Source organism: Asparagus officinalis, chromosome 4, assembly GCF_001876935.1.
Source record: "Asparagus officinalis chromosome 4, Aspof.V1, whole genome shotgun sequence".
Taxonomy (NCBI): Eukaryota; Viridiplantae; Streptophyta; class Magnoliopsida; order Asparagales; family Asparagaceae; genus Asparagus; species Asparagus officinalis.
The window spans coordinates 1,205,432-1,277,520 of NC_033797.1; the positions used below are offsets into that span (position 1 = coordinate 1,205,432).

General features: G+C 38.0%; 2 protein-coding genes and 1 long non-coding RNA gene across 13 annotated transcripts in view; 1 reads left to right on the forward strand and 2 right to left on the reverse strand.

Moving 5' to 3' along the window:
• Positions 26,214–32,913, forward strand: LOC109836306 (double-stranded RNA-binding protein 6). Of its 2 annotated transcripts, none has more exons than XM_020404166.1 (3): positions 26,214–26,863; positions 28,969–29,191; positions 31,340–32,913. In XM_020404166.1, the coding sequence occupies exons 1-3, from the start codon at positions 26,618–26,620 to the stop codon at positions 32,269–32,271; spliced, it is 1,401 nt and encodes a 466-aa protein (XP_020259755.1). In that variant the 5' UTR covers positions 26,214–26,617; the 3' UTR covers positions 32,272–32,913. The 2 variants fall into 2 exon arrangements, with proteins under 2 accessions (XP_020259755.1, XP_020259756.1); XM_020404167.1 differs by having other exon boundaries at positions 26,215–26,863; positions 28,972–29,191.
• Positions 33,186–44,451, reverse strand: LOC109836305 (homeobox-leucine zipper protein HOX9-like). The gene is made up of 18 exons (XM_020404165.1): positions 43,448–44,451; positions 42,357–42,516; positions 42,182–42,264; positions 42,007–42,097; positions 41,753–41,848; positions 41,046–41,159; positions 40,850–40,933; positions 40,547–40,702; positions 40,371–40,445; positions 40,016–40,122; positions 39,735–39,918; positions 39,127–39,315; positions 38,562–38,642; positions 37,550–37,684; positions 36,504–36,829; positions 36,179–36,284; positions 34,335–34,484; positions 33,186–33,538 (listed from the first exon to the last, which is right to left on the reverse strand). Exons 1-18 carry the CDS (start codon positions 43,681–43,683, stop codon positions 33,392–33,394), a joined length of 2,520 nt encoding a protein of 839 aa, XP_020259754.1. The 5' UTR covers positions 43,684–44,451; the 3' UTR covers positions 33,186–33,391.
• The window catches only part of LOC109836307, a 19,422-nt gene continuing 18,733 nt past the window's right edge, over positions 71,401–72,089 (reverse strand). For all 10 annotated transcript variants that reach the window (XR_002245901.1, XR_002245905.1, XR_002245906.1 and 7 more), the window contains 2 exons: positions 72,023–72,089; positions 71,401–71,940 (listed from right to left, as the gene is read on the reverse strand). The exon at positions 72,023–72,089 is cut by the window's right edge and continues 19 nt beyond it. This is a non-coding gene — a long non-coding RNA (uncharacterized LOC109836307). The remainder of the gene's footprint in view (positions 71,941–72,022) is intronic.

The following is a 72,089-nucleotide window of genomic DNA, read 5'->3' on the forward strand; positions in this document are numbered from 1 at the left end:
GCAACCTTAGGACTTGCGTTCAAAAGTATTGAGCGTAGTCAAAATTAGGGTCTTTTCTCAAAACAGATTATGCCGATAGCTATCTGAAAGACTTTGGAAAATTCTTTTATTAAAATAAATTTTAAATCGTCAGAGGTGTAGTGTTAACTTGACGACATACAACGTAGGAGAACTTATTTGTTCAGACAAACATTTGATGAGTAACCCCCAGCTAAGCTCAAGAAACTTGTAGCTTACGGGTAATATTGCTTGAGAAATTTTCCATTAATTGGCATCATAAGTCTGTCGCCTTTCTTGTTGATGAGACGATAAGCTCCGTTGGAATAGACTGTCTCCACGGCAAAGGGTCCTTCCCATTTGGGATTAAACTTCCCTTTGGTTTTATGAGTCATTACCATGGGTCGTCGATTAGCCAGAACTAAATCGCCTTTCTTAAAAATCCGCTCTCTGACCTTTTTGTTGTAGGCTTTAGAGATGCGGGCTTGATATAATTCAATCTGCTGTTGAGCCTGAAGTCGTTTGTCGTCTAAAGCTTCAAGTTCTTGCAAACGTCGCTCGTGCTTCTCTTCCTCTGTTAGTCCGGTTGCGATAGCGACTCTTAAAGAAGGAATTTGAATTTCTAATGGCAGTACGGCCTCGCAGCCATATACCAAAGAAAATGGCGTAGCTCTTGTAGGGGTCCTTACTGTTGTGCAGTAGGCCCACAAACATTCACCGAGTCTTTCGTCTCAATCTCGTCGACTCTTAGAAACGAACTTTTTGAGGAGCTTCACGATAGTTTTGTTAAAAGCCTCTGCAAGACCATTTGCCGGCGGATAATATACCGTGGATGCGACACTTTGGATGCGAAATTTATCACAGAATCTCTGAAATCCAAAGCTAACGAATTGTGTCCCGTTGTCGTGAACTATTCGCCTCGGGACTCCAAAGCGATAGACGACATGATGTTTAATGAACTTGATCACATTCTTTGTCTTGACTTCTTTTAGCGGGATTACCTCTGCCCACTTAGAGAAATAATCGGTTACGGCCAAAATGAACCGGTGCACTTTAGAAGTTGGAGGAGAGATTGGTCCCACAATATCCATGCCCCACATTTCAAATGGCCAAGTTGCAGATGTAGGATGTAGATTACCCGGCGCTTGGTGGATAAAATCGCCGTGAATTTGGCATTCGTGGCAATGTCTGGCGTAGTCCACCGCGTCTGCGAACATCTTCGGCCAATAATAACCAATTCGTCGAAGACGATCGCCTAACTTAGCTCCAGGCTGATGAGCTCCGCACATTCCGTCATGAGCTTCCTTAAGAGCTTCTTTTGCCTCCTTCCGGGAGAGACATCGAAGCAAAATTCCATCATGTGATCTACGATACAGGGTTTGAGAAACTGCATCGTAATAGAATTGGAGGGCCTTCCGTTTGATAGTGGCCGCTTCCTTGGGGTCATCGGGCAAAATTCCGTATATAGCATAATCGATGTACGGGAATCGCCAATCTCTAGCTTCTAATTCCATCGAGGTTGTGCAGACTTCTCCTATCGATGTCTCATCTGAGCTTTCCTCTGTAGGAATATTGAAACAATATAACTCGCGTCCTGCAACTGAGATAGTAGTCTCAACCTCTGGGGGTAATGCTAATGAGGTTGCCAAGAATGCTAATGCATCTGCATAAGCATTCTGAGCTCGCGGGATGTACTCAATAAAGAATCCCTCGAACTTCTTAGCTTGCTTTAGCACTGCGAAGTAGTACGGGATCAGATCTTCATGGCGTACTTCCTGAACATTAAGTCCCTCAGCAAATTGCATTCCTAATAATAGGGCATTATATTCGGCTACATTGTTGGTGCAGGGTTTGATTAGGGAAAATCCTCTTGGTATTATGTGACCATTCGGGGAGACGAGCACTACCCCCACTCCTGCAGTAATTGCTCCATGAGGATTCGCTCTGGATGCCCCGTCGAAGAACAACTTCCACACCTGCGCGGTTTCTTGAGTAACGCAAGTTTCAGCAACTTCATCAGGCAATTCCTCATACAACTTAGATGTTCCCGCAACTTCATCTGGCAATTCTTCATACAACTTTGATGTTCCCGTCACTGGATGATCGGCTAAGAAGTCTGCCAATGCTTGACCCTTGACTGCCTTTTGCGGCATGAATTGCATATCATATTGTGACAAGAGGATAGCCCATTTTGCAAGCCGGCAATTTAGGGACGATGGTTTGGTCATCAGAACTCTTAAGGGATTCACCTTAGAAATGACATGAATTGTTTGCCCAACTAGGTAATGTCGCATCTTTTGAACTGCGAATACCAAGGCGAGACATTCTTTTTCGACTGGATTGTACCGGTGCTCGGCTCCCATCATAGTCCTGCTTAAATAGTAGATGGCTTCAGGAATTTTCCACTTGAAACTCCGAGGAACGATTTTGTCGGGTTCATCTTCAGCTGATGTGCTCGCATGATTTCGAACATTGTCTTCAGATCTGCAAGATGATCGTCTTTACATTGACTCTTTACTGCTATGTCATCAACGTAGCACTCGATCTTCTTTCGTAGATGTTCGTGAAAGATCGTGTTCATTGCACGTTGATAAGTTGCACCTGCATTTTTCAGGCCGAAGGGCATCACTGTGTAGCAATACACCCCCAGTGGTGTTCTAAAGGCAGTATGCTTTTCGTCATCTGGGTGCATCTTGATTTGATTATACCCAGAGAATCCGTCCATAAAAGACATCCTTTCGTATCCGCAAGTGTTGTCGATCATGACATCAGTAATAGGAAGAGGAAACTCGTCTTTTGGACAAGCTGCGTTAAGATCGCGGAAATCAATGCATATCCGGACCTTACCGTTCTTCTTGGGAACTGGAACAATGTTGGCCACCCAGTCAGGGTGTTGTTCTTCCCTAACAAAACCTGAGTCTATAAGCTTTTTAACTTCTGACTCAATTGATTCCATGATCTCTGGACGAAACCTGCGTTGTTGTTGTTTAACGGGTTTTACATCCGGATCGATGTTGAGCCGGTGCATGGCCACCTTCGGGTCAAGGCCAGGCATATCTTCATAATTCCAAGCGAAGACATCTATATATTCTTGGATGAGAGATATAAGTTCTTCCTTCTCGGATGATGATAGGTCTTCTGCTATAAAGATAGGCTTGGGGTCAGACTCATCTCCCATGTTGACTTGAATCACCTTATCTTCAGTGGGTGGTTCGCGTTGTTCGAAGCGCATATCCCACAGAATGTTAAGACGTTTGATCCAAGGATCGTTGGTCGACTCAATTAACTCTTCGTCACCCCCTGCATCTTCATCGGGGTGACTAGTTGAAGCCATGTTCACAGTCAAACTTTTAAAGAAAGGTCCAACACTGACGTCGGATTCCCAGGAAGAGGTTCCGGACGAATGATCCTGACGCAGATAATTACTGATTTCATTTTCTGAGGCAGGAGGAGTTGTGACATAACCTAAACCACTTCTGGTTTTGTGGTAATAATCCTGAGGTTTTCCTTCAGGGGCTAGAGACATTCGGACTGGGGTTCGTCTGCCTTTCCCGAAGTTCAGACCCTGTTTTTCATTAAAATTATACCCCATTCGTTTCATCAATTGGATGGAATTGGGTTCGTGATAATGAAACTGAGGAACTCCGTCATCTTCCTCTGAACTTCCTCGCTTAAGTTGTTCGGGTTTGACTCTACCGAACTGGATCGGCTTCTGCCCTTTCCTTTTGGACGGGACTTTGTAGAAAGCCTTTTGTGCGTCTTCCACCTCTTCATCGGAAGCGAAGGATGACTTGATTGGGAGTGTTAGACATGCCTCTGTACATAATGCGTGCCATGAGTGGGTACCTGCATCATGATCATTTACTATTTGTCCAGCTTTAATGGGTTCATCAGACAAGTACGCCAAAATAAAATCTTCATTAATGCACCACTCGCCCTCACTCGGTACATTGTTATTGTTCTTGACTGACCCAATTACATCAAAGTTTAACTCCCACGGACAATTCCCTTCTAGATCTGGTTCGACATCTGCCTCATTACCGCTATCCGCGTCTTCTTCTTGTGATTCTGAGTAGAAAACGGAATCAGTATGAAAGTTCTCTACTCCTCGGAAAGGGTATTTTTCTGCAATCAGGGTTCGAACTTCGCCCTCGTTATTGGCGTATTTCATGACTTGATGCAGAGTAGATGGGACAATGCGGTTTGCATGTATCCACGGTCGTCCCAGCAAAAGATTGTAGGATGTGTCCGCATCTATGATGTAGCATGCTACTTCAGACTTAAGATCTCCGATCTGACATCTGAGTTTGATCTTCCCCAGGGGTCGAGTGCTATTTGCATTGAACCCGAAGATAGTAGTCTGGGTGGTGTGCAGCCGATGCATAGGAATCCCTAAGACCTGCATGACTCTATAGGGCATGATGCTGAGTGCGGAACCCGGGTCAACCTGGACACGACTGATTTCGGAAGATCCGATATACCCCGTATAGTACAAAGGCCTGTCGTGTTCATGTTTAACTTGCATATCTTCTTGAGTAACTGGAATGACTTGGGTGATGAAGCTCTCTGTATTCTTCAATGCCTCAATGAGAGCTTCCTTGGTGGTTTTGGACAACCTCAGGAGCTCGTATAGAGTGATTCTGGCCGGTATGTTGGCCAACTGTGCCATGACATTGAATTGGAAGGGAGTGCTGGACTCCCCATGTTCCGGGTGGAGATTTCTGTTGAAACGGAGTTCTTTTTGTTTCCCTTTATCAGCCGGCTTCTTCGGGACAGAACCCCCAGCGTCTTTGGGCTGTTCCTCAACTTCTTGAACATTCTGGCCGTAGTCTTTCAAGTAAGTCTTTCCATACCGAGTACCAGGGTTATCCCCCGGGTATGCTGCCAGGACAATCCTCTCCTCTTCTGAATCCGTAAGGGTCTTGAGGTGGTCATCGTTCTCAGTAACGGAGGGGCTAATCATGTTGGAAGACTTAGCCTTGCTCCCCTTCTTCTTAGACGAGGTATTCGTCCACTGTTGGTCACCCACTAGATCAGGATGGACCCACATGATTTCTCCTTGGGAGGTTGTGAGGGGTACCAACCCCCTGTCCTTCTGATTGTGTAAATCGGTGTTTTTCAGGTGTATCTCCCCTTTATGGACGAGAATGACCCCATCTGCAGCAGCTACAGGGGGAAAGTCACCGAACTGGACCACAATCAGGTTAGTGGATACAGTCTTCTGCTCCGGCTTCAGAGTAAGTACATTAGCATTCACCAAATTTTGCAAGATGTACTTGAACACATAGCATTTTTTGGTAGGATGTCCCAAGAACCTGTGATAGCGACAGTAATTGGGGTCATCTACTTTCCCTGCTTCATCTGGTTTTCTGATTTCAGGGAGCTGCAATTTATTGTTCTTCCGAAGTAGTTGGAACAGAGTGTCCACATGCTCTTCTTTGAACGAATACTGCTTGGGTGCTCTTTGTTGATTGGGCGTCTTGCCTTGCTTAGTGGGCGGTGGTACTTGCGTGTAGTCAGCTGCTAGAGTCTCTTTTCCCTTAGACCGCTGGGCATTGTTCTGATTGCGTTGTTGCTGCGGTTTGGGTTGTGGCTCTTCTTCAGCTTTGACCCGAGCGACAATCTCTTCAGCTTGTTCTCCTTGCGAAACTAGTTGTCTCCAGGAGCGACATTCTGCTACTCCCATCTGAGCGAGGAGCTGAGTCTGCAGGTTGTGCCTGCAAGTTTCAACTAGAGTTGATTGAGTCATACCTGATGGGCATCGCAATGCCATGCTACGGAACCTCTCCACATAAGCCTTAATAGATTCTCCCTTCTTTTGCTTTGTGGCAAGAAGGGTAGGGACCGAGACTTCTGTGTCATCTTCGAAGAATCTGGCCAAGAAAAGCCTTTCCAGATCTACCCATTTCTGGATTGATCCAGCAGGCAGTTTCATAAACCATTCAAAGGCTACTCCTTTGAGAGTACCGATGAACAAGCGCGTCAGGATGGCATCATTGGCTACCACATCTCCTGTTTGAGACTTGAAGTAGTAGATATGCTGATTTGGTGACCCTGTACCGTCGAAAGGTTGTAGCGTTGGAGCCTTAAACTTTGGCGGGTAGGGAGCTGTATCCCATTCTGCAGGGTAAGGCCGTATCACTCCTTCCTCGCGAAGCTCGCTCCTGTTGGCCATTGCGTTAAGGCGGGCTTCTAGCTCGTCTACTTTGGTTGACTGAGGATACAGTTCTTTTTCCATCTCCTTCTCATTGTCAGAAGAAGAATCTAAGTTGTGAGTCTCACGATCTGAGTGTTCGTGCACCTTCTGCTTTCCTTTTGACGTAGTCCTCCGGGAAGACTCGGGTTTTTGCCCTTTTTCAGCGAGAAATTGGACGAACATATCCTTCAATTGGAGAAGTGTCTCCTGTTGTGCCTGGAGCATGGTATGATGTTCATCCACTCTTTTAGCTATGTCCTCGGGATTCGTCGTCATGTAAACAGAAACTTTTTGTGCTCCAACAGAGCTTGAAGATTGAGATTCAGCTATTGCCGAATGTTCATCACTTGTCGTAATCCCTTGGGCTAACCTTTGGTAATTAACCGGGCGGATAGCTCCAGTCCGTGACCGGGTATGTCGATATACCCCTTCGAACTCGTCGCAAATTTCTCGAACGGTCGGGGAATGGCTTCTTTCTGATTCATCGGAACTGGGACACGGGGCTTTTCCTCTACTGGTCATGTTGATGGTAACCTGAGGGTATTCAGCTTCAGAAACTTTCTTCTTTTGACGTCGTCGTTTGGTAGGTCTTGCGACGTCAGTCAATCTGTCGAATACAGATCTGCGAGGTTCAGGAATACAACAGTGACATTCGGAAAGGACTGTTGAAATAAGCCGTTCGCAATGACATGGATGGGCTGCTCGTTGCGTTGGCTTTTCTCTGGAAAGCAACTCTCGCAAATCTGAGACCCGAGGACAGTTCTTCATCGGGGATGAAACTCCCTGTTCTTGAGTGGGTGAAATTGGTTCTTGTTGAACCTGACGGACCCTATTGCATTCGGGCGTCGAAGCGTGAGGGTCGCGTTTTGATTTATAAACACTAGGCCTTGGCCTGCGTTTAGTTGAAGGAACAGACCCTTTAGGGTCTTGTTTTGTTTGGACGCACTCTTGAGGTGCTTGTTTTCCCTTAACAGGGCTGTGCTTTGATTGGACAACGCACCACTGAGGGTCGCGTTTAAGTTGAATCACCCGAGGTTTGTAATTGGATTCATTACCTCGAAGTGTGCGTTCTGGAGTATGGACGCAATGCTTGTGCAGATCTTCGGAGACGCAATCCTTGCGTTGGACTCGGGATTGATTTTCTCGGAGGTGTGCTCGTCGGATGGACCTTCTTCGTCGTCGAGCAGCGTTTTTCTTGGCTTGTTTCAAAGCCTTAGTATCAGCAACACCGGCGTTGATAAATATAAATAAATATTATTAAATGTAAAAACCCCTCAAAAATCTCTCTTCTCTATTTTGTAGCATTTTTGAAGCCCAAAACCCATCAAGAAAAATGATTACACCAAAGAGTTGGAATGGACTTGGATGCAAAGAGTGGAATGGAATGGACTTTTATGCAAAGATTACAAAATCAAACATGTGGACTTCATTGCTGCAAACAAGTGGGCCGGACTTGTTTGGGCCGGAGACTTGAAAAATCAAAATGAAGATGGGCCAAAGAAAATCAAAGAATGAGCTTTGTTTCAAATATAAAATGAGCTTTGTTTCTTTCATCAAGACTTGGACTTTGCTGCAGCTCTTGGTTTTATTAAATCAAATGAGGAAATCATTTCAATGGGCCGGACTGGAGCTTTGGAAATCAAATGAACAATGTGCTGGAGAATTGCTTTGAAATGGACCGGACTTCACTTTGCTTTGATTTATTTTTGGATTTTGATTTTTCTTTTGAAAATCAAATAAATCAAAGGTGGAGATTGTTGCTTGGGGCTCAAGACAAATCCAATGGCTCATATTCATTGAAGATTACTATAAATAGGGGTAGAGAGTGAGGGGTTAAGGGTGTAATTTGATCCAATGGCTCTCATTCACTGATGTTTACTATAAATAGGGATAGAGAGTGAGGGGTTAAGGGTGTGAAAATTTTGTAAACTCCTTTTGGAGAGGAGGGCTACTCTTAATTGAGTAGGCCTTCCAAAAATTGTAACTTTAGTTGCAATTAATAATAATAATTTTTTCCTTTTTAAATTGTTCTTTCTCCTCTTGTTGAATGATGAGGATGGAGATGAAGAGCAATTTGAAGGTTTGCATTTCTTTTCTCTTTTATTTCTTTTTAGTAATTTCTTTATTATTGCTTATTAGTTAGATTTAAATTCATGCTTGTAGTGTAGATTTATATTTAATTTTTGTAATATATTTTGTAGTTTAGATTTTTATTTTCTTTGTAGTTAGATTTATTTCTTGTTCTTAGTTTAGAATTTTATTTTCTTTTTATTTTTGTAATTAGTTCTTTTTCTTGTTTTTATTTCTTAAGATGTGAATTTAATTCTTATATGAAGTTTAGAATTATATGACACTAGTCTAATTTCCTTTATATTGTATGAATTATTCTCTTGCACTTAAAATGTTCATGTTTAGGATAATCAACTAGAGAACTAATTGGTAGAAGAAGAATTTGATAATCTATGCTTATCTTAAATGGTTTGATAGATTATGCTATTGGAGCTGCGTTCGAGCTGTGCTTGGCAGCGATTGGAGCTGCGTTCGAGCTGTTGATTGTTGTAGTATTTAGATTTCTCTGTCTTTATATATGGATGACACCAAAGACCAGTAAAGAAGGTCTTATTCAGGCCATTTGTGACAATTGAGGCATCTCAATAACGCTCTATCAACTGCAGGTCATGATCTCCACTGAGTGTGTCGAATATCATTACACTGCTCATCAGCACCTCTAATGGTTGCTAATATAATATTAGTCATGTTGTTGTCGCAGCCATCAAGATCAATCATCTCACATAAGAAGCTGCATTCGTGTTTATAGCTGTTGAAGCGGCGTAGGTGATTGAATCGGTGTAGTGTCTTGATGATGGTACGCGGGGAGGACTTCCACGTCTTGGTTTGAAGAGATCGTTGATTTGTAATCCCTTTCTGTCAGAGTATTGCTAAAGACTGTCGTTTTGTAATCTTTGCTTTAACTCTTTGACATGTGAAAATCTTCGAATTGTAGCCTTCTGGAAGTCGTCAGATTGTAACTTTCATCATCAGTTTATTGTGATTTTTAGACAGCCTACAAGGATCTTTTTCAGTAAGGTACTCATTTTTCAGGTCTTTGTTGAGATGATGACGGAGAAAAATCAATGCCTTTGCCTTCTGGGCAGAGGTGCTCTGAGAAGCTGGATCAATAGTGCTGCTTAAATCACAAGAATCTAGGTAGATTTCAACATCCAAGGCCCAAGTCAAGTAGTTGCTGCCATCAACGGCAAGCTCAGCAAATGCCCTTTTGGATATGTCAGACATTTTTCAGAAATGCTATAATTATCAAAAGAAGATATATCAATCCACCAAATTTATAAAATATTACACTATACAAGATGTGCATACAAACAGAAGTGAATAAATAAAGGAGCCACAGTGCATGCCTCTGTTCTAATTAGCTAGGACAAGTGATCAATCAACAGAAGGTGTGCATTTGTAAATTGTATTAAACCAGACTGCATGAAATCAACATATAGTAAATAGTTTATATGCAGTTTATGTGCTTATGTCTGTAGCATGTTCTTATCCAGGTAGTCAAAAAAAAAATGGGAGAACTGTAATGAAAGAAGAGCTCTGCCATCTAGGAAAATTATAGGCTTGTTCCATGCAGTTTGATCATGAGCACATTCTTTTGTTGCTAATTACCAAGCACATGTTCTCCATTATACCTTAACATCATTGTATATGAGAAACTAGCTTTAACGTGTTTCTGCTGTGTGAAGAAATCAAACCTATCTTCTATTTCTTCAACAACTGTAGGAAATTCTAGCTTATCGTTTTCCAATTGACTTTTGTTCAACACTATTCAAAAATTTAATGCATGTTGTACATTACCGAATAGGATATGCTTGATTATAATAGAAAAGAGAACTCAAACAATTAACTTAGTTATTTCTTCTAAAATTCTAATGAATACCACTGAACTTTAACTTTTAGACTGATGAGAAATACATGCTCATATATGGATGGCCAAGCGCATGTGTTTCACAATGCAAATATTCATGTTTATGCGATAAAGACCATGCATCGGATTTTATTGTAGACAAGTTCCAAATGATATTGGATATTGAGAAAGAGCATGTAAGGTTCTAACACCATTTATATGAGAAACTAGCATTTTGGTGCTAAGACTGTTCTGTAATCTTTATAGTTCTCTATGGATTACAAATGTCTGCTAGATTTCCTTCTCAATAAGGAATATCCATCACTCACATGCTTTGGATCTGTTTCCTTAGGGGGGGTTAGTCATCTAGAACCACTACTAGAAACATGACTTTTAGCGACGGACAAATCCGTCGCTAAAAGTCAAAAATCCGTCGCTAAAACTTTTAGCGACGGAAAAAATAAAATTTCGTCGCTAAAATACCATCCGTACATTGAGGGTAGCTAAAATTACTTTTAGCGACGGATTTTCCGTCGCTAAAAGTCAGCGACGGACAATTAGCAACGAAAAATCCGTCGTTCTTTTTTTAAAAAGAAAAAAAAAATCCGTCGCTAAAAGTACCATTAGCGACTGATTTTCCGTCGTTTTTTTTTTAAAAGAAAAAAAATTCCGTCGCTAAAAGTACCATTAGCGACTGATTTTCTGTTGTTCTTTTTTTTTTTAAAAAGAAAAAAAAATTTCCGTCGCTAAAAGTACCATTAGCGACGGATTTTCCGTGGCTAAAAGTAACATTAGCGACGGATTTTCCGTGGCTAAATATTTCTAATATTTTTTTAAAAAATTATTTTGAAAATTGAAAAAACCTGTACAATAATATAATAAATTTAAAACCATGTTCAATCAGCAGTATAATATTCATTCCCACGCATATATAACACATATATTTTAATAAAAATATCTCAAGATAATTAAAATTGTTTATACAACACACACCATGATAAATATTGTTTATACAGCACACTCATTGTTTTCAAAGGTAAAAAAAAAACAAATCAGTCCTCCTGATTATCATCATCATCCTCATCACCAGCTCCACCTTGTCTAGAAGTCCAGGCCTGTAAATATAAATCAAATGTATAACAATAAGAGAGTATCATGGCATATTCTTATGTATTATATGTTTCGAAGAGAGTATCATGGCATATTCTTAATTATGTATTATACACACGCACATATTCTTATGTAAAGATAGAAAAGCTGAACAACAAATTGCCAGACTGTGCTCTTCCTCTTACATTGATCTGGCAGAAATGTCGCAAGTACAGTTGAAAAGATGAACGCCACAGTTGATAGCTTCAGCGCTTGCCTGACAGATAAAGGAAGCCCCCTTTTAAAGCTGTAGAACAAAGGTCGCTGAAAAAGTAAATAGAAGAGATGCTGTATTCCGCAGAGGTGTAATGTTTCCTGTCACCCATCAAACACAATGTGAGGCAATATGCAAAACAGAACACAAACAGAGATGAAAAACCCTCTTGAACTTGTAAAACGAGTATACGCACCCAAAAGAATTAAGTGGGATGGTTTGGAACATTTACACTTCCAAAGAAGAAATGCATTATCATACAAAATATAAATCTTTACAGAGGACATTAGTTGGTTAGTTGGAGGAATGCTTCTTTGAATATATAGCTAGCATAAATCCAAGCATTGAAAGGATAAATTTCCAAGTCTTGTTATTATGATCTTCTAAACGGGTACGCATAATGTTAAAATCTTAGGCTATGGCTCTAGAAATGCATCAAGACATGACTCTTAAGGAGGAATCCGCCGAAAAGAATCAAAAGATTCTAAGGCAAACTTCAAATTAGTTGGTGATTATTAGAGAACATCATTAGCATTGACTTCTGTGGTATACCAGTGGATAATTCTTAATATTTATGGACAATGTTACATGCATCTCTAGGACATCAACAAGCATCTCCAGCACAAATCATAATGATAAAGCAGACATCAGATAATATAAAAACCTAACCCACAATTGTAGCAATCCTCGTAATGACTACCCATCCAACCCAATTATTGCAACTTAACAATCTAATAAATAAAAGATGGAATCAAGCACACCTAATTCTACTTTTTTTTATCAATTCTTGTATGATTAGCCACCAAAACTAAGATTTGAGCTTATAAACATGAAAGAGAAGAGTCTTACAGCCCTGAAACTTATGATAACCCTATTTTCTTCAACACTACATATATTCACATAAAAACCTCCAACATCCACAAAGCTCATTGTCAATTTAGCTTCAATGCAATTAAAGCCTACATATAATCTGCAAAAGATAACTCCTGAACTCACGCTTATGTTAGAGCAAGCACTAGAACAAATACCCACTAAGCAAATAATAACCAATTGAACAATAAATCACTTGACCAATTTTCAGCTAAAATAAGCTTTAAAAATATGCAAAAATAACAAGAAAAAGTAATCTCACCATGCAACAATGCTGAAAGGCTTCCCAATGGCATGAAATCATAAACTAGCAGCTTCTCATCTTTACTGAAATAATAAGCTTTCAAAGGCACCAAGTTAGGATGATCCATAGCCCCAATCCCCTCAAATGTCTCCTTAAACTCCCTCGCACTCAGATTCACATCCTTCAGCCTCTTCACAGCCACCACCATCCCTATTTCAAGCACGGCCTTATAGGCCTTCCCAAATGTTCCCTTCCCCAAAACCTAGGCCCACAAACCTCAGCCGGCTCCCTCCTCCCACAAACCGCCACCGCCGCAAGAAACCCCGAAACCCCACAAGCAACCAAAAACCCCACCAAGCTCAAGCTCCTCCTAACCCTCCAGCGAGCCTCGATGGTGCCAACATCGCCGGAGAAACCGTCGTCGACGAGGGATCGGAGGAGGGATTTGAGGAGGAAGGAGGAGAGGAAAGGGAGGGAAGCGGAGGGGAGAGGGTGGGGGAGGAGAGGAGAGAGAGGGAGAGGGAGATAGATTGGGCGGCAGGTTGGCGGCGGGTCGGCGAGTTTGAGAAGCCAACAAGAGAAAGGGGGGATGAGGAGAGGGAGCTAGGGGAGGGGAAATGAAGAGAGAGGGGGAAATGAGAGAGGGATTTGGGGGAAAATCCCTCTCTCGGGCGCGGGCTGCCCAAATTTTTGGGCACGCCCGCGCCCAAATTTTTTCCAACTTTTGGGTTTTAGCGACGGAAATTAGCGACAGAAATTCCGTCGCTAAAACACTTTTTAGCGACGGAATTTCCGTCGCTAAAAGTGGTTTTAGCGACGGAAATTTCCTAAAAAAAATTCTGTCAGGAAATTAATGGCGACGGAAATTTTCCGTCGCCAATAGTGAAATTTCCGTCGGTAAAACTTTTTTGCCGACGGAAAAATAGCGACGGAAAATTCCGTCGCTATAACCTAACTTATAGCGACGGAAAATTCCGTCGCTAAAGGACCGTCGGCAATAGTTCATTTTCTAGCAGTGAACTTAAATCTAGAACTGGGATAATTTGTGGGATAAATTTTTAAGGTGTTAGTCACATAGAACTAGGAAATAGGATATTTTTTTATAGTGTTAGTCAAGTAGAACTTTTGTAGAACTAGGACTGTATTATTTTTTTGGTGTGTTAGTCAAGTAGAACTCTACTAGAATTAGAATTGGGATAATTGGTCATAATTTTCCCACAAATTATACTACCTATATATATAACCATAAGTTCTCCTCTCTCAAATTATCCCACACATTAGAAAGAATACAATTGGGGGAAAAAAGTGAAACGCCGCCTCCCTCCCTCTTGGTTAGTTTCTCCGTCTAGAAAATTTCTCTGCCATGAAGTCAATCATCCGTTCATTTTTTTGTCTTAATTTTGTTTTTGTGATGATTAGATCTTTTATTATTATCTTCAAGATGTATTACTTTATTGATAGCTTTTTGACGTTAAATTACTTTATTATTATTTGTTTGATCTAAGTTTTCTCTCCACAACAGTGGTTTAGGTTAAGAATATAGTGTTGGTGGGTTAATGCTAAAGTTATGCGGGCTATTTATGTTTTTTTTATAAGTTAGAAAGCAACTTTGCGATCACATTGATGATTAGATGTTGAATGGTTAATGGTGATATCTATTATTATTAAATCGGCTCAGTAAATTGATTGAGATATTTATAGTTCATCTGTCGATCATCTGTTTAGCGGCCATGGATGATTCCTGTGTACATTTTATTTATTTGCTGATTTGGTTTCAGCAATCATGATGAGATTGGTCCAAAGGGTTAATGGCTAAAAAATGCTTATTTTTCTTTCTTTATGATGTTATGAGATTTGAACTTCGACATTTATGATCATCCACTAGAAGCTCCACGAAATATTGCTGATGCGGACGATGACTCCAATAAAGAAGACGAGTTACAGACTCAACGAGCAACTGTAGGAGCTTGGAGAAATTCTATGGCAGATGCCATGTGGGATGATAGAAGCCATGTGGGATGATGAAAGTCGAGTCACTCTAGGGATTTAGATTTTTATTTATTTGTAATTTTTTTTTATTTGAGATGAATAGTGATGCTTTATTGCATTATATTTTATAGTTGTTACTAGAATTTGCTTATCAATATTATATTATTTTTAATATATAATTATTAATAATAGTAATTTATACCCACCATTACCCCCACCAAATTATCCTACCAAATTATGCAACTTCATAATATTCTCCATCATTATCCCACCAAATTATCCTACCAAATTATCCCACTTTACCAATTATCCATCATTGTTCCACTAAATTATCCCAATGTCAAAAAATTATCTCACTTTACCAATTATCCCAGTTCTACTTAAAAAGTTCTAGGTGACTAACCCCCCCCTTAGAGGATTCATAATTTAAACAATAATAAATGCAAATTTTTCTTCTCAGCAACTTTTAAGCTATTACATTTTGCTATTGGAGGAACAATTACTCTAAAACTCAGGAGAGAATATCTTGATGTCCATTCTCATCAAAAGAGAAGAGTAATACGTGTCCTTTTAAAATTAGTGTTGGAAAAATCTATTACTTCCCCTTGCCATTTTATTTTCCGTGCCATTTTATTTTCTGTTAAAAAGACAAGTTTACTTGAAGAATTCAAATAAATGAGATGACAAGATTCATACTGAACATAATCATAATCATTCGACGAAAAGCTTGATACTATGTAAATAGACAAAGGCCGAATGTATTATTACCTTGCAGAAGATGTACACCTAAAAATCTATTACTACGAACCAATGATCACGAACCGGCTAGAACCACTCGTGCTGATAACGTGTTGTAATATACTAAAGAAATGAAATAAGAGACAAGAGAAGAAGAGAAATTGTAATCTCTTATTCATCATCTTCCATTTCCATACATCGTACAATTTATAGATACATGATGGAATACAAAAGGACATAAAATTAATAGTCCACATACAAAGTAATGTCCACATACATTTTGTCTTTTAGATATCAACAAAATATCTTTTAGATATCAACAAAATGTCTTTTAGATTTCAACAAATATTTTCGATTTATTGAATGGAGACCGTTGTTTGTATGTATTGGGCTAGTATGGTTACTGTACACGGCGTATATGATTTAGCCCAGCCCAATGTGTAGAAGATCTGTACGTTTTAGTCAATACAAAGAACGAAGGCCACGTGCTCAACCTGCTCATATTCTTCATTCTTGGCGGATGTACCGAGCGCCCCTTGACCAATTGTTTTAAAATTGGAATTCTTTCGAATGATTTCCAGTTGCAACTTAATAAATTACAGAAAGTTCAACGAAAACAATACTTTCTCCATCACAAGAGCATGGCATTTTGATGGACGCATGAAATTTCGACACTAGCATAATTAAGTTAGCTGAAATAAATGCCGTTAACAAAGAGGATGATGATCTAATGACACTCAAAGTAAACAGTTTAAATAAGGATGAATAATTAATAATTGTTTGTGATAGAAAGAAAATAATTTATACGCTGTTAAATAATTTATGCTCGGGATTTCTCACATAACCCTGTTTAGCTTTCAAAATATCTCAAATGACCCGTTAAGTTTTGGGGTTCTCAGAAAACCCCCTCTTATTTTCAAGATTTTTTCTATAAGAAAAAACTCATACGGCATTAAATCGCACTTTTCATTTTCATATAGGTGGGTAAGATTATGCAAGGGCGAGAGGACGGTTTTGCCGCCGAAAATTGCGAAGCTTACCCCTGTATTTGTTAGCTTGACTCGATCATGGTGACCAAATCAACGATTCTCAGTAGAGAGAATTGTGGAACGTGAAAACGTGGAAGGGTTGTTGAGACAAAATCTCTCATTGGGGCGGATCTGGGGGGTGGAGTTAGTAGGTTCAGCCCCTATAAAATGGATGAGTAATTCTCCTTGAGAAATAACAACGAAGAAAGTGAAAAACCTCTTACCCATTAGCGGAACCCCCCTCAAAATTTGTTCTTCCTTCTTCTCTGAGATCAAATACTGGTATCAGAGCACGTCGATCTCATCGCCGCCCCCTTCGAGCTCTGCGTCAATCGGCGACCTCGACGACTCTGCTGCGACGATCGATCAACGACGACGACGACAACTCGACGTCCCTTGCTGCTTCGATCGACAACGACGACGATCGACGACGACGACAAATCCGCGCCGATCTCAACGCAGTCGTATCCATCCTCGGCGATTAAGAGAGAGATATCAGCCGCCCCTTGCAATTTTACGGCGTCAACCCTAGCTCCTAGCTCGAGATCATTTTTTTAACAGTGATCGTAGGGCATGAGTGGGGCACTCGTTTTCTCAAGAGCCTGTTAGACCCTAGAGGGGGGGTGATTAGGGTCTTATGCTAATCTAATCCGATTAAATGCCAATTAAAATTAATTAATAAGTTATCCTAGCAAGTATGAAATACAACAAAATATATTAGCTAGGATAAGCAATATGAACAAATGAATATATCCTATCAATGAGATATTACAAATATATGAGCAAGGATATATGAACTAACACAAGGGTAAAATAAACAATCTACACAAGTGATAGGGTAATATGATGAGCAATACACAAAGGCGATATAAGATATGAAAACAAGAATAAGAACGCCAATGCAATCACAAACAAAACGATATGTTTACGAGGTTCGGTCCCCACGACCTACGTCCCCGCTCCTCACCTCGAGGAGATCTCCACTATCACAACCGGGTTTTCTACGTTCACCCGAACAACGTTTACACCTCACAATACAATCACTATGTAATCACACCTCACACACTAAGTGTTGGTCCTAGCCCGTGTCCTCCTCCTCAAGTGCTCGGTTACAACCTCTCCCTAGGCACGTCAACCGACGCCACTCCTCTTGGATTCGACCCCGTCTCTCACCACACACTTCTCTCGGTGTACAAGTGTATTACAAGTGAATCCTCACAATTAGGCACAATATGATAAATGATTGTTCTCTCTAACAAGGTGAGAACTCAATTAAGCACAACTCTTAGTCACTAATCTCACAACCCAAAATTATACTATGAATGTAAATACAATAAGCTCAATAGGTTGTGTGTGAACAAAGAGATAAAACAATATAAACTCAATATGAAATCTAGCTTATGAAATTAAGAACAAAACTTATAAAATGCTAGAATTGAGTTTAAAGAAAACTTCTCTATAGATGACAAGAGAGAGGGAGAAGAATGAATGCTCAAACACCAATGATGATCTCCACTTGCTCTTGTAAAATTTCCTCCACAAATCAAAACACGCAAATGCTTAAAAGCTCTTAAACACACTTAAACAAAACAATAAAACCTTAAACCCTTGTTTAACACTTTGTTTAAAAACCACTTCTTAGAGAGTAAATGAAGAGAGATCAGCAAAGGGGTATTTATACCCTCTAAAGATTTCAGCAAAGACACCCAAAATAAAAGACAGAAAAGCCCCCAGAAATCTGCTCAGGAAATAGCCGTTAGGAGCCAACGGCTCTTTTGTCGGTCGACCGGAAATCTCGTCGGTCGACCGATGGAAAGCATTCGGTCGACCGATGGCAAATCCGGTCTCGACCGATGGAAAGCATTCGGTCGACCGATGGAAAGCATTCGGTCGACCGATGGAAAGCATTCGGTCGACCGATGGAAAGCATTCGGTCGACCGATGGCAAATCCGGTCGACCGCGAGCAGGTCTGAAAACAAGGAAAGGGAGGCAGACGAAAACTATAAAACCAAAAACATATGTATATATATATATGTATCACTATATATATATATATGAAAACCAATATAATGTGTGTGTATAGATATTGAGCTTAACGTACTTAACACACATAATATAAATCATAAACTACATTACCCAAGAAATCTTGATCTTCAATTTAGCTCTTCTAGGTAATCTCTCGGATGAAGCTTTAACTTGGATCTTGAACTTTGAATAGTAAGGCTTCACCGACATTCCGCTAACCTCCATTTGATATGATCGTTGAAGCTCTATTCCATCCATCCTCCAACAACGTTGTTTGTCTACAATAAATACGAAAACACAAATACTAGACAAACAACATTAGTGGTAAATTGTTTGTTAAACATCATCAAAACAAGAAGGCCAACAGAGCCGAGTTACAAAGCCAGGCCCAATACCCCACAACCAGCAAAGCCCATCTATTTTTTTTGAATCAAAGCCATTAGATGTTTCTTATGCTTAAGCAATTGGAAGCTTGATGTATGCAATGTTGTGCACCAGACCTGATATAGCTTATGCTGTGAGTCTAGTCAGTAGATATCAAAGTAATCCAGGACCAGCACATTAGGAAGCTGTTAAAAGGATTATGAAGTATATCAGAGGTACATTGACTCATAGATTAGTTTATCAAGCCGATTTGCTTGAACTCCTCGGTTATTCCGATGCTGATTTCGGAGGTGATAAAGATGATGGAAAATCCACTTCGGGATATTTATTCATCTTTGGAGGAGGAGTTGTTTCTTGGAGTAGCAAGAAATAAGGGTGTGTTGCTAGATATACGCAAGAAGCTGAATATATAGCTTGTAGTATGTCAACTACACATGCTGCTGTCTGGATAAGACGGTTTTTGATTGATCTTGATCTCAATTTGTTAGAAGGACCTATTGATATTTATTGTGATAATCAAGCAACAATTAGCTTAATCAATAGTGGCGCGAATAGCTCCATGATAATCAAGCAACAATTAGCTTAATCAATAGTGGCGCGAATAGCTCCAAAGGAAAACATATTGAGATTCAATGTCACTATATTCGAGATATTGTAGAAAAGTGAGAAGTCAAAGTGACTTATATCCCTACTACAGATATGATTGTTGATCCTTTGACAAAAGGAATACCAGCGGAATTTTTTTATCAAACACGTAAGTTTGATGGGACTTAGGAATAAATAAGTTCAAGTAAAATTTCATGAATAATAAAATAAGAGTTACTCTCTACGGATAGTGGGAGTAATGGTAAGCAGAAACATCTGATCTCACGGATAGTGAGAGGCATATCACTTGGTTAATTTGGTCAAATGGGAGATGTTAGCTTGACTCGGTCATGGTGACCAAATCAACGATTCTCAGTAGAGAGAATTGTGGAACTAGCTTGACTCGGTCATGGTGACCAAATCAACGATTCTCAGTAGAGAGAATTGTGGAACGTGAAAACGTTGAAGGGTTGTTGAGAGAAAATCTTTCATTGGGGCGGATCTGGGGGTGGAGTTAGTGGATTGAGCCCCTATAAATGGAGGAGTAATTCTCCTTGAGAAATAACAACGAAGAAAGTGAAAAACCTCTTACCCATTAGCGGAACCCCCCTCAAAATCTGTTCTTCCTTCTTCTCTGAGATCAAATAGTATTGACCCAGAACTCATCACCTATTATTTGGAAGAAAAAATATCTTAATGACCCAAAATATGAGACCAATGGAGGGGACAGATGAGGCATCCCCTCTCTATTGCATAATGAGCTGGTCATGCAAGCTCATTATGCAATAGGAGTGGGACATCTCACGTGTCCCCTCCAATGGTCCTATATTTTGAGTCTCCGTAACATAGCTCTATCCGGAAAACATAAAACAAGGGAAATGGCGCTTAGCATTATTATTGGTTTCAGTGACATTCGTGCGTTTGGCTTTTGGCGTGTGAACGAACGAACCCCAGAGTTGGACGTTTGGTTCAATTTGAATATGCTCAGGATTCTAGCGGAGTACCCTGGACAACGAATCAAAGGTCAACCATAAGCCCGAGTTGTTTGATGTTATTATTGATTGGGTGCATCTTCTCGTTTCGTATCATATTCAGCTGGCAATAAAATAGATAAAATAAGATACGTGAATGCGATACCATCACATTTTGTAGACCTCCGTCCGACTTTCGCAAATACTAGCTAGATTATCTATCTGTTAGTTGGGATACTGAAGAAATTTTATTTCCCACCGGAAAAAGTCAACGGAGCTCTGAGATATCTCCAATCAACTCGATAACTTCTTCGAAGCTCGGATTTTAAAAGGTGCCACTCTTTTTGAAGCAGGTGCGTAACTTTTGAAGACTCCCACTTTTTCTTCCAATAACGACACCCAATTATGTTGAGGGGCTGTTTGTTTGCTAAAAATAATAAGAAAACCCCTACCTTGTCAGATTTAAGAAATCCTCCTTGTTACGTAGGATTTTAGTTTCAACCGATTTTTAAATCATATGTTTGTTTCGTTTTGTGATTTATAGAAATGAGGGTGTCACGTAGGATGACACGTCAGTTTTTTGAGAAAATTGTTTTCACACAAAAAACCTATGAAAACACTTGAAAATATCACTTTAATGAATTTTTAATTACTAAAAGCACTGTTGAAACAGTGACCGTGAATAAAACATATTATTTAATTGCTGAAAACACTGTTACTATTGCGGCTTATTTCCATTTCTTTTTTTTTTAATGTTCAAACAAACACAAAAAATGGAAATCGAAATATTGTTACTATTGCGGCTGGATTTGTTTCTTATGCGACGTGGCGATAACGTGTCAGTGATTTCATTTTGAAACAAATAAAAAAAAGAAATACAGAAAATGTCTTAAAATCTCTTGAAATGTGAGTTCTCCATTTCCGATTTTTTCCGGAAAACAACCAAACAGCCCCAGAGAGTATTCATAAAAAGTGGTCAGCCATGTCTTAATCCATTCGAAAAGAATGATGTAAAGGGTAAAGTAAACGGTGGTATCCACTAACCTCATCGTTTGTGTGCTGTTCGCAACGCAAGAAATCGCCCTTTTACCAACAATTCAAAAGATTGTATGAAGAGCCGTGTTCATGAAGTAGAATACTTTGGTAAGAAATAGGGCTAAATTGCGGACAAACCCCTCTTCGTATCATCCCAATTGCAAAGAGATTCTTTATAATTTTTTTGTTGTTAATAGATCCCTCATAGTTTTACTTTTTGCGAATAAACTGCTGAGTGAATTTTTTATTTTTTTATTTACTCTTAAAATTGTTAAAAATATTTGGGGAGGCGGATAGCCTCCTTAGAGTTCTATTGGCAATTATGTATAGAAAATTACTATTTTTTGCTTTTAAACGAGTCAAAACAACTCACTAAGAGAGTTTATTCGCGCTTGAGCCAATACTACAAAGGGTCTATTCGCAACAACTAGAGCTGTAGGCGGTCTTTTAGCAATAATAGAATTACATTGTGTCTTTTTGCAATTAAACGATACTACAAAGCATATGTTCGCGATTAACCCAAAGAAATATCAAGCGTTTAAGAGATAAATCAGAAAAGCCATCTCATTTATAAAAATTTGTATGATATAAATGCATAAAAAGCTGATGAAATGGAACGCAACAAATATATTTATATTTTCCTTGATTTGTATTCTTTAAAAGAAAGTTTCCCCTAATCAAAGGGCACTATATCTTTTATCTTTACAAGCGATTAATGTTTATAGGTTTTTTTCCTCATGATACTAATCGCTTGATGCTCACGTTCGTATATGACATAGGATACAGAGGAGTGTTCTAGTCAAATTGTCAAAACATATATTTAATTAACTATTAATTATATATTTTGTATTTTTTCACCAAGTGCTAGACCATTATTTGTATTTTTCTCATAGTTTTTTTTCAAACGCGAGAGCATTTTTGGCATTCTAAAATTGTGGCTCACTCAAATTAGAAGGGGACTTCTCTTGATATATAAAACAGATAAACTTATAATTTGTGTCAATAAAAAGAAAAAATATAAAAATCTTAGAAGTCTTGTACACTCTGTCTTTTATGATTTCGCGTGTATTTCTTCCTTAATTCAATTGCTAACACCAAGTAGAGGAGAAAACAAGGGGTGAGGTGAGGAGGGGAAAAAAGAAAAGTAAAGAAAATAAGAGGATGATCAAACTGGGGTAAAGCAAAATTGCAATTAAAGAAATACAAGTGTGGTATTGTGCAAAATAACTATCGGAGAATAGTGCCTTTATTTATTAGGCAAGACGGTCGTTGCATTTAAGCGAGGTGTGAAGGTGTGGTCACCGACTCTTCCTCGTCGTCACCTGCCTCTTTTATTATTTCCTTTTTTTTTTATTATAAAAAATCAAGTCTTTCAATTCAATTGACTCGTTAATACAGAGCACCAGAAGGAGGTAAAACAAAGTCTTTTGTTATAATCTAAACTTACCGCGGGTAACTTCACACCCCTCAACGTGTCGGATGCTGCCTTTTGTCTGCTCCGGGGGGGTTCCAACGTGTTCTTAAATAACAACAAACAAAACAGATTAATAACGTGAGCCTCCATTAATAAAACATTTGGTATTTTGTACAGAAGGCTGGTATTCTACGCTTTGATATTCGTGCATATGATGACGACCGTCGACCTGCTTCGGGCCTCCCGAAACGAACGGCTCACGTTCGCTGCTCTCTCTCTGCAGAAATTAAATCTAACAACGCCAACGAAAAATTCATCACTGTTTGAGATTCAAACCCCCCTCGAAATTAGGTCAAACTCAGTCCTGCTTTAGTTCTACCCTAAACCAGAGTCTGCAAAAAAATAAGCGCAAAGAAAATATGATCTTACGGTAAGAAATTGCCATTTAATGACTCGTTTCTACAGATTATAAAACGAGAGAAGATCAATCGCGATATTCAGACATTGTGCAATAAAAAGCATAAAAATGCATAGGAGCAACGTAAAATAAATAAACACAAAAGAAGATGCTGGGAAGCAAACAAACGAATAATAACACTTAATTTAATAAAAAAAAGATGATAGTAATGAGAACTTAGTGGAATCAATACAATACGGCTTATTCAGTTGATCTTCAAAATTTAGAGTAAAGTCTTTCTTTTTTTTCTTAATTTTTAATCCTAAGTTTTTTGAGTGGGCTATATCAATCTTGTTTTTCTTTAGTATATGTTAATAGGTACTAATTTTTTGATTACAATTAGTGTCACATACTAAGAAACGTTCTCTTATAATTTTCTTTTAGTCTCTTGATTTATTACCTATAAACTAATGACTTTTTACATCCAGGTAATCTAGGGGTCAATTTTCATCAGACTGTGCTAACTTATGAAAATAGGCAGGCTGAACTTTTCACCGTCATCGTCGGAAGTAAAAAAGAAAATTTAAAAATAAAATAAAAATAAAAACATCCGTTTGATATGTTCACTCCACTTTCTTAATTTACTATCAAACTAGCACTCGTATTTATTACGGTAAATATTAGAAAACACCCCTTAATTTTGGATGATGGTCAGAAAGCCCGCTTGACTGCCAAAATTGGGAAAAAAAACCCTTAAGTATAAGGATTATCGCAATACCTTCTTTAACTTTCAGATTTTATAAAATAACTCCCTTTAACTTTTTTATGGTTTGCAAGATCAAATTGGCTATTGATATTGGTTTCGTAGTTTGCTTTTATGTGTATTGATACATTACGTACATAATATTACACTAAGTTTTGTGCGTATTGTGCTAATAGGTACATAATAGTTAATACACTCAGTTTTGTGCATCTTGTATTAGCGTGTATGTAACTAATACAATATGTATCATGTGTGTATAGAATGCAAAACATGTTACCGGGCACATATAAACTTACTCTGATTTATGTGTAGATACAAACCATACAAAACAACAGCTTCATTTATCTAGTTTATGTGCACATACAAAGCTTACTAAATTTTCTTTAAGAAAATTTCACAAATAACATTAATTACTATTACTATTTCTCAAATCACATCATATTCTTTCACCATACTCAAATTAAAGCATCTCCAACATTACACTCTCAAACATCTTACATAACTCTACAATAATCAATATCCCTAACACGACCAAAATAATCATCATCAACAATAATATTTGCAAAAAACTTCTTAGCCAACAAACTCACTTCTTTTGACGTTTTCACAATCAAACTTCTTATTGTCATATACCCTAGCAAAGTAACCACGATCAGTGTATGATGAATTTCTATATTGTGTGTGTAGGTTGTAAAATTTGATTCTAGATTTGTATTAATTAAAATTGTATTACAAATCAATAGATCACTTTTTACACAAAAGCGAAGAGAATTGATTCGATCTCTTTTTGTTTAACATGGGGTTCTTTGGTAGCGATAGGATGCCTCCCTCAATGCTCATGCCGAGTTTGTTTCCCTTGAGCGATTTGAACGAGATTGTGGGAAAGATTCAGCGCGTGGTAGAAACTTGAGATGAAGAGTTCGATCACCCGAGCTTGGAATCAAGGCCGAATGCTCAAGAGGCAAAATTCGGTTCTTTTATCTCCCAAAAGACCGGTTGCCAAAAGAGTTCCAGCAAGATGCCAAGATGATCCAAAATCCAAATTAGTCCGAGAGCCCTCCCCCTTTTCATGTAGCCGAACATGGCTATTTATGGCTAAGGAGAGTCATGGCCAATCCTTTAAATTGTGGGAAGTGATCATTCCCACAATTATAGTTGAGGATGACCATAACCATTCCCTTAAATCATGGGAAGTGATTATTCCCACAACTATAGCTGAGGAGAACCATACCCAAATCCCTCAAATCGTGGGAAGTGGTTCTAACCGCTTAGGCGAGCTAGCAGGCGAGCTTGCAAGCGAGTTAAACGCTCAAGCGAGCTTGCAGTCGAGCTAGGCGAACAGACGAGGTTGTCAGGCAAACCTCAGGAGCATTCAGGCGAGCTTAGATCATGTTGGCGAGCTTGGTTCATGCATGCGAACCTCTTGCAAACGAGCCTGGTTCGTGCGGGCGAGCTAAGCATTCAGGCGAGCTAATTTGCCAGCTGGCGAACTGAACGTTCAGGCGAGCTCAGTTCTTTCTGGGTGAAGTCCATTGCGTAGGCGAACTTCGCTTCGCCTACGAAGTCAAGCGTTCAGGCGAGCTTAGCTTGTTTGATGCAAGCGAACAAGCCAAATGAGCTTTATTCTTGCGATCTTGAGCATGCAGGCGAAGTCTTGCAGGCGAACTTCTCAATTTTGGGATAAAGGCAATTTTTATTGCCTACAGTGTGCAGCCACAGAATTGTAGACCCTTATTCTCTTCTTGCTTGCAAGTCCTAAATTCTGTATTGCAACCCATAAAAACACCTCGCGTTAGCCCCATCAACACTAGCTCCATTACCAATTGAATTGGAACCCGTATACTCCATGAATAACTTGGCGGATGAAGAGGTTTGAGAATGAGAATTGGAGTTTGGAGGAGCATCAATGGCTTGATGTCGTTTGCTAGAGTTCCGTCAATTTATATAGTCGTTGATGTCTAAGGTTTCCTTAAAATTTTCTTATTGGGGAAGAGAAGCAATAGGGAACGGGTTTGGGTTTTAGGGAGTTCCTAACGAGTTTGATTTAAATGGGTTAGAGCAAACAAAACATTCCCCTCAACTTTTAACACCATCTAACCAGAGGGGCTCATATCAGCATATCATACCTATTCGAGGGGCTAAAATCAAAATATGAGGACTTGAGTGGTTAGTATCAAATTATCTACGATTTAAGGGGGCTGATACTATTTTGAGCGTGGGCCCTTACGCGAAAGTCTCACTCTACTATCATCTCAACAGTTGAAACAAACGTTGATCCCAAATTTTAAATTGAAAAAAAAAAAAAAAAAAAAAAAGAAGAAGCAGTAGTAATAAAACCTCATAAAAGACTTCTGCTCGCTTTTATTGTTATTATCCATCTCATTTTCTTCTTCTTCTCTCTCTCTCTCTCTTCCCCGTTCTTACCCTCTTTCCAGATCTCTATCTTTCAATGGAGTAGACTTTTAATTATTACGAGAAAAAGAAAACACCCCCCCTAAATAAACCTCTCCCCCAAATTCCTCGCCGATCGCGGACAGACTCGACGGCGGAGATCTGATCACCTCCCGGCGGCGGTCCGATCTGGCGTCTCCTCACGGGGAATCGAGATAGGAGCTCGGATCCGGTCCCCGCGCGGTGATCGTAAGCGATTTTGGAGAAGCGCTAGCTGGGGGAGGCGAAGCAAAGCGGGGGGGGGAAGAGGATGTACAAGAACCAGCTGCAGGAGCTAGCTCAACGGAGCTGCTTCAATCTGCCGTCGTACACGTGTATAAGGGAGGGGCCTGACCACGCGCCCAGGTTTAAGGCCACCGTTAACTTTAACGGCGAGGTTTTCGAGAGCCCCAGCTTTTGCACGACGCTGAGGCAAGCGGAGCACTCCGCTGCTGAGGTGGCGCTCAACTCCCTTTCTCACCGGGGACCCTCTCACTCCCTCGCTGCTCGGATCCTGGTATTTCTTCGAACTTTATTTTTTTTTATTTTTTTTTCTTGGAGCTAGGGGGAAAGCTAGCTCCGAGAATCGACGTTATTTCTATTTTTGGTAATTTTTGCGAGACGTGAGTAGGAGGCGAACTTGATCTGCTGATAAAAGGCAGAAACTTGTGAGTAAAATCATCCCAATTTTGACGGAATTGAAGCAGGAACATCATCATCTTGAGTTTAGTAACGCCTAGTGGTTGCGCGAGGTCATTAGTTGAATCCTAGTGATTCTTTCCTTTTTATTTTGTTTTTCATTTTTGAGGATCCACTTCACTAGCTAATGTTGATCTAATTGAAGGCGTAAAAGATGAGCTCGCTGCTTGGGTTTAAATTTAATTTTCTTTTTAATTTCATTGATGTCCTTGGTAATAATTGAGAAGACTAGAAGGAAATTGGGGTTGAATTCGGAAATGTAGAAATCTATATTCGTAAAGAAAAAAAAAATCGGAGATTCCATGGTTAATATTTGTTATCACGGTGGAGCTGATTAATAATAGCAAGTATTAGCAAGTTTTGGAAAAAAGGGGAACTCGAGTTACGAGCTGAGTTTGGATTGGGGGAGTTCGAGTACGCGTACTTGTATTTTGTTTTATGATCAGGCTTAGTACCACACGGCGACGGTGTTCAGCCTGTTATTTTATTTTTAATTTTAATCTTTTTTATTTTCCATTTGTTAATTTTTGGTTCCAAGCGAGCTTCATTAAAAAAAACCTAGGGTTTCTGAACAAACTTATTTATTTCTCGGGGAAAGTACATATTTGTCTAAATACTAACTTGAGGCGGAGGGGCATTTTCGGCACGAGTGAACGTGCCATTCGGCAGACTCTGTTTGGATGTCGCTTTTTGGGCTAACTATTTAATTCACTTCACTAATGATTCTTTTTAAATCTGAAAACTAATAATTAAGACGCTGTTTTCGTTGGTCCTCAAGCCATTAAATCTGCTCCCCAACTTTTTGTAAACTGAGGTCCGTTCACATGCTCCGTCTCGAATAAGACAGCCAATGGTGGCGCCCACACGTAAGAAGACTGTGGTGGCTTTTCCTCTGGTTTTTCTTCCCCCCTCCTTATAATCCCATTTGGGGTTAGTGGGGGTGCCTTAGAAACTTCAAGTCAAAAGGCTTCCTCGATCCTGAATCAGCGAGTTTGGTGGACAGAATAGTTCGTCGACGGTGACCTGATCATTTCCAAGCCAAGTTACTTTATTATTATTATTATTGCTTGGTAACAGAGAAAATTTCTAGGTTACACAACATTAAAATTTGTTATGATGTATCTAAATTAATTTGGCCTCATACGCAGCCCATGACTTTTGAGGCAATGGTTGTAGGGTTCCACAACGTTTAAAATTTGGTCAGACTTTGACTATTTCTGATGTTCCCTCTACTAGGTGATTTTTAAAATGTTTCAATTATTGACAACAAAGGGCATTGTGTCTATTTATGTATCATTAGTCGCATGTATATTGAACTTGTGCCGTAATTGATCCACATTGCTAGCGTGGATACAGACTTCATTCATGCTGAAATGATGACTGTAAATATTGTGGAACACATGAATTGACACATATACTCTCCACTGAACAAACCAAGTTTCCAGTTTGTATGAAGTTTGATTTTTTTAAGCCCGTCAACCTTGCAACTAAGGACCAACTTGTCTGTGTAGGAGTCGGTTTTTTGTGATAGACTACATGCATATCTCAAACAATTTGATATGTGATGACCAGTTATGAATTTGCTAACCTGTTAATTGGCTGCAGAAAACTTAGTAGCGTGGAGTGTTGCAAATGCCTTTTTCCCAGAACAAAAAGGAGAAAAGTTGTTGCCACCAATTTTGTTTTGATTATTATTATACAATTTAGGTCTTTGAACTGAAAAGCCCTTGATGCTTATTACATGTTTTAACATTATACCGCTTCCGTAAGTTCTTTAACGGTCAAACATCACAAGTGGCATTTGTTGGTTAATTTGTAGCATAATTCCTCAATGTATTATTTTTGTTCTACTGGTTCCTTTCAGTTCTTTTTTAATTGCAGCATCATGCATTCAACGCTTGAACTTCTGCGTTTTGTCTTAAGCAGGACGAGACGGGGGTTTATAAAAACCTCTTGCAGGAAATATCTCAGAGAGTGGGAGCCCCACTGCCATCATATACAACTTTCCGATCAGGACTTGGACACCTACCTGTCTTCACGTGCACGGTGGAACTCGCCGGAATCACATTCACTGGCGAACCAGCTAAGAGCAAGAAGCAGGCAGAGAAGAATGCTGCCATGGCAGCATGGTCTTCATTGAAACAATGTAAGTTACTATTCAAATATTTCCTCTACTTCTAGCGCCTATCTAGTACTAAAGAGAGAAAACCTGAGAAACCCCATTAATCAGGATTGAAAATTTAGATGCACTTTATACCGAGTATCATAGATCAGAGGCGATGATGACTCTGTCAAGTTGGGCTTTTATATTAAGTCTGTCTTCTGATTTCTTGTTTTAGAATTTGGAGGTTGAAGTAATGTAATTATCCCACTCAATGTAAGTTGATGACTGGTTGCAAAGTCTTATTCGTGGAGTCGCATTAAGTTAGACTGTGCTTCCCATTTGACCTCATTGGAGATGAATAGACTTAAATGACAATCAAGAAGATTGTAGAAACCGGATCCTTAGCTAATGTTTCAAAATTACTAAAGAATTATTATAGTTAAGTGGGTTAAATGAATGAAAGTATCTATACCAAAGTTGTGAAAATTAAGATGCATATCATCTATCGTCTTGTGTCGTGTGGGTTAAATGAATGAAAATATCTATACCAAAGTTGTGAAAATTAAGATGCATATCATCTATCGTCTTGTGTCATGTACTTAAGATAAACCAATGTGTAATTGTTAACTAATCAAGATACAACAATGTGTATACAAAATTATGGGCATATTTAAAGCACTGATAAAAGGGAGTTAAAATGGTAAAAACATATAATTACATAATTTCATTGTGTTATGAATATGTAAACATATGATGGATTTTACAGTTGCTTCATAGTTGAATTATAAATTTTCACAGTTACAGCCAACTCTGATTATGTGTATCCGTATAGAATATGCATCATGATTTTATTCTGATTTTTATCTGTTCAACCTAGCACCATTTAGTTAAAGTTCAACCACAACATCCATAGAGATAAACTAGGTTAGGCCGTTTGACACCATATATTTCTAAACCTTATCCAAGTACATAAGTTTTAAGTTTTAAATCATTCAAGAAATGGCAAATAAAGCCAATTTAAATCCAATTAGTAATTCTCAATCCATTAACCATGTCATCATCTTCAACAATGATAGCTTCCTTTTTGTTCACCAATCATTGGAAAAATCCTAATTCAATTGGTTTCCTCTATTTATATCTGCATAACTATAATAATTTGTGGACCCAAAAGTCTCAAAAAGCCATACCCCTTTCACATTGATATGTTATAAGATTTGTAAGATTTTTATACCGTATCATACAATACAAGAGGTGTCACATGACATATGAACCTTCTGGGTTCTGATATTGTGACAAGTCAGTATCCTTTACTATTTTTGCTAGCCTCATTTTGTATCATACGATACGGTGCTGTATCTATGATGTTAACAATCAAGCTATCTGAAGATGATACAACTGTGATATCACAAGTAGACAGTTTCATGTGCATAAAGAGGATATGAGTGAAGGGAGAATATTTTAATTGCTCAAGCTATCTGAAGATTAATAGCAGTAATGAATAATTTCAACTTTTGGCTATTCGTAAGTGATAGGTCATCAAATTTGAGTGGTTTGGTTTTGAATTTTGAGCTTCATGTACTCGGTTACAGGCTTAGATGTCAGACAGGAAAAATTTGCTAGCTTGTGGATTGAATTGTGAATATCTGGCATTAGCAGGGAGAAAATAGATAAAATGTAGCTTCATACTATTTTGCAGCATAATTTCCCTTGCCAAAATCTTCTCCAATTAGACACCAAGTTACTTTTTCTGAGTGAAAATACTGGTAGAGCTTCTTTATTGCGTAAGCTAAATTGCGTGACAGAAAATGCACCCTGCATTTAGCAGTTCAGTTTCCTCATATTTATATAGTTATCTTGGTTTGGATATCTCCATTTGAGTAGAACTCTGATATGCAGCCCTTTTAAGTTCGAAAACCAAATATTGTTGATGACAATAGTTAGTTGGGTTATATAATTTCTGTTGTCAGTTTAGGAAAAATCTTGCATCCCATATCTCTCGACTTTGTTGGTCTGTGGTTTGTATATGTACATCTCTTTTCATATGAGTGTTATTAAGCTTCCGGACGTTCCAAGATTCAATTCGGATGAATTGATCGCCAGCTCCTTATGTTAAAATTTTTTATGTGCTATATAATTTTAGACACTGCCAATTCTAAATGACTTCTATGATTCTATCTTAAAATGCAACAGTGGCACGCCAAGCTGCAAGCTCATCAAACGAACCAGAGAACAATGATGAACAAGAGCAAATCACAATAGCCCGAGCCCTTCTCAACTACCGTCTCAAGGAAAAGATTGCAATGGCCAACAACCCCAATGCAATCCCATTCCCAAAGAAGTTCCCCATACAACCTGAAAAGAGACCATCAACGTCACTGCAACCTCCCTCACAGGCTGGGTCAAAGATACTTCCTCTAATCCGCCCAAAATCAACCCCGAGATCGAGACCCACATCCCCAGCACCTTCCGAAGGTTCATCAACAGTTCCTTTCATGCCTCAGAAGTTCCCGGCAGCCGGAGCTCCACCGTACGTGCCGATCAGGCAACAATACAGAATGCCATACCATGGCATGGCCCCACCGGTGACTATAAGGTCAGCAGTGCCATGTTTTTCTGCTCCTCCTCTTCCACCACCATCAGCTGGACATCATCTTTCTCCGGCGATGAGCCCACAGCCAATAAGAATGGCATCACCGGTTCGCATTAGGCAGGCAGTACCGGTTTTTTCTGCTCCTCCTCCCGGTCCGTCTCCTGCACCAGTGGTGATTCGTCCAGTACAGACAAAGCAACAATTAGCACCGGTAATCTGCGCAAAAGCAGTGAAGCCAATAATGCAGGATGATGCAGGGGTGAAGGATGTCAGGCCAACAATCTCGGAGGTCGGAGAGAAGGATGTGAAGCTAGTAGTTCCGGATGTTGCAGAGGTGAAGGATGTGAAGTTAGCAGTTTCAGAGAGCGCAGAGGTTAAGGATGTGAAGTTAGCAGTTCCAGGGATTGCAGAGATGATTGCAGAGATGAAGGACGAGGAGCCAGCAATTCAGAATGATATTGTAGTAGGTAGAGAAGCAAGTGGCTCCGTAGAATCTGATGCGGCAGAACGGCTGAAGCGGCTAGAGATTTGATGCTGCTAGCTGAAGATTTTCAGACTTCCTTCTTTTGCCTTTTCTTTTTTCCCTACCTTATTTTTTGTTTTCACCTAGCAGTTTATCAGGCTACAGTTGCACTAGTGTTTTACTATTAGCTTCATAGATGCAAAACTAAACAGTTGGCAAGCAGCACGCATGATATGGGCCTCTTATGACATAGCTTGTCGCAGGTTCAGGTGCTCTGGTCAGCGAGGGGAGGTACTGTTTCGCGTGGCAGCTTCCGAAACCTAATTGTGCATGCCACCATCCTACTACAACAACTTCCGTTGAGGGTTTAGATGGAGTCTCTCTATATGCTGTGTTTTACTGCCTAGTGAGTGTTTTGTTGTGCTTCCTTGGAAGAGGAATGCTGGAAGCTTTTAACCCCTCGGTTGGAAGAGAGATTGGGCGCTTCTCTTCCTCGGCTGAAACAGAAATCACCTTGAGCGTCAATCCATCGGTTGGAAGAAATTTTGAAAGCTGATGCCTGTGGTTGGTTCTCTTCTTTTGTTTCTACAGATGTAGGTAATGGCTAGGTTATGTTCATGCTGAGATCCTATGATTCTGTGGTTGTCGCTGCATCCTCTTTGCGTTTTGGTAAATGAATACCGAGATCACAGACACAGATGTTGTCTAGCATCCAGACGCTTAGAACAACGATCGTCACTTTATTTTCGCACTAATTTAGCTGCCAGAACTGAATATTTCCTATTTGATTTGTGATATTTTGCGCAGCCTAGGCACAGGAATCATACGTCTTTAGGATAGCCAAGAAAAATTAAACTTAAGAAGTTTTTAAGTCTCACTAAAAGAACAACAACATTTGACCACCAGCAGCTGCGTCAAAAAGCTTCCCGATTTAACAAAATTGCTGCTACAGAGCAATAATAGACGCAGCGATGCGACCGACATGATGGACAAAATGCAAAATTCTTTAATTTACTTAAAGCTACAAAATACAACACCTCACGAGTCACGACAATACAAGGTTGCAGCTCCCAATTAAGACCTTCCAAAGCTAAAAACCCGACTGTTTTCACCAGAATAAACATTCAATTTTCGGATTTTCTTTTTTTTTGCTTACAAAAATAGGAAGACACCACCCCCGGGCTTCAGCTCAAACAAAAGACCAGTTCATGAAGCATATGGCCAAGCAGTGAAGGTTGTTCTCTAAATCCATGACTTTCCAGGCGACTGCCTGCTCGTATGAAACACTACGCCCCATCCCTGACAAACAAACACCTCCCGGCAGATACGAGTATCCCTGGAACACCAAATACCATAACACTCAACTCTTTAACCAAGAATATCAAGTGTAATGATTTAGTAAAAAAATAATTAACGTGTCTTCTCGTCAAAATCTGCACCTAGTACAAGGGAGAGGAAGGTCAGCAGCAGCAGAGAACTGGGGCGGAGTCGGCACAGATTATTTGAATATAAACAACATTACTTGGTAATGTGCAGATGCATTACTTTATAATGCTGTTACCAGCATAAACTTTACATAAATCTTGGTTCTAGGTGCTAAGATGTAATCATGACGTATATGTCACCAATGGGACTCACTTTACATAAAGGAGAGCTGGTAAGGACCTGAAGAATTGTAAAGGTTCATAGTGGGAGTCAATTAATGGTAAAAAAAACATAGTGGACAACTTGGTTGTTAGCCACTACTATTTCATTTTATACAGTAAAAGCTTAAGCAGTGCCCATTCCACCAGCTGAGCAAAGCATGACCGTCAACAGACCCACCCGCAGCGAAATATAGTGGAATTCCTTAAGACCCTAGATACTGCAGAATACCAGAAATGATAAAGCTACAAATTCTCAAACAAACAGGGCCCACAAAAACCCTGACCGCCGGTACATTGTTCACATTACAAATTCTAGGTGGGAGCTCGGAAGGCAACAAACCATCATGATTCACTAATTATACGTGCTAATTTCACTAGTGTTAACTTCAACTAATATGAACTTAGAAGCTTTATACTTTTTCTGCTATAAGTCGTGCAAAAAAAAAGCGAGCAATAAGATATTTGCCAGATGAGAATCATGAGTACCTGTTCCATTAACTTGGAGAAGTCAGAGCAGAGTGCTGCCCGCCCAGGCTCATCAAAGATCTTTTCCAGAGTAATGTCTTGCAAGGCAACCAGTGTTGTTTCCAACATATCAAGCCCTGCTTGGTTTGCAAAGGTGAATACTGGTTGCATCTGAAAATTATATGAGCTAAGTCAGTTATCCATAGAGAAGTAACCATTACTTGCTATTAACAAATCCAATTTTGAAGAAAGGTCTTATAGCAATTTGCTCTTTATTCAACACCCTTTGACCGACATAAAACCCATCACAGGATAAGAAAAGTCCACTCCAGAACCACCGGAATCAAGCTTGCATGTTAAGAAAATAGCTAATATTGCTAACAGCCTCCCCTACCAATTTATGCAGACACTACACAGTCTTTTCTTACTATCTTGTTTCCCCTAGCTTTCCTAGCCTCAGCTATATGAAAGAGCTCCAAGTTTATACCAGATACTTTAGAAGGATATGGAGTACAGATTTTCTCAATGTTACACATTTAAGGGACATGATAACAAATAATGTGAACAGCGGTGTCCAGTGGGGACCATCCACATGCGCGTGAGGAGATAACGTCGTGTGAGCAAATAATAAGTCAGTTATCCATAGAGAAGTAACCATTACTTGCTATTAACAAATCCAATTTTGAAGAAAGGTCTTATAGCAATTTGCTCTTTATTCAACACCCTTTGACCGACATAAAACCCATCACAGGATAAGAAAAGTCCACTCCAGAACCACCGGAATCAAGCTTGCATGTTAAGAAAATAGCTAATATTGCTAACAGCCTCCCCTACCAATTTATGCAGACACTACACAGTCTTTTCTTACTATCTTGTTTCCCCTAGCTTTCCTAGCCTCAGCTATATGAAAGAGCTCCAAGTTTATACCAGATACTTTAGAAGGATATGGAGTACAGATTTTCTCAATGTTACACATTTAAGGGACATGATAACAAATAATGTGAACAGCGGTGTCCAGTGGGGACCATCCACATGCGCGTGAGGAGATAACGTCGTGTGAGCAAATAACGCGTGAGGAAGCTGATTTTTCACCAGGTCGAGTCGGGTATTAAAGCTTATCTTTTCACGGAAAAAGAGATAGCTATCAGCAGGTAAAAGCTGGCCAACGCCCACGTCCAGCGGGTAAAAGCCAAGACCCAAGTCCCTTTCCTATAAATATCCGGTCTCTCTCTAGGGTTTGCTGCAGGGGGAACAAAAGGCTACGCTGGGAAAAGTCTGCGGAAAAAAAAAAAATCAAAAAGCAGAGAGCTTGAGAAAATTTTCGGCTGCAGAGGTGAAACAGCGGCTAGGCAGAGGGTTTCTTTTGCGGCTGTGTGTGAGCAGTTGTTGAGAGAGAAAAAGAGGGATTTACAAAAGAGAGGTGAATTTCTTTTGGGTAAAAATTAGATCTTTTTCTTTGAGACGAGCTTGTGGATTGTACAAGTCGTCGGTGTTCTCCTTATAGTAGAATCTCCCCTTACCCCTCCCGTGGACGTAGGCAAGTTTGCCGAACCACGTAAATCTCGGGTATTTATTGTTTTTCTGGGTTGTTGGCTATTGCTTTTAGGATCCCTCAAAATTCGGTCTTGCGCTGATTAGAGGAAGAGTGGATATCTCACTTCGCTGAGATATTTCGCTACTGAGTCTGGGTATCCTTCGCGAAACACAGATATCGAGGTTGACTTGTGCTTTTGTGACAACAAAAGCCAGGGCTCTCTCTCAGGACATATCGCTTCCGCGGCGGTGGGCGTGACTCTGCGCCCAACAAATAATGACTCCTACACTGATAAGAACCGTAATAAGAGCAACTGACTTGTCATCCATACCTTTAACGAGCAGCATAATATGGCATCTGGATGATCCCACAGCATTTTTAACAAGGATTCTCCTGATTCCTCAGTGGATCTCAGCAAATCAAGACCCAAGTGACAACTGTAAAACACAAACACATAAATAAAAGAAGTTTAATTGGACAAGCATAGTACCACAATAAAATAAACATGACGAGAAAAAGGCACATAATTTCTTCATCGATTTTAAGAATAACTCCTTTAGTAGTAAATGCTATCTACATGAATAATAAATGGTAAGGGAGATGGAATGTTCCATTTAATTATAACAAAATTTTCCATTAAGACGAGAAGAACATACTTGTAGCTTTGGCAAATCCAGCGAGCAAGAGTAACAGCTTCCGGGGATCCAGCGAGAAGTTTATTGCTGGAACTTAATCCAAGTTGGGAAGGAGCTAACGCCATAGAAACCCTTTGCACAGCTGAGACAATGTTACGAACATATTGCCTGGCCATTCCTGCCACACTTTCCTGGAGGTGAAATTCATATGGGAACTGAAAGGCAATTGTCAACACTGACCGCAAACTGTAATCACTTGGAGATGCTTCTCCACCAGTTCGGTTTACAGCAGAACCCACTTCAAGACTAGATGCTAAATCCAACGTACGATTGGAATTCAAACCATCCTGCATTTCAAGGTAAGTGAGAAGCCTTGCCAAAGGAAAGGAACAAAAAGCTGCTAAGGTTAACGTGTTCCCATCCTGCATTTCAAGGTAAGTGAGAAGCCTTGCCAAAGGAAAGAAACAAAAAGCTGCTAAAGATAACGTGTTCCCATCCTGCATTTCAAGGTAAGTGAGAAGCCTTGCCGAAGGAAAGGAACAAAAAGCTGCTTAAGTTAACGTGTTCCCAGTTTATGGGCATGAATAAAACAGACCCCCTTTTGAGTTAGCATGCAACCACTTTCAGAATCATCCAAAAGATGTCTGGAAAGGGTCTCGCACAATCACGCATTAACAGAATAACAGGACAGGTATATTAGTTTTCTTCAAACCAGGAGTATAAAAATCATAAGCAAGTCTAGACTCTTGGACCAATTTAAGCTAAAGCTTATCTAATTTACAAGTGAAATCACAACAGAATTTTTATTCGCATGTTCCAAAACAGAACTGAAGCAGACTTGCTGGCATCATAATTAAATCCAATTCCAGTTGCAATGAGTTACGACACATAAATTATATAAAAGAACAATAACAAGTCTGATACAGATGGCAGCAAAGCACGGGATTGCATGATTACTTGAGCTTATGCATGTGCATCAAAACCTATCCCCTAAAAGATGAATAAGGTAACAGAGTAAATTTAACTGTGCATATGTATGTCAGTGCAAGCATGGTTATATACTCAACTGGTCTACAATCCAGCGGAATGACACGGAAACCAGAAGGCAACAAAGGAGCATCATCTGGGAAAAGCTCATCAATTGGAGCAAAAACAAGCTGAACGCAGGATCCAGCGGCATTCTCATCAATTCCACTACAGAGCTGCAAATTGCAAATGTGAACCACAGTAAGAGTTCAAATCAGTAATGAAGTGCATTCAGAATTGGAAATAATCACCATACATTTTGCCTTGTATAACTCTAATTCTAGTTTTCTAAGCTCAGGGTACTTGAGAAGAAAAACAAAGTACAAACAGCCATCATGGTTTAGAGTTTCAGACCAGCAACATTAACTCCTATCTATGTGTATTGACATCCATTTAATCTTTAACTAATAAGTTCAAATAGTAAGGTTCTTTGTTTTCAACTGGGTTGATAAGAAGTTCATGTGTTGACATGCCACCATTATCAGAGTTAAGTATCAACCAGAAACCACCTCAGGTAAAAGCATATTCTATGCCATGTATATTAACAAAACTAAATTATGCTTTTTTCAGATTCAATACTCAAAGCTTCAACAAACCACCACATTTTTTTTTCACACGTGCAATTGTTAGCACCTTTGTAAGCGCTCCATATGTGTGATGTCAAAGCTGATATTGATGCATGTCAAACACAAACCAAACAATAAGGACAGAATAATAAACGGAACACAAATTTGTGCCTATTGGAATATCAGTCTACAGAGTTATTTAATTTTCCAATCAAACTTGGCCTGCCAAAAGAAGCAAACTTCCATTTAATGCTGTACTTATGTTGGCTAAGCATATAAAAGTAATGCCACAACCAATAATTGATGCTCTTATTTCTCCACTCATAAATTAAGTGGGGAGCAACAATGAAAAAGACAGCAAAATATAAAAGGTATGTACCAATAACCGATGCTCTTATTTCTCCACTCCTAAATTAAGTGGGGATCGATAATGAAAGACAGCTATATATAAAAGGTATCTGCCGATACAACACCAATCTTCTGATACCTGTAGGAGATGAATATCTCTTGATAAAATGGCTTCATCTTGAGTAAGAGCCTGGCCTTCAAGACGAACTACCTCAAGTAACTGCCGGAAAATAAATCCTAAATGTGAGCACATCACAAGTCAAAGATTTAAGCAAGAGCAATAATATGAAGCGAACACAAATTAAGGAAAAATCATGATTTCATTTAGCAACGCAATCCATGTCGACTTAAGGTGTGCATTATACCCATGCTCCTCTATCAAAGAAAGTAAACCTAACATATCCACTTTTACTACACATCTATTTAATTGTATCCTTTCAACCCATCAAGAGTGAATCAAAAATCCTAAACATAGCATAGTCGTCAGCCTAAATCAAACATCTCAGCTGATAAAGCCCATCGATCATTTGAAGCTACCTCACCTTATTAATTATGGGTGAATCACATTGTATCCTATCACATAACATACCACCAGTCATCCATCCGACATACTTAATGACAATTTCTCTAAAGATTTGGCCAGCTAAAAAAATACTTCAGTCAATATGAAAAATGAAAGGAAATTTAGAATTTACAACATTTACCTCCTCATTCTCTACCGTGTGAGCCAAATGCATGATTGTCTGGCTCCCAGAAAACCTAGTAGACCTCAGACCAGGAAAGAAAGCTGAGCCAGCCTTCAAACTGGAAGCAGAGTATGCATCTATGTTGTAATCAGCCCATTCAGAACGATGTTCCCTCAAGAATCGAACCAGCAATGCAGGTGGAACATTCTAAGATATAGAGAACACTTAGATTTGTCAAAACTAAGAAACTTGTCAAAACTAAGAAACCAAGTTATAGGAAATCTTAAGGAAACTCGTGCAAATTAGACACTAAATTCATTAAAACAATGCCCTACCATGCCCAATATGCTACAGTGTACCACTTAAAGGAATTTAAACCTTGAACAAACAAGTGAACAATATAAAACTCTGCATAAGAGATATAAAACTGAAATATTTCTGAGAAAATGGTGGTACATCTTCATTCCAAACATACACACGCAACAGGGGAGAAGGAAGAGGTGTACAGGAAATGCAGACACATTAGAACCTGAACTTTAATGCTAACAGAAGCATATAAAAAGGACAGTAAAGAAAAAAGAAAACAAATAACAGAATCAACGTTAGATATTAAGTTAGAAACGCACTTGAAGTAGCATTGATGCCTTGGCACAAACCACTCCATCAGGCATGGTGACAGCATTCGCAGGATTAGCATTAGAATTTGTTTTCTTCATTGGGTTGGTAGTAACTACCACATCTTCAACACCATCACATCCCATAACTGACCAGCCATCATCAACGAAGCTATTGATAGCATCATTAAAGCCTCTGAAAGGGTAAGAAATATGCTGAAAAATTAATCGAGCACAATGGATGTACACTAGCTGATATAGAAATTAATGATTTAGGAGGGGAAGAAAATCACCTGCTCAATTTTTGACTAAAAGTACGCAAAACAGCGGGCTGCCTTCCTAGAGGATACACCATTTCACCACTCATCTCTTGCGCTATTTGTCTGATGTGGCGCAGTGCCTTCACAATATGACTAGTAAGTTGTCATTCCAAGAAAAGGTGCGACTTTCAAGTAAATATCTAAATAGGTGTAAGGGATGTGCTTTTGCGTCCATAAGAAATACTCAGAAACGTATCCAAAAAATACATGGAATTCAGGTTTCAGGTAGCAGATTTAAACTGAAATATTGAAAATGCATAACTGCTAACTTAGAATAAAAAAAGAAACTAAATTCAGTTGAGAATCATGGAACCATCTAGGCACCTACCGCAGCTGTCATCTTCTGAGCCAGTACCTTTGATGACTCGTAAAGAGGTCGAAGCACTTCTGGCACACTCCATGGCTGCCAAGGGAGGTGGAACAAGCAGCTAGAGTCAAGCAGTTTTTGGCCAGGTGATTGAAATAAAATAATAGCCAATAGAAGATACTAGGATGGAAACAAACCTCAAGATTCAAATGGTCAACAATGTGTACAATTGAACCACCGCCATCGCATGGTCGAATTAAAAGCCCACTGGGAAACATCTCAGCTCTTGCAAACTGGTGAGCACTTGCTGCACTAGGACCACCACCAGAACCCCTCAATGACCTCTCACAAACCTTAAGATGTAAAATCATTAGTAAAAATGACCATAAAGGTGCCTCGGGGGCATCCCAAATCAGATTAAAAGAACAAGTATAAACGTCAATGATTGAACAAATACTATGAACGTTCTAATTGACAATAAAGCGGGTTTAAGACCGTACCACAAGACTTCCATCTTCTAAATTTGTCGTGTACCTCAGAGTCCAAAGGTCACGTGCAGGGGCCAATGTCGTTGGAGCATACATCTGAACAAAACACCAGGGCGCTCAGTACACAATCAAGTAAAACAAAATGATGGAGAAGAATAAATTGAGACCATTTTTCTATTCAAGAAGTGCACTGCTTTATAGTTCTAACCTGCATATACACCAATTCAATTGTGCCTCCATTTCCAGCTGGAAACATGGTGAAAACTTCAAGACTCCGACAATCACGGAACCAGGATGGACGATCTTTGAGAATTTCTGCGACCTGTTATTTGAACCGCATCGTCTTTATCAAAATTGCATGAGCCATATGCAAAAGTTGTCATAATCGCAATATAAGCTTATGTATAAGTTGTAATAATCGCAATATAAGCTCCATAGTAATTTGTTTCTTAAAATAGTCAAAATCAAGGCGAGCGCGCCAGGAGGGGAGGTTTGAAGAATCTTTTGCGGGTACCAAATTTTGGGATCTGTAGTGACCAAAGGTCAGCTCCTATACAGGTAACAAACTTCTTATAGTGTAAATAATGGCTGTGTCAAGGCTTAAAGGAAATCCTAGGAGGACAACGAGCAGAACAAAAGGTGATCCTGCTCGCCTTGCAAGAATCCATGCAAACCAAGTAACTAACCTCCAAATTTCTTCTAATATAAGAAACAATATAGCAAGAGAAAATAAGAGCTACTCGTCCACTTTCATCTTCAAATCATTGAATCAACCAAAATTGAAAATACTAGCTTACATCTCAAATAAAACTCAATCCCAATCATGAAATATTGGAACTATTCAACTGAAATAACTACGTCCATAAATCACTGTGACAACTAAAACCGTCAATAGATTAAATTTAACAAGCTTACCTTTGTAGGCTCTAAACTCACTAAACCGCAGGCTCGTGCTGCCACCCCACTGCAAGTTTGTGAAATTGCAACAATCCCAATTGAATCCGGACCAGGCTGAGCACAAAACAAATGCAGCAAATTACAAGGTTATGCGAACATGAGTATGTAATAATCTCTTACCTTCTACAGCTTATGGCCTACAGAAAGAATTTTTGTTGAGATACTAATAGTATAAAACAGACTCTTTTCCCCTTCTCTAGCAACCACAGTACCTTCATCCCGGGCATCTGGACCCAATCAACAGCAGTTCCCGTAGCCTTTGAAAGGAACTCTGTCAAGGTCTCCTCAGCAATAGACAGGAGTCTGCCAGAAACAAATTATCATAAATGGCATAACCAATCACAGAAATTTTCTTTCACAATGAAAACTATTTAGAAGTGGATTTACCCAGCAGGATTACTTGCATCCCTAAGAGGATTTTGAGGTGTCGTCACAACTGATTCACAACTTGTGTCATTAGCAAGAGATACCTGCAGATAAGAGGGAAAACAAGGATAAACAATAGTTCCAATAAAGCTATAAATAACAGGTTAGCATTTAAGTAGTGTAAGTGGGAACCCACATTTTGTAGTTGCTGCTTCATGTATGTGTTCTCATGAACCAACTGAGCGACCTGTTTTTGGAGGCGTTCATTTTCCTCCATCAGAAGCTTGTTCAATGCAGTCAACTTCCTATTGACAGCTTGAAGACGAGAAGACTCCTTCCTCTGCTTCTCACGGCATCTGAGAGATAAATACTCTTAGAATCAAAGCATAGCCGTTTACATACGGGTTAGACTTGCCAATATAACACCGGCTCAGGAACCAATCTAAGAGAGCGATAGGAAGGGGACGGGGTTGAAGAAAATGTTGAGATGCATCTAATAACCACACCCATACAAAGAGAGCTAGCTTTCTGAAATAACTCACTAGAAAAGGATAGAGTCAGTAACAGTGATTTCAGTAACAATAACATCTCTCTTTAAAAAGATATTGAGAGGAACCTTGGAGGTAGACTAGACTAAAAACAGTGTTAATGTGCCTGGTCCAAAAAGAATTTGAAAATACAATAACGCCAAAATTCCCTAGCTGATAAATAATTCCCTAGCTGATGAACAATTTCCTCAACCAAATAGTCATAGTAACTTGAATAACGACAAAGTTAAAGAGGAAATTTCATACACCATCTTCTTGCTGAAGGACATTAAAATAGCCTGTTTAAATTTGATCCATAAACTGACTCTCGTTAGCCTGCAAAGTTAATTGAAAATATACAGTGCTAGAGCTTTCCCCTTTTCAAAGGTGGTAAACAAGGAGACGTATTGCTTTTATTAGAACCATGACAATAGTACACGAGACAAATGGAGGACAAATGAGGCAAACAATCAAAGACAGCTCCATCGCTAAATCGAATAGTTGTCATCCAAATGAAGTCTGCCTTTGACCACTGTTCTTAAACAAGAACATAAACAACTAGTGATTCTATCATTCTTCTTTGATTTATACAAGTGGCTAAAAGGACAAATATAGAGCAAAAAAAAAAGGAATTCTGACAAAGAGGCAACATGCATAATAATAATAGTAGTAACAAGGCCAAAATTTCCGACTTCAAGAGAACCAAAAGAACAAACACTTCCTCAAGCGTCCAAAAACAAGTAAGAATTAAACAGTATACCTTCGATTTTGGAACCAAACTTTAATTTGTTTGGGTTCAATGTTGGATAAGATGGGGTTCTCACGGATCAATTGCTGCCTCCTCATCGAGCTCGGCTTCGGGCACACAGCGTAGACCTTTTCCAAGGCCTCGACTTGCTCTGCTGTGTAACGAACGTACTTCCCCGTGCTGTCCATGTGCTTCTCCAGTCCGCCGCTGCTCCCGCTGCTAGTTCTAATTGCGACGGCTGCCGCCATTTTTTTTTATAATCAGGATTCGATAACTAACTTACTGAGGGCAATAGATAAGAGGCGGTCTCAAAAGGAGGTTTGGCTTCAATCAACCCAGACTTTGAAGACGAGAAAGAGAAAAACAATATCTTTGGCGTCCTAAAACGAGAAAACGCTAAATAAAAGGGAAATTGAAGAAGAAAAGAACTCTCTTTTCGCTCCCCCGCTCTCCGGAGAAACCTCCTCAAACCCTCGGGTTTAAGTCTCGATCCCCGATAAATGGACTCAGAAGCAACATGCAAACCCCATAACGACCGAATCCGACTCAATTGAGCCCTGATCCTCTCTTACTAGGCCCCGATCCACAACAACTACTTCCCTCTTTCCTCTAATTAAGGCGAGAACAAATGTCGAATCTCGGAAAAAGATCCACGAGAGGACACAGATTCCCCCCCGAGGACAACCCCTCGAAGGAAAGAGGCCAAATACGCTCTCCCGTCAAAAGCAACGACAGAGCCCGAAGCGAAACGGAGCGATCGAGGAGGGAGAAAGCAAAACCCTAGCCATAGCTGAACACCAAAGCAGGTGAACGGATAGTTAAGAGGAAGCAATAGAGATCGGAGAGATCCCTAGGGTTTTTCTTGAAGACGAAGGCGGGGGAGAGAGAAGCAAGGATTGAAGTCGGAAGCGGTCTCGAGAGTTGCCACCTTTAAAGACGAAGAACAGAAGCTCGTACTGCCAAGCAACAGCAGAGAGAGAGAGAGAAAGTAGAGAGAGAAAGTAGAGAGAGAGACCGGAGTGAATAGCTCGAGAATCCCTAGGACAGTATTAAAGGGGGAATATTACCATAACACCCTCAGCACGTAGCGAAATGACGAAAGGGGGACACCGAGTTATTTAATGCGCAGAGTAAAGCGAGAGTAGGGGGGGTGAGTCAACAGAACAGTGGGAAAGGACGATAAGGTCACTCCCTTTATTGTTAGGTGCACTCGACGTCCAGAACGAGAAAGAGAGGATAGGAGGTGCAATAAATGGGGGAGAGGGCGTGCGTTTTGTTTGCTCGGATATCGAAAACGCCCCCCAGAAGGATGAAAGAATTAAATTGGGTTTCGTCAGGGAGCGGAGAACTAATGGACATGTCCGAAGCATTTTCGGCAAAACGACGGGCCTGGCCGCGCTTCTTTCGCCACTTATATTAAATACTCGTTCAGAGGATTATGCGTCTTACACGCATAAAGAACTTCGTGCGGGATTTCCCTACTTAATCTATATAAGTTAAAAATAAAATTTCATTTGACTGAATTGATCAGGGGACAAGTTTTTTTTTTTTTATCAAAGATCAGGGGACTAGTTGAGAAATTCATATCGGCAGTGGGCTCTACCCCCCGCCGCCTAGCTCATTCTACTGAAAACAAATATTGTCCATCTAAATGTTGGAATTATTCTAGAGTAAATACAAATTGAATTTTTCTGATGAAAGAAAAGTTTTAGTTTTATTCCCAAATTCTCAAAGTGAGGCTCTTACCTACAATTTGTGTTGCTAAGATGCGATTTGCCATAGGACACATCCATTGCTCGTTACTTATACACATACACAAGAATGGTTATGGGGATACGGTTATTGATATGCGTATCTTACTTCCATATATGGATGTAAAAAATAGGGATACTGAGCGGAAAACGGCTGGCTCTGGTACGAAAATGGAATGTTGTACATCCCATGCTAAAATGTGATTTATGTCGCCACGCGACCCGTGTGAGGATAAACAGAGGAGGATGATTGCCATGAGACAGATACAAGCCAAAACCAATATAAGGTTAAAATATAATCATTAGAAATTGTTATGGTGTTTTTAATCGCCAAAGTACGGCAATTTGTTAGTAACGGACATGTGTCCCCCTACATGCACCGCTCAAATCGAATTGACAGTCAGGACCACCAAGAATCCCGACTCGTCGAGTTGACATCTGCTTAGATGGACTTGAAGGGCGGTACTTGTCGTTCCTCGTGTAGAAGACGACTCGCTGGGAGCCTATTCGACCAATTATTTGACACCTTGCAGGGTCGACTGGAAAGACGTTACCTTTCGACACCCCACGCTACAAGCCTAAGGACGACTTCAACCTCGAACCTACCCCGCTGACAACACGCTTGCTTCACATTAAATGTTTGGCAGGCGCCATCATTCCTCTACCGCAAATAGTCTTTATGACTCATCGGACCACCTCTGCACCGCTTACCCCCAATCACTTCGTATTAAATACTAGGGTGACCTCTCCTCCATTTGTCGACCGACACATGTAAAGCAGATGCAGGCGTGACCGTCATCCTATACTCGGTCGAAATTTTTATTCTGCCATTTTACCACCACTATAAATAGGGGTACTATTTCCAAATACCAGGGTAAGCAAGCAATTTCTCAGAACTCTTCTCCACTCCACTGCACTTAAGAACTCGCACAGTTCATCACTTTCCCACTCAAGTCCATTGACTTGATCGTCGGAGGAACAACGGGGGAACTAGTGCTTGTCCTTTTACGAGTTGCTATTTGTGCAGGAAGAAGCTAATCAACTCAAAACTAGATATTCAGATAAGTTAGCGGCCCTTAATCAACCTCACCCCCATTATATTATATGTGTAATTATTAATATCGGCAGAAATTCTTTAAAAGTGTAATAGTTCCCAAAAGCATCACCCAAAAGAGTAAAATTGTTTTTAAGTAAAAAAATTTCACATGTTAAAATGAAGATAATAATTAGTGAGCGATGGGTATTCTCTTGTACAGGAAATTAGGTTAAATTTTTCATATGAGTACAAAGAAGTGTGAAAATCAAATTATGTCGAGGTATTACATAGCTCAATAATAAGGTCTATAGTAACTAGTGAAGAAGAATATTGCATCAGCGGCAAAGAGATTTTATAAAAGCTTTTACGATTTCTTTTTTCGGGGCGGCAGGGGGAGCAGGGGACGGGAGGAGGGGTCTCAGCAGGAAACTAACATTTTAATCTGTAGATGAGTCTTGCAGTTAACAAAGATAACTAGTTATGGCATAATCAAGTCTTATTTGTACGCAAATTTCACCATGCAAAAAGACTATTTAATTCTGTTTTTTCTAGGAGTATGTTTGGTAAACTCCCAAAATGGGATCACGATTGATCTTGGTTCTGTATTATGAATTAAGAAACTTGTTTGGGAATAACCTAAGCAATGCTGGTCAAGTTGCCACGGACAAGAAAAGTCCCCTAAAAACTAGTTTTGTTTTGATAAGCCCCCAATAGATCAAAACAGAACCAATTTTATATCAAAACAGGATCAAGATTGATTATGACCTAGTCTTGAGGAGTTTGTCACATTTGAATTGGATTTAAAGGCGAATTAAATCAGTTGTACAGATCCATGGAGAATATAAAACTTAAGCATAGATTCCTCTGGTAACATGTCGAAAGACTCTGTTAATGCACTAAATTTCTAATGTTTGGGAGAATGGAAGGTCATAGTTTTATACTTTAACATATTTGGATTGACTAAGATAAGCGCCACATTTTGAACTTAAAATTCAAGGTATTAAGTAATATGTAACATTTCTATTTCTCATAAAATTTATATCTAAGGTATAAAAAACATAAAATTTATATCTAAGGTATAAAAAACATACATTATAATCTTAGATCCACACGTAAATTTTCTTGTACCAAAACTATGTTGCATAAAAACTCCATAAAATAAAAAACAAAACAATACAATAAGACATCAAAGGTTTCGAGACACGTCAAAGGAGTAAAACAGAAGAAAAGAAACGCCTTGTTCTTCAAAAATGGGACCACCAACGTCCTCTTCCACATTGCTCAAGGCATGTTAGCTACCCATCTGTAACCAATGACACCATTTTTCCTCTCCTTAAACTCTTTATATATTTTGAATTTTACTCCTGTTATGGTGTTCTCAGTCGTCAAAGTACGACCATTTGCCAGCAACGGACAGATGTCTCCCTACAAGCACCGCTCAAATCATATTGATGACTAGGACCACCAAGAATCCCGACTTAGCAGACTCGTCAATTCGACATCTCCTTAGGTCGACTCGAATGACAATACTTATCGGTTCTCTCATTGTAGACGACTCGTTACGAGCCCACTCGACCAATTATTCAACGCCTCGCGAGGTCGACTCGAGAGGTGTTACTTCTCGACCAAGCTAAAGGACGACTTCAAACTCGAGCCTTCCCCGCTGACAACGCGTTGACGTCATATTTAATGCTTGACAGGCGCCATCATGCCTCTAACATTGATAGTATATTCATGACTTATCGAACCACGTCGGTACCGTCATGTCCCCAATCACTTCACATTAAATACTGAGGTTTCTCCTCCACTCATCAACCGACACTTGTAAAGTTGGTGCTGACGTATCCGTCAGGCCATACATGTTTATCGTCATCTTGTACTCGGCCAAGATTACCGTTCTACCCTTTTTCCACCCCTATAAATAGAGGTATTATTCTCAACATGAAGAAGAATTTTCTAAGATTTTATCCAAGGCTATATTTTTCCAAGCAATATCTGCAAATTAAACTGTACTACACTTTAGAACTCACACGGTTCATCATTTTCTTACTCAAGTCCACCAACTGACTCGATCGTCGAAGGAACTACGAGGGAACTAGTCCCCGTCCTCTTACGAGTTGCTATTTGTGCAAGCTAAAGCTACTCAACTCAAAACCAGATATTCAGAGAAGTGAGTGGCCCCTAATCAACCTCACCCCACTATATTACATGTTTGATTATTAACATCAACAACCCCACTTTGAAATAAATTTAAAATTTGTATACTTCTGACCTCATTCTCTATGAAATATCTGCTGATAGTTTTCTGAATATCTGATCCTCACCAAGCATGCGAATAAGAGCTCACTTTCTATACACCCCACACATGAAGTGTTCTAATTCATTAGGGGCAATGAAATGTCACATACTACCCCCCGCCCCCCTTCCTTTAGCACATCCACGACTCAAAACCTCCCACACCGTGCAGGAGGTTCTGAGAGGATGTGTACTTTGCAAAAAAAAGTAGCTTGGTCATGTGATGTTGAATCCAACTCTTACATCACATATAATATTCATGTTTTTTTATGTTTTGAGAAAATTTGTTTGGTACACAAGAAGAAATGTAGGTATATTGCTCATAGTTAACCCTTATTTATGTGTTAGGGGAAGCCTATAAGTACAAAAGGCACACTATGCAAATCAAGGATGTATAATCAGTGTATATTGTATCTGTGTCCTGGCGAACAAAAATCATGGGTACCGAATTCTACTAACTACGAATATATGATTGCTATTAATTTTACAAAACCCACTTAATTTTGGTGGGTTTGCACACAATCCTTTTTTTTTATCTCATAAAACTCCAAAATATTTGATGCCTTACAAAACCCCCATGCATAAAACTTAAACATTTTTTGGTGGAGCCCTAGTTATAATTATTAAATAACTAAAATGTTCTTGAGAAAGAGGAAAAAACATCACATAGGCATGGTTTGGTAGGAGGAGAGGTAAGGTAGAGTATAGGTGTGTTTGGCAAAATCCTCCAAATAGGGTCGCGGCTGATCCTAGCCTTGTTTGGGGTAAATTGGTTTTTCTTAAAGCAATGGAGGGGCGGTTCAAGGAAAAAAAACCAGTTCTAAGCATCTTTTTTGGCCTAAAAATCCTCAGCCAAAATTGACCCAACTTTTGCCAATCAAGAAACAAACCCGAAACTAAGCAAGTTTAGTCCCAGCTCAGTTTTAAAAGTTCGTCAAATACGCATCAGAGGATAAAAGATGGATTTTGTGTTTGGTGGATGATTTATTGAGGAGGAGACAGAGTAAGAGAAAGTGAGGTAAGGAAAGGGACAACACAAAATGAGCCAAAAATAAGAGATAATAATCCCTAAAATTGAGAGAACATAAGAGGAGAGAGACAAAATGAAATAAAAAATTATGCACCTCCCCTCTAACCAAATATGAATGTTTAAAGGTAAGGGTGGAAATGAACCAAATAATTATAAACAATTCGGTTATTATTTATTTAGATATTCGATAATATTCAATTTGGCCAAAGGTATGCTCAATTTGACCAAAGGTATACTCAAATTTTTTTGATTATTAAATATTCGCTTATATTTTTCTACTTCTATATTACTATATTATGTTATCGTTTATGTGTGCATAATATTATAAATATTGCTATTTATAGTATCATATTTGTAATTTATACACATACAATATAATAGTTATTATAGTTCTTATGGTGAAATATTATAACAATAATTAAGTAAAATGTTATTAAAAAATAAATAATAAAAGTGTTTAAACATAGGGTTTAAACTCAATACCTCATGCTCAATAAACTTATAACATACTAGCTGTACTGGTGAGATATTCATGAATATGAAACAAATATTCGTCTAATTAAAGAATTGGATTTGAACACTACTTCCTTACTCAACGCAAATTCGAATTCATGAAAACTGACCGAATAGGAATCTGAACACAATGGTATTCGATTCGATTTGGTTCGTTTCCACTCATACTTAAAAAGATACAAATTCATCTATCTCATTGTGGGTTCGCTTACTTTACTTTTCTTCGTCAAACCCTCTACTAAATCAAAAGATGTTGGGAAGTAATTGGGCCCAGTCGAGAGTTAATATTCTTTAAGTATAGGTTAGAAACTAATTATAATCTAAAAGCTATAGCTGCCATGCATTAACCCAGACTCCTATTTTAAACCTACCATCCTTTCTTGTTATATCCAATGTGTACTCGCATATTAATAACCTTAACATGAGGGATGCATTATCCATTAACGACAAATGATTAAAATTGGATTTTCTATCGGTGTCTCTTTAGTTATCTTCCAATCGCACGTAGAGGAGGCCCAAGTGAGAAAAACTTTAAACTCCCAAGTGTTTTGTGATACGCTCCAAAGTTCAGGAGGATTTGTGAGGGAAGTAAGCACAAACCCCTCCGGAGTTGGAGGGTTTTATAGTGGAATTGACGGATTTTCTTGATGTAATCAATATGAATATACATAAAAGATGACATTGAGTAGTTCCTCTATTTTTCTCTACGGCGGGGTGAGGATAAGCTGCCGCCTACCTGTCACTAGATCAATATTATAATAAAAGGTGCCGAAAGGCGTATCATGTCCTGAGGCTAAATAATGCATTAAAAAAACAAGTCATCACAAAACTAAAAGGGGAAGCATGTTTCCATATGTGATGTGCCTCATTAACGACATCAATCTTTTAATATCCAGTATAAATACGTTAAAGCTTTCTAAAGGTAATTAATTGGTTATTTATTTATCTCTACGGCTTTCTTTATAATATCCGCTGCTGATGGCATGACATCAATGGGGAATCGCAGCTAGCTCCTTTTAAAAACCATTCGTTTGCGTAGGATTACAGAAATTTCGTCTGAAAATGTTTTTTTTTTAAAAAGAAATAGATCAGCAGCCGTAGCTTCAACACGTGTATCTCCTTTACTCGGCTTATATAATTAGCTTTCTGAATAATTCACGGTACTCGGCTTATAAAATTAGATTCTAGTCCTAGACGAAAAGGGTGGGTTCAAATTAAAAAAAAAAAACGTACTGATGTAATAACATACTTGGTCAGGGTGTTTTCTGCAAAGGCCAGGCGTGCATACATTATAGATTATACGCCTTACTGTTTGTTACCAGTTGTAAATTAATTAATGAGGTTTGCAGTAGTTGGAAGGGGGGGCTCTGGGGGGCCCGAGCTTTCCACTCATCTTTATATAAACGCAAAAGGTGGCAGTATTACACTGTTAATAAATGAGAATGGAAACCTTTTCAATTAAATATCTACAAGGCTGTCATGTGGACTGAAGGGAAACAACTTTTGTTAAACAAGGTTTTAATTTTAATCAAGATCGCGGACCCCTGCCAGTGCTGAGACTGAGGAAGGGGCTTTGAACTCGGAGGTCACTTTTATTTTGTTTGTTTATTCTTTTAATTCGAAAACACCATCGGTGGATTAAAAGGATCTTTGATTAATGCTGACATGTTGAATGTCCAACATGGAATACCAAATAAATAAATAAATAAATTTATTTATTTATTGACAGAATATTTTCTGCTGCCCTACCAAGTCGTCAGGGAGATGAATTGATCAGCTATTCCTAAGCTTTGTACAAATATTATTCATAAAATAATTTAGCACTTTGGAATTTGTCCAATGAGACCGACGTGGCTGTGTTAGTGGTAAATACTAGTGAGTGGGATAAGTGTTTTGGTGTCCAGTTTCGTGAGGTGCTGCTGGGGCAAGTGCATCGGAATTTCTGAGGGGCTATTCGGTGTTGACGAAGCTTATAAGCTTCTCATATTCTCAAAATTATTTTTACACCAACTCCAACAGTTTCCCCATTTTAAAGAATCCCTTTTTTACTCCAAAAATTTGGAGAATGCTGCAGATTTGGGGAAGCTTCCCCATTTTTTCTCCTCCATCCCTATTTTGGGGAATGAGATGAAGAATCTGTTGGACCAAAAGCCTAATTATATTCTCCAAAAGTGGGAAATGGGGAAGCTGTTGGAGATGCTCAGTTGCTTATATTTATAACTTAAATAAGTAATTTTTTGTAGGTCTAAAAACAATAAGGTATTTGCTAAATCTGTGTTTAAAGATTACTAGTGTCGTGTACGTGCGTTGCACGTAAGCACGTCTGTTGATCATTTTTTTGGAATTCTTTTGGTTCTATTAGGTTAAAAAGTGAATAGTTATTAAGATATTATAGTAATTAATAAAGAATTAATATTTATTCAATGAAATGAGACTTAATTAATGCATAAATATTAAATGGGTATATTTGTAGGAGGTTATAAATAAGTTTTTTTTATTGGAAACAATAAGTCTTTGCATAGAAAATTAGCTTGCATATGCTTCTATTATAAAATATAAACTACTTGTAAAGCATCAAGCTCTAGTACATACATGAGAGAGAGATGTCATTTTGAAATTATCTTTCTAAAAATTATTAAACATCCTCTAGTTTATTATTAGCTCTTAGAGTCCCCCAATTTATATTTGATACTTGCAATTTATATCTCTAAAATTGGATTTCAATGGTATTAAGTGCTAGTATATTGAGGAGGATTTAGTGCAACTCAAGATATAGAAAAAGGAATTAGTACATTTTCCCTATTTGTTATAATGATGCAATTTACAAATGGTTAATGAAAAAATGGGTAACCCTTCATGAATAAGTTCCTTAATGAAGGGTGGTTAAGAAGACGGTGGAATAATGAAAAGTTGACGACTTTTCATATTATTGTTATCATACTTTAACCATTATACTCAAATAGTAGATTAATAGCAGAAAGCTAATAATTAATATCAGAAAATTAATAATACTCTTAAAATTGTAGTAGTAATCCCTTCTATAAGCATCCTCAGGACCAACTAACTATGTCATTTTCTAAATTCATCTTCCTGCACTTTCTATTTGTCCTTTATAACCCAATAATAGCAATGTATTACCTTAGTGGCCATAGAACAAAAATTAACTCTTTACACGTATAGAGAAAGCAATTACACTTATAATGCATTATCATGGACAAAGCTTTCTTTATCCAGAGAATAAGCATAGTGCATTAAGAGATTCAACTAAATTATACAAACAATTTAGCATATTTACAAACATGCCTAGGAGTTGGAAACCAATTTACACGCTAAAGCAAAAACATATTCGAAGATGGAAGGGGAAAAAACCAATTAGTTTATGACTGAAATAGCCGCATATTTTGATAAAATACAAGACCACATTCTTTGTCGCTTTCACCGATTTTTTCTCTGCTCTCTAATTGTTACACTGATGCTTCCATTACCATCTTCTTATTCAATTCGATTGTACTCCACCACTGATGATACCATTGACACACTCACACTTCTTGCGGTTTGTAAGTGTTGTAGTTGTATCTCCTTACTCTTCCATTTGAATAAATTTTGATTATGAGTTAGAATTTTGGTTAGAGAAATTTGATAAGATTCTATAGTAATTTATAATGATTTATGGAAGAGGAATAGTTGTAATGTTTTTCATTATTAGTGTGTAATGTCAAGATTTAGTGGTGAATGTTATTAGTGAGTGGTTAAATGAAAATTTGATGGTAATAAATAGGGAGATTATGAAAAATTAAGTATGTATATATCTTAATGTATGCATGTATGGATGTGTTAGAGATGTATGTATGTATGTATTTCGGAGGACATTTTTAAAAGAAATGTTTTAACATCTGACACACTTTTATAGTAGTATAATATTACAGGTTAAAATGATAAAAATTGACAAAACTTTGACTTTCAAAATAGACAAGATATATAATTTTGGAAAGATAGAGTAATAATGTCAATAGCTAAAGGGTGCATAAGGTATAAAAACTACAAAAAATGGAAGTTACTTTTAAAAACATCCTCTGTTGCTTAACATGCAAGTAAATATTTCAGTATCGAAGTATTAACTTGTTGGGGTTAAGACAACAACAACCCTGCCCTTCCGAATCTTGTGTTGAAAGTAGGCAAGCAAGAAATTACAGCAAATAAAAAAACTTGCGGGAAAGAATAAACAAAGAGAGAACACCAGATTTAACGAGGTTCGGCAAACGTGCCTACGTTCTCGGGAGCCACACCAGAAAATTCCTTTGATATTGAAGAAGATTACAATGCCTGCAAATGGCCTCTCTCTCTCTCTCTCTAAGATTTCTCATCTCAAAGTGTTCTCAAAACCCTCTTTTTCGTGTATTACAAACCCTAAAAACGTTTTAAGGTTTATATCTAATCCCAACTTAAAACAGATTCTAACCCGAACCAGAAAAGCCGATATACCGCTATCAGTCGACTGGTGCACATGCATCAGTCGACTTGCCAGAACACGGTTTTTACAGGGTCGCTCGTGCATGTTTATCTATCGACTAGTGGCACACAACCAGTCGACTGATAATCTCCAACCAGTCTACTGATGATCTCCATTAGTCAACTGTCCAGAACGTGGTTTTATGGGTTGTTTTCTACAGTCATGTCGGTCGACTGATCTAGGGTCTTCAGTTGACTGATGCTGGAATTTTCAGGTTTTGGTCTACACACATCCAAAACCAACATAACTCTCAAACTTCACGGTATAATGGATTCTTTTACTGTGAATCTATTAATCACGAGGGGGAAAAGTTTGCATTCCTTTGTTCTGAAAAATTATTTTCGTGTAATCTCTAATCCAACTTTCTTTGTATCGTATTCTACCCTCTGCTCACCTAATCATGCGCTTATTATATATCTTTATTTTTCTGAATCATCACGTTCGATCTCGTAAGTGGCCCTGGGTGCAAGAAAGATTGTGATTTGGAAGGAAAAAAAAAAGAAAAGAAAAATCATATATTATCAAACGAGGAACATGGCAGACCAAACATTCCTTCTGAATCTTTTACCCAAAGAGCTTTCTCCTTTGGAATGAATTTTTTTGAAGCAACTCCTCAGGAATGAATGGTTTCTTCTTTTTCAATTAGAGGCTTTATTTACCTTTTTCATGGAAGATTTTCTTTTTCCTCTTCAAGAAATATATACACTGCTCTAATTATTCGGCAAGTATCATACTCTATAAACTGCAACGTACCGGAGTTTGATACCTTGGGCATATGTCAAGTCCCTCTTAGGGCATGTTTGGGAATCCTACCTTATAATTCAATTGGCTTATAATCCACAAATAAATAATAAGGCAAATGGATTATAAACTAAAGTGTTTGGTAAAAATTGAGTTATAAGCCACTTTCAGTAGGAGAGTACTTCGCAAGTAAGTAGATTATAACCCATCATTTGCGTCAAAATGACAGACAAAAATAAGGATCTAAATTTAAACATTGAATAAACTTTGAAATTATCTCAAATGTTGAGGGGTAAACTTGATATTTACTTGATCAAACTATGTAGATTATAAGACACGAAAAAATAAGCTAAGCTAATGAAGCTCACTGAGCAAAAATGTGCTAATTTGTAAAGGAAATATAAAAAAGGGTTTTCACATCAAAACCACCTAAACTTTTGTCCAAATTGATGGTTACCACCTACATTTTTTTGACGAAAACCACCTAAAATTGCTTACATGATTTCAATATCACACCAATCTATGTTTTTTTGTCACATCAAAACCACCTATTGTTTGTAGCTAATGTCTCATGTGTGGTTATGCTTGGTACATATTTCAAAAATTTGGTGGTAGTTGTGATTTTCTTCACATAGAAGGTGGTTCGTGTCAAAAGTTTATAAAGGTAATGTGGTATACATATCAAGTTGTATTTTATAAGGTGGTAACCATAAGAGATATAAAAGTTTAGGTGGTAAGAGATATAAAAGTTTACGTGGTAACGATAAAAAAACATAGATTGGTGTGACATTGAAAGCATGTAAGCAATTTTAGGTGGTTTTAGTAAAAAAAATGTAGGTGGTAACCATCAATTTGGGCAAAAGTTTAAGTGATTTTGATGTAAAAACCCTAAAAAAGGCTAAGAAAAAACTGAGCTCGAATCAACCCAAAAGGAACATTATGACATACAGTCAATCGAGGTAATTTGGTTCGAATTATGTCGACATGCAAAAGAGAATAATAAAGGGGCTCATGGTACCCAATCGCTTTCTACTTTGCTGTAAGTTCCCTAGCTATAGTGCATGTAGTCAAATAAAATTGCCTCTATCCCTAACAAAGGAAGCTTTTGGACATGGACGAGTTGTGCAACAAAGCACATCAACTTAGAACAAGCAAAGAAGCTCAAAGGTTCGCCTGCAAGGCTAAACTTTGCCTGAAGTTCCCCTGCGAAGACTTAAGTTCGCCTGAAGGCCGAAGTTCGCCTACAAGCTGAAGTTCGCCTGCGAAGATTTAAGTTTGCCTGAAAGTTGAACACTGAACTTCGCCTGAAAGCTGAACTTCGCCTGCAAAGAATCAAGTTCGTTTGATAACACGACCTCGCCTGAATCAACCATGCAGATTCAAGTTCGCCTGAATACTTGACTCCGCACACAAAGTCAAGTTCGCATGAATACTTGACTTCGCGGGCAAAGCCAAGTTCGCCTGATAACACGGCTTCGCCTGAATCAATTACACAGATCCAAGTTCGCCTGAATACTGGACTCTGAGGGCAAAGCCAAGTTCGCTTGTTCGCATGAATGATTCATGCGGATTCAAGTTCGCCTGAATACTTGACTTTGCGGGCAAGGCCAAGTTCGCCTGATAACATGGCTTCACCTGAGTCAACCATGCAAAATCAATTTCGCCTGAACACTGAGCTTCGCATGAACGAAGATAAGTTCGCCTGAATACTTAACTTCGTCTACGAGGTTTGCGTGCACGTTCCAACTCGCCTGCATGCTCATCAAGCTCGCCTGAACGGTCAAGCTCGCCTGAACGTCAAGTCCACATGCACCGCTTGACCGAGTCAGCCATTAAAGCTTAAAACGTGGAAGTGGTTGTGCCCACTTTTCACGTTTTTATGAGGTGGTTACATGCTATTCTTCTCTATAAATAGCCACTAATGGCTACCAAAAAGAGGGAGGCATGAGGAAGCATGGGGGGAGCACTGAGATCTTTGTGCATTCGGCCTCCAACCTGTAAGTATCATGGATCGGGTATTCGAACTCTGACAAAGCTTTTACCACGCGAGGAAGCTTATTCGCAATCTTGTTCGAATCCTCAAGAGAGGACCGAAGGTCAAGATCTTGGTACACTCGGCACTTAAGCAATCAAGCACTCGCTAGCACTCAAACATCTTAGCTCGGGTACCCGAACTCCGACAAAGCTTCTACCACGTGAGGAAGTTTGTCCACAACCTTGTTCGAATCGTCAACGGGAAGCAAACTCGACTCAAGCATCGAGCGAAACATCATTTCGCCCCAAAGATCGATCCCACGTTAAACAAAAGAGAGACCGAATCAATTCTCTCTTCTTCTGTGTAAAAGATATTTCCAATTTGTATAACACAACCAATCAATACAAAATTAAGATCATATTTTACGAGCTACAGTGCAAACCAATGGCTCATGATATACCATGCACTAACTGATTAATCAGGAGAAATTCTCTCATATCTCATGAGATTCAACAGTTCGAACGCCATCTACTTAATTTGTCTGCCTCAATTCTCTTGTACACACGATACGTACACCCACTTTATGACCCACAGCCTTGGAGCAAGATTGATGCAGCATCTTCACTAGACACCTTTTTTTTCCAATATTTTTCAAGAAGTGGGGAAAGCAATGAAGTCACTTAATTTGGACGCTAGCGTCCACGGAGCTATATATATACGCGCGTATAAAATGTCATTTGAATTTATTTTTTATATATGGCTCCTTAAATCAGACATCCTACAACCAATTAAAAGCTACACAATAAACTAATGTTTTTTTTTGAGCCCACCGAAGGAACTAATATTATTTTATTGATTCGCATAACCTGACATTGGGAATTAATTAGTTCTCTCCGATCCAAAGACGTAGAGAATCTCAAGCTCTTTGTGTAACCGCATATCTGAAGAATTAATCGAGCATTTTAAGAAACTTGGGCATTACCGCAAGGGTTAATTTCAGGGGGTTATATATGTCAAAATATTTTTTGTGGCGGGCTTTCTGTCCAAAACCCGTGGTCAAAAACATCAACCAGACGTTACGTTCTCCAGCGAAAACTAAAGACACGCGGCGGCCACCGGGGGTTTTGTCACGTCGCTGTTTCAAGCGCTGCGTAGAACTGCTGATCAAGTAAGTCTACGAAGCTCGCACCAGGGTCTATATCTTCGGTGGGCCTCCCCGGGTTGGGCTGCGTTACACTTTGATTGTGAAGCAAAATTGTAAAGAACACGCTTCCCTATCTTTTAATTGGGGGGGTGAGCGTGTGGATTTTTAACCTTTGATTGCTCAGCACGCTTGTGGCCTCCACGCCCTCGTTCAAAAACTCGCATCTGAAGAATGAATAACACGTGTCCCATTGCCTCACCGTCCTTTTCTTTTTGTCCCCACTCCCGTTCCAATTAATTATCACTTATTAATCTAAAAAATTAATTGTATTAAAATATGAACTATTAGGACGAAATTAGATGAGGATGTGCTAAAATCTGAACTATTAGGACGAAATTAAAAGCCATATAATTAATTAAGTAGATCGAATACTCCATAAAAAAAAAATCATATACAGCGAGGAGCTGTACGTTACATGCGCTCCACTTCCAATTTTAAATTAGTATACGAACGTTACCTAACAACAGTAAAAACAGTGTTACTGCACGCTGGAAATATAATTTATTTTTCAAAGTTGATGTACACTGTGGACTTCTTATTCTATAGCTCTCTATAGGCCCATTTACAGTGACTGAATTTCCAGATCATTACACTAGGAATTAATTAAATGCCACTTAAGTTCTTAACTAATGATGAGTGGAATGTGGTGGTTCAATTAGACTTGATACTTTGATCCACTGTGCTTTCGGTCACATGCACCACTATACAACAGGATATATCTACATCCATACTTCTCCTTATATAAACTTTACCTCTCGATAACTAACAGGTGGAGATCTTCTACGTCATTTATTATAGAAATCCTCGATAACTAAGAGCATCTCCAACAAGCTCTCACCCCACCTTCTAAGGCTGAGGTGACGATGAGAGCTTGTTGGAGGTGCTCCAACATGCTCACAGGCTTAATCCTTAGGCTGATGTGGCCATCCTTAGACTGATGTGTCCAACTTTTACTCTGTGGGGCCCAGTGAAGCTCCCAAGCGCTCCACGAATTTGTGAAGCAATAAATTAACAAATTTATGGGGCTCGTGTGATGTGGTATTTGAGAGTTCTTGGGAGCTCTCCAACAAAGACTCCTAACTAGGAGCTTGTTGGAGATGCTCTAACTACTTACGGGCTCAACGCCAACGCCAACAAACTTTCCAAAAAAGTAGTATATTTTCATACATTTATCATCCTACAATGTCATATCTGAAGTAATCTAAATAAAGGTTAGAGTTTAATTTCCTCTTGTACAAATTGTTCAAGAAATGACCAATATTTGACACCTGTATAACGTATATGCTAATGATATACTTCTGAAGAGGTATTAAAACTGGCTATATTTCCACACATTCATACACACACACATGAATATGATATATATGCGCCTTAAAAGCTAGCTATATAATCATTGAATAGAAAAGGAATTAAATGCCTCCTAAAATCACGTGCACAGGATTGAGTAAACCAATACTTTATCCTAAAAACATTCGAAAGACTCTTCAAACTTGTCGGCGGAAATTACAAGGAAATCTGACCTTTATGTTTAAATAATAATAAAGTACACTCATTCCTCTTTTCTATTAAATTTAAAATTGTCTACATTCTAGCATCGCTTTCACTTGTCTATAAATTTTTCTTGTCCAAACAAACAAAAGAAAAAGAAAAAAAAAACTTATTTTCTATAAAATTATGAACTCATTTTTATGTTTTGAACCAAAGAAATAACAACAAATAAGAAAAATGATATTTTTTGAGTTCTATAAACTTTTCCTATTATTATCTTTCAGCGTTGTATTAAAAAAAGAAAAATTCCTCAAGGACCCAAAATATGGGACCGATAGAGGGGACAAGTGAGGTGTCCCCCTCCTATTGGATAATGAGTTGACCATCATTAATGATGGCCAACTCATTATCCAATAAGAAGGGGACACCTCACTTGTCCCTTTTATTGGTCTCATATTTTGGGTCCCGGTAGCAAAGCTCTTAAAAAAAACTAGCAATTTTTAATTGAATCGACTGAAGTTCCCTCTCTCGTCTCCCTCTTGCTGTTAAGATGCTGTAACGTTCCTCCTTAATAAGAAGGATAAGCGATAAAAAGTAGGTTTAAATGTAGCTAAAATAGGTTGTTAGAGGGTTCTTGTTGCCACTAAAGCACTTCGGATGGGAAGGAAACATAATTAAATTTGTCAAGAGTTTTCAAGCAAATATATGCATACAAAGTAAATAAACAAAATTGATGATGATGATGACATAGTTTCTAAATTGTTGGAACGCGCTGCACTAAACATGGATTAGATTCTGTCAGGGTATTAACCACCTGATTAAATCCCCTTACCTAATTGTCTACTTAGGATTTCCCGATTTGCCTTTGTAATCTAATCAAAGATTATGTCTCTCGTCTTTAAATTAAGTTATCGTTTCAATTAATTAAATATGATGGTAAGGTTTCTTTGCTCCACTCTGCAATGGGAAAGTTCAAACAATACAAACAACCAACAAATGGACTCTGACGTTTGCGGATGCAATCACCAACAAATCTCAGATTGATTTGATTAGTTGATTATGTTATATAAAAACTATAGCCGTGACATCAAAGATTGGATAAATAAGCTATATAATCCTATCTATATTGAGTTGCGGACGTATCAATGATAGAATCATTTCGAATTGAAACAAATACGGTCCATACAATAGAGATGGCACGAGAGGAGATATCCAAAAAAAGAAGAAGAAAAAAAATAAGAGTATTCGCTATTTTGATATAGGAATCATTCTACAATGAATTCAATGTTTCCAAAATAAGCGAAAGATGCCGGTGGAATTAAAAAAGGATCCTTGTTTCAAAAGGGGAAATGGGTAGATGCTATGGACTTGATTGGATTAAGAAACTTAGTATGAAAACGTGCTAAAACAGGGGTTCAAATTTAAAAACTAGAAATAAAAATGGATAGTGTATATATGGACTGGACTAATTAGAAATGAACAGGCCTATCTTGGGCTTTTAAAGTTTATCAAAACACGTAAGAGCCATGGATAAGATGAGATAAGATAGTTGGGCTTAATAGTTAAGCCCACCTTTAAAACTACTTTGGTAAGATATCAATTGTTTTAGGATTGAATCAAGATTGGGCTGGTTAAAAGATAACTTAATTAATATTTTCTTTTTTCAACTGAAAAAAAAACTAGTCCAATCTTGAGCAAGTTTTTTCCATTTTTCTGGTTCTCTTTTTTTATTATAAATTTTATTGTATTTTACTTTTCATTATCGTTTATCTCATTATCACACTTCCACCTAATCTCTTATGCATGTACTCTTCTGCCCACAATCTTAAGTTATATATGGAGGAAAATCTTGTTGGACCTGCCTAGCTAGTTGCATGTTGCTAGTATTAAACTCGACGTTTAATAATGTTCACGGACTCTTGCCTATTTAAACTTACCTGATTTTTAAAGTTTAATCTTTTCTTCTAACTAGTTTTTATGTGCGTACCTCGCACGTGGTTAAATTTCATAATTATTTATTTTTAGTTTATTTCCTTAGTAAATTTGTTCTTCAATTTTAATTTGATAGTTTTTGCTCACTCATGTCTCTAAAATTTAATATTATGATTATTTATCTTTTTTAATATTTGTTTGAATGGGCTACACCCAATTTTAAGGTTCATGTTGATAATTGAATTGACACGAAATCAACATGAAGTCAATTTGAATATTCATGTTATTTGGATCGACATGAAATAAAACTTTACCTAATAAAGTATAGCGTTGCAAAAGTAAAAATACTTGAAAAAATAGCATTATAATAGCAAGAGGAATAATTAAAGCTAATAAGCCTAGACGATTGATTAGAAGTAGTTAAAATGGCACAAAGAAGAATATGGATTTTATTCCTAATCATTGATGGACCTCATTAAAAATTATAAACTAAATATTAAAGCTAACTTTAGTATAATGTTATATGATAAAAACGTCTACAAAATAAATATATAAAAATATTTAAAAATTCGTGAAAATCTCTTCCAAACATTCCTAAGTTTACTCAAAAAATTAGGGTATTCTATAAAATATTAATAAAATAGTATTTTTTTTCTTTTTCTTTTATTTTTTACTGAGCCGAGATCAAGCTTTCTTCACTTTTATCTTTTTCTAGGGTATTTCTGGAGTGATTCTTCATCATCTATGTCGATTGTGACATCAGGCTGGACATGGATTTCTCGTGTTATGATCTTTCCCTGAGCTCATTCATCTTTTATCTTGTCATCTAACTTTATATGTCATCTAACTTTATAAGTAATGAGCTCATTCATCTTTTATCTTCTCATCTAACTTTATAAGTAATCTGAATGAGAACAAATGTTAATTTCATATATATGATAAATTTTCTATTTTTCTAATTCATTACTTAACTTAAGTTAGGATTGACCTATTTTTTCTTTGCAATGATTTCTTGTGTTGTGCACCCAATAAGAGTTTCTAATACATTAAACAGTTTTACCTTTACAATGTCCTAAGTCATTAGAAATTCTACAATATTTATCATTTCGACACTTATTATTAACATATATAGCGACATTTGCAAGCGTAGAGTCACAATTCAAGCCTATTGTAACCGGCCGTTATCTTTGTCATAAATGTGCAATAGCGTATCTGTATATTGGTAAATTTTAATTAGGTTTAATTGTGTGAATTATAGAGTGGGTTATTAAAGATCATACCCCTTTCGAATGTTGTGATGCCTGCATAATATCGCTAAATTAATTTTTTTGAATTTGTAAAGAGCTTTGATGGAGATGCTTTTGTCTTGATAGCTTGTTCTTAATGAGCCGTGCATATTAACTTAAAAATATAATATTTATTGTTTATTGTGTTATATAGATTTTTTCCTTAGTTTACTTACCATTCTATTATTTATTTAATTATTGAAGTCTTTGGCTTGATATATATATATATATATATATATATTATATATATATATTATATATATATATTATAGAGAGAGAGAGAGAGAGAGAGAGAGAGAGAGAGAGAGAGAGAGAGAGAGAGAAATGGGTATGCTTGGTACCAAGCACAAAAAATTATGCTTGGTAGTGAGGTGGCATAATCCCCTTCACTCATTCAAATGTTTACATATCTCCATGTACACCTCACCCATATGAATGTGGTCCCGCTATTTGAATGAGTGGAGAGGATTATGTCACCTTTACTACCACACAAAATTTGTGCTTGGTACCGAACATGCCATATTTCTCATATAATATATATAATATATATATAGAGAGAGAAAATGAAGAAACTTGGTACCAAGTTGCTCCAAACAACTTGGTAGTGATGTGGCCTAATCTTGTCCTACATCTACATGGAGTTGATGAATGGTGGTTGAGGCTCTATCTTCGAGTGTGATGTAGGGGTAAGATTATGACACATCACTACCAAGTTGTTTAAAGCAACTTGGTACCAAGGTTCTCCATTTTGGCTCATAATATTATATATATATATATATATATATATAATATATATAATATATATGGCGCGCAACGCGTTGACTTAAATTTGCGATAACGTGCATATCGTCCAATTTACAAATTTGAGATGGAAATAATGTGAACTTTATGTTTAGTGGTCTTCAATAAGAATTTTTGTAATAAAATATATACATGTGTATCTTAAGCTATGATAAGTAAATATCATGTGTATATATTTTGTCCACTATAGTGATGTTCCACATTTTGTCTAGATTGTCAAGTAAGTATCGTGTGGATATATTTTGACAATTATAGTGATTTTCCTCCATTTGTCTAGTTTGTTATACCTCATAATATAGTTGATCAATAGCTTCACGTTAGTTGCTATTGCAAGGTCATCTGTATCTAATTATATAATAAGTTTATGATTCCTTCAGTATTTGAAGAATAAAATATGAAAATATATAAGACTTGTTAATATTTCTTATATCTTCTATGGAAAAATACTTCTTTGATTGGAAAAAGTTGCTCCAATGGGAAATCAGTTGGCACTTCTTTGATAGATATGTCTCTTGCTAATGTCAATTTAAGTGATTCATGTAAGTTTATAAATTTTGGATTAATATCCTTCACTTTTCTATTTAAAATAAAAACAGCTAGATCCTTTTGAAGGATATCTCTGAACTTTTTAATAGTTTCTCCATACGTAATTTATTGTATTTTTTACCATGTGAATATTATTAATATCAAAGAACTTTTTTTACCTTGTGAATATTACTAACATCAGAGAATAATATTTATAAAATATCATCAATTATTACTAAGCTATTATATTAGTCTTTTATCAATTTTAAGTAATATAGTCTTCTATCAATTAATGCTACATCTATATTTTTGATACTCCAACTTATGAGTAAAATTATATGCAATTATTTATATTTAGACAATAATATTAAATTTTAATCTATCAATATATTTTTTAAATTTTGTAGTGTTTTTTATAATTTTAAACTTCTGATGATGTTTCTATAATTTTTAAAACTTTGAGGGTGTTAATTATAAATTTTAAATTTTAGGGCTACTACTAATTTTTAGATTTTATGTTTGTTGCTTTATGTTTTGAAAAGTCAGGATGTTTTGTGTAATTTTGAATTATTGATGGTGTTTTGTGCAATTTTTAAAAATTTCTAGCTTTTTGATAATAATTCATGCATTATAGTATGTTAACTACTTATTATTTCTTTACCTTTTTATTATCATTGTTTAAACTCATTGGTGTTTATATAGTATTGTCTTTCTCTATCATTCCCGAGGCTTAATTGATGCGACAAAAATTTTTTTACGGTGGGCAAAGGGGATATATGTTCAAGTCTGATGATAATCCCTAGAATTCATCTATATTAATATTGAAAAAGATTAGGGAAAGCTTTACAAAGAGAATGCCATGTTCGAGCATCCAATATTTAGTTCAGATCATATAACTACACAACAAAGAGATGTAGAAAAACTGACAAGATTGAAATTAGATTTCCTTCCCATTTTTATTTGTTCGATTCATTTACATTAGTCTCGGTCTCTTTCTCTGCATCCAATTCTCGTAGAAATTTTGTTATCGTCTCCACGAGCACTTCATCCGCGCGAGTCCTTTGCGATCCTGATGATGTTCCAGCTGCCCTTGAGCTCTGCAAGAAATAGAGAGAGGGAGAGATTAATTGTTTTGAACATTCCAGTTAAATATTGTTTTGCAATTTATAGGTCGAACATTTTTGTTTGTTTGATTTTTAATTGGCTTGGTTGCGAGGGAATTAAGTGGTTCCTTTTATTAAGGGGCTGTTCGTTTGGCAAAAAAAACCCGGAAATCAAAAAATAGGAAACCTATTTCCTATTATAATGGTTTGAAGTTGTTTGGTTGGCTTAAAAAAGAAGGAAATTATAGAATAGGAGATGAGATGAGATGAGTTGTCACCTTATTATTGGATGATGTGAGTGATTTTTTTTAAAAAAACTTGTTTTGAGGTTGTTTGGTTGGTTAAAAAAATAAGGAAATGAATTGGAGGTATATTATTGGATGATGTTTTGAGGTTGTTTGTGTTTGGTTCGTTTTTAAAAATAAGAAAATAGATGAGATGAGATGAGTTGGAGGTATATTATTGGATGATGTGACACGTACTTAAGGAAATTGATTTCTTGTTTTTTTTTGAGGAAATGGATGGAAAGGAATGTTTAATGAGATGAGATGAGTTGTCACAATATTATTGGATGATGTGTGTGATTTTTAAAAATGAGATAAAATGAGATGTGATGAGTTGGATGATGTGACACATTTCTTGTGTTTGGTTTATTTTTAAAGGTAAGAAAGGAGATGAAATGAGATGAGTTGGAGGATAAAAATAATATTTTATTAGATGTTGTGGGTGAGTTTTAGGGATGGAAATGGATAAAAATATTATTTTATTGATTTCCTTGTACCGATTTCCTTTTCTTGGTTTTTAGGAAACCAACCAAACAGCCAGTATAAAATGCAAGAGCATGTTTTATTTAGGGCTTGTTTGGATTTGCACCTATCTAGTGAAGGGCAGTTAAGTTAATATAAGAAAAGTTAAGTTGAGGGAATGTAAGTGAATAAATAAAACTTATTTGATAAATTAGTAAGGGGAATCAAAGAGAACTTATTTCACCATGTTTGAGAACTCTAATAAGGTGCAGGGAATGTAAGGAAATATATGTAAATTTGCATAAATACCTTACTTGTTATATCATCCCTTTGAATCTCATTTTGATATGGGGATAAACTTATCATTGTGTAATATTCTCTTATTTTAAGAGTTACATTCCCCTACCTTCCCCTCCATTACACCCCAATTTTAGGGAAACAGAATATAAGTTTTATTTCCCTCCATTACTTTAACCTTAACTTCCCCCTCATATAACTATCTCAAATGACTTCCCAAACAAGGGTAATGTATTCTCTACCTTTCATTTACTCACATTACCCCCAATCCAAACAAGCCGTAGAAAATGTTAATCGCAAAGTTAATTATGACACTTTGCATGATATGCCTGTTTTTTTAACAAAAACAACCAAATCTTTAGCCTAGCTTAACTTAAAGCATTTTGTACAAAACGTAAATTTAAGCTAGGCTTAACCTTAAGACTAGCTTATTTTTAAGCATTAAAAATAAAGAAAACCTAAATTTCCATAGCAAGAAATTATTCACTCACAGTTGATAGCTTACGCCTCTTTGGTAGTCGTGTTCTCGCATCCTCAACACAAATCAGCTCATCGAACCGAAAAGTACGCACAAAAAATAAAGTCATTATGAGATCTGGCAATCTTTATACAAAGCCAAAAGATGAAAATTAAGAGGTTAACGCAAGAAGAATATAATCAAATTTGGACATCAATCATAACATACTATATTACTATACACTCGCTTTGCATGATATATTCAGGCTATAAAGTTCTCCTTGAATGTTTCCTTTTTCCTTCGGAACCCCCGCCAGCAACCCTGGATCGAATCACGCAGTCCCCACAACCACAAGGAATGATAATTCTAACTTAACCACATTCTTTAAACTACTTGTATACTGCTACACACGAAAATGTGGCATCCTTATAATTGAATTGCAATAAAAAGTGATGAGTTATTAATTAAGGACCCACAATCTTTGGGTGTAGCAGTGGAGAGTACGTAGTTTGAAAAGTGCCCTCTAGTCATCGCTTCTACCTCTTCTTACCACAAAAAAAAAAAGGAAAATGTAGCAAAAAAGTACTAAATTATAGACAACTAGCTCGTTAAGATAGTAGCTAGAGAGTAATTATTCCTTGACTAATAATAGCTTCTCAAGGTAGCAAGCTACCTGTTTTGCAATAACTTCATACTTCCTCAAACACTGGAATTGTCTCTCATCCTCCTCCTCCATTGAGATCGATAAACCCCTTTGTTTTTTAAATGTGATTAGATGCAATTGGAGATTTATCGAAGTGGGTCGAGACGCAATTAATTTAGCTTGCTATTTATAGAAGAATTAAAGGGGAGGGGAGGTTAACTTAGTAAAGCCGAAGTGCATGGGATTTGCATGAAACTATATATATATAATCAGAAGACCAAGTTCGTCAGCATCTATTTGTTTTACCCTCTTTTTTTATTTTGCCTTTTCCTCTTCCTTAATTTCAGTGCAGGTTTGTATGGATAAGCTTAATTAATTAATAAAGTGGCGGTTATTATAAGAGCTTCAGCAGCTTTCGTGGAAGAATGCTCGTTGGAAAAAGAAGTAGAAAACCGTTATGATAAATTGTGAGAGGAACATGAAGCTCGTGAAGGGAAAAAGAAGGGGAGAGGTGATGAAAAGCCTTTTGACCATATTTGAGAGTTTTTTTTTTGGCCCCCCAAATTAAGGAATATTATGATCACAATATGAATGGTTGATCTTTTTACCTCTCCCATTGGCGCCGGAGGCTCAGCAGTCATCGTCAAAAGTTCGACCGGTAAAAGGCACAACAAATCATATGGGACCAATAGAGGGGACAAGTGAGGTGTCCCCCTCCTATTGGATAATGATGGCCAACTCATTATCCAATAGGAGGGGGACACCTCACTTGTCCCCCCTATTGGTCTCATATTTTGGATCCTTAAGGAAATTTTCATCACGGACTAACAAACGCCCGTCACCTTATAATTACCCGGATCTATAGCAACAAATGCAGAAGGGTCTGTCCGCTCAGTATCAACAAAACTATGATCCTTCATCTTCTGCAATTAATACGTTCAAGTTTTTTCAATTGAGATTGGTATCATACAAGTATATATATAGTATGGATGGATTCCAATCAATGGAGTAACAGTACTTATGTACCCTTCAATTAATGAGGCTGACTTTGGTCCATCGCTGCGTACAGATCGAAGCGATCTTAAACTAACAACATCATTAACCTGTTCAAATTATGTTGTTTGGATCTTGTGATATAAATGCACTATCACGAACCCTTCAGTAGCATAAAAAAAAAAAAAATCCCCAGTAGACTTGTGATATAAATGCACTATCACGAACCCTTCAGTAGCATAAAAAAAAAAAAAATCCCCAGTAGAAGTCCTCTGAACAAAACTAGAACTAGATGAAAGATCCTAGCTACTAGGGTAATTCATTAAAATTAGCGAGTTACCCGTTAATGTTTGTTTACTCCATACATAACTGGGTCCCATCATCACGTATTGACTAGTTAAGGGTTGCTTGGTTGGAAGCCCGTCTACACAGGGGCTGTTTGTTTGTAAGTTTTGAACATGTAAATAGGATAACGTGACGAGGCATGCTGACGTGGCTACGTAGAGCCAATTCAACAAGAAAAAAAGAAGGGAAAATGCTTCCAACCCCCAAAACCAATGAAAACGACCTTCTCCGCGTCCATGGACTCGACGATGGCCTGGTTGGAGTGGAGGAAGGGGAAGAGGTCGAGGAAGTGTCGACGGGAGAGGGAGGGGTCGGGGGAGGTGGAGGTGGAGGTGAGGGCGCGGTGCTTGCGGAGTTGCGCTGTGGTTGAGGGCGTCGGAGAAGTAGGAGGCGATGTGGTTGGCGCAGTTGAGGAGGGAGGAGGTGGATGAGGTAGAGCCGGCGCTCGTCGGTCTTGAGCTCACGGACGCCGCTAAGAACGACGACGGTCGGGGACAGGGACATCAGGGAGAAGCACTGGAGGGGGGAGGAAGTGATCAATACCCATAAGAGAGATAAAGGGTATTATAGTCTTTACCTGTGTAAAATTCTTGGGCTTTGCGTTTTGGGGGCTAAGTGCATAATTCTTACGAATTTGGGGTTTCGAGTTTATGCATTGTAGATTGTGAGGTAAAAGAGAATTAAAGCTTATGCTTGAGGTTGAAAAACTTTGGTGGGATTCTGTTTTACAGCGATGTTACGCTTGAAAATTTGATCGCCGGCGTCAACGAATACACTCACATGACCCAAAGAACCTAGAGCACGAAGCATCAAAGACAAAGAATTACAAACAACTCTTTTTAAATTGCATCTCATATTGGTGTTTCTTCCCTTTTTCATACTGCATCTCAGTCTATTTAATTAGGACCAGATGTGGATTTCTCTACGCATCAGGATATGTACGCTTCTCTTGTCCTATCATTTTCCAAATCACGTCCATAAATATTTCCTAGGATGATTAATCAAATTTGTGTAAAGCAAATTATAATGAAACTAGAAAATTAATCAATGACAGACGTTGGCCCCTTGATAATCGTTGTAATGTTGTGGGGAGGACATGTATACTGGTGTGTGTGTGTGGATGGAGGGCAGAGTTGGGAAGGGGAAGAAAAGTTTGGATTTAACTAGAAGGGGGGGAATTAGGAAAATTTTGCACTAAAATCTTATCGAGTCTTATCGAGAAGGGAAGGGAAGAAAAAGTTTTAACATTCATTTCCCTTCTCTTATGGTGTGTTCGGGAGATGACTAAAGTAAGGGAAGGAAGGAAAATTTTTTCACTTATTTCTCTTCCTTTTTTTACCTCCAATTTGAGGGTTAAGATTTTAGTTTAATTTTCTCCCTCATTCACCTCCTCTACCATTCTAAATGGAACTCCCAAACTAAGATAAACTAAAATTTTCATTCCCCTTCCCTTCTCTACCCTCCTTCCAAACAGACTATTAGTGATCTCCCAAACAGGCCGGTAGAGTCACAACCCTAAAGTTGACGTTAATCTTTCTTAGGCTTGGTCAAATAATAATGCTAGCTGGACGCTAGTTTCATATTTTATTTTATAAATCAGGAATATAATAAAACAGTGAGAACCATTAATTTGGAGTTTTAACTGTTTCCTCTACAGTTCAAACACTACGTTTAACATCTCAAATTATTTGAGATACGTGAATTGATAGGTTTCTTAGAATTCAATTTATTACTTGTACGGTAGTTCTTGCTTTTAAAACCTAATTAGTTTCTTACAATATATAAAAAAGATGGACAGAAACGAAACTATGCGTAGGACGAACAATGTAGGTGCTGCTCCTACTGTATTAGTCATGATAATGGTATTCGTACGCCAATATCAACATCGTCCATGCAAGAGAAATAGCATCCCTCTTCATCAACTTTCCAAAATGATTTGATGGACATTAACTTTTTCAAGTTGTGTCATAAATACACAAGTTTACCAACAACAGCCCAAGGGGCCCTAGTTATTTTACTAGCACCAAGAACAAATATTTAAGATAATCAAAAGTATTGACTTAAAGTTTACAGTTTGCACTATCATCCCTATCATCAACCTTTCCAAAATCTGTCCTCGGCCTGTGCATGTAAAAACATAAGTAAATCCCTGCTTGAGGGAGTTAAAAGGTAATGAAATCCACCCCCATCTCAAAAGAATCATTATTTTCTTTGACAAACAATTTACAGTGTCCTAATCCTGTACCAGTGATTTATCATCTGCATGCAAAGTTCATCTATTGCCACAAGCTCGATTAAATAATTTTACGGCACATAAGGGCAAAACGCATTTCCAACAAGGAGAGCAATTTTAGTTCATGCTGGGGTCTCATGACTCATCTATGGTTACAAACCTCAATAAAAAATGCTTTTAACTGCTACATTGAGCCAAACACATAGGATCTTTTTGCCATTAGAACATGACATAAAGAGTATATGCAGAAGACGGCGAAGACACCACAGGCAAAACGTAAGAGCGACTGAACCGGTACTCTCTTCTCGAGTCAGCAATAACAAATATACCGAAATGGGCCCACAGTCGCTGAAAGAAAGGCTAAGATTGTTCATACTTGCTGGTTTGAGGAGAATTTCACCAACAGCCAGTACCCATTTATCCATCTGACGTAGGATCCAAATTTGGAATTTCAAGACTTAGTCTCACTTCATCGCGACTTTGAATAGTCAAAAGCAGTGATTCAGACCCCATTTTTTTCACACAAACTCATTGTTTTGTCGTACTTGTTCAGCAGAGGCATGATGGGAGCTCATAGTTGATCACACATTATCCTTCACGACTGCTCACGACAGAAGACAAAAGAAGGATAAATGTAAGTAAAATATGTTTATTCCCATAAATTCTAAACAAATCCTCCTCACATTTTCTTTCTTCGAGGGTAGGAGAAAAAGTGGCACTGCACTTAAAACATGGGTAGGATAATGTGAC

Bases quoted from the DNA above. Each gene is read 5' to 3' on its own strand.
- LOC109836305 (XM_020404165.1), bottom strand. From the start codon at position 43,683: ATGGCGGCAGCCGTCGCAATTAGAACTAGCAGCGGGAGCAGCGGCGGA. The intron at 42,265-42,356 runs GTGGGTTCCCAC...TCTTATCTGCAG, and splicing joins TGAAGCAGCAACTACAAAAT to GTATCTCTTGCTAATGACAC. The intron at 39,316-39,734 runs GTGCGTTTCTAA...TCTATATCTTAG, and splicing joins AGGCATCAATGCTACTTCAA to AATGTTCCACCTGCATTGCT.
- LOC109836306 (XM_020404166.1), top strand. From the start codon at position 26,618: ATGTACAAGAACCAGCTGCAGGAGCTAGCTCAACGGAGCTGCTTCAAT. The intron at 26,864-28,968 runs GTATTTCTTCGA...TTTTGTCTTAAG, and splicing joins CCCTCGCTGCTCGGATCCTG to CAGGACGAGACGGGGGTTTA. The intron at 29,192-31,339 runs GTAAGTTACTAT...AAAATGCAACAG, and splicing joins ATGGTCTTCATTGAAACAAT to TGGCACGCCAAGCTGCAAGC.